General features: G+C 42.7%; 2 protein-coding genes across 2 annotated transcripts; one reads left to right on the top strand and one right to left on the bottom strand.

Moving 5' to 3' along the window:
- Positions 1-14,749: 14,749 nt before the first annotated feature.
- Positions 14,750-18,700, bottom strand: LOC139565224 (forkhead box protein D2-like). The gene has a single exon (XM_071385395.1). It carries the CDS (start codon positions 18,387-18,389, stop codon positions 17,415-17,417), a length of 975 nt encoding a protein of 324 aa, XP_071241496.1. The 5' UTR covers positions 18,390-18,700; the 3' UTR covers positions 14,750-17,414.
- Positions 18,701-36,506: 17,806 nt separating this feature from the next.
- LOC139565233 (interleukin-8-like) lies at positions 36,507-38,324 on the top strand. Its single transcript, XM_071385403.1, has 4 exons — positions 36,507-36,759; positions 37,081-37,213; positions 37,461-37,547; positions 37,844-38,324. The coding sequence occupies exons 1-4, from the start codon at positions 36,696-36,698 to the stop codon at positions 37,851-37,853; spliced, it is 294 nt and encodes a 97-aa protein (XP_071241504.1). The 5' UTR covers positions 36,507-36,695; the 3' UTR covers positions 37,854-38,324.
- The last annotated feature ends 24,251 nt before the right edge of the window (positions 38,325-62,575 follow it).

Here is a 62,575-nt window from a genome sequence, read left to right as displayed (position 1 = left end):
ATGTGGCCTCCACAGTTGTCTGAAACAGGAAAAGAAAGTTTAAAAGTAAAGGAAAATTGGTGCTAAACAGTTTTTTATTGTTAAGGATTACGCATACAGTACAGTGCGGACTACAGTATAGCGGTCTACAGTGAACCTGGGTATGATGCCAGTTTATTCCTTACGAAACTGCAATGAAATGACGTGGTGCACCCGTCCAGTAGACCCCTTAAAGATAATGCATATAAAAAGGAACACCTGTCCAAATATTGCTCTGTCTTATTGGATATGCATCAGCGAGAAGACAGTGAGTAATGATAGAGGGAGATAAGAAGAAAGAATAAGAAGGGATGAGAGAGGGGTGGAAAGTAGGGAGATGTATTTCCATACGCAGACAATGTGAGTAGAGGCAACCATGTCGTTAGGCCTAAATCAGAGGGAGGCTGTATCTCGTCTGTGTAGACAGTTGTGGCCCAGGGTTGGTCCTCAGAGGCTGAAGCCTCATCAGGACGGCAAAGGATGCAGAGTTGATTTGTGCCTTGTGCCTGTATGCATAACCAAAGCCAAAATTCTGAACAAACAGCTCATTGAATCACTAGTGACCCATCATTAACACAACGGCTGTAACTTCTGAAGCTCTCCCTCAGAGCAAAAATGTTGTTCTAAGGACCTTGTGGTCCTCCATTGAAGTGGGGGCAGCTCGCTGTGAGTCGTGGACACCGCAATATTTTTTTGTTATCATCGCGCAAACCAAAAGGAAAATAAACAGGATAACACACTTTTTCCTCCACCGCACGCACACAAGACCTCTCCCTTTGCTAGCTTACACAGCACTCACCATAAACTGCTCAAAATATCACCAGGACAGGACTGATTACAACCACGGTATACTCTCTAATACACATCAAATACTGTATGGTCTCTTTGTGGTTTGTTGAGAAGAACATCTGAATAAAAATACAGCAGGCTACAAAGGCATTGGCTAAATTAATCTGGACCATATAAAAAGAGACTGTTTCATCCCTGGAGGTAATCACAGAGGAAATAACAAATACTATGCGTGCCAACCAGAATTTACAAGAATAGGTTTTGAGAAAGGTAGACAGAAACTTTTATTAAAAATGTGGGCTAATAATGTGGTGATATGGTGTGTCTAGATATTAGAAAGGCCTTTTGATGGTGGCTAGCCTACTGGGTGGGTAGCAAGTGGTATGCCAACTTGGAAATTCAAGGTTGATTGTTACTTTGCATCATATATTTTTTTGCTTTGCATATAGCGAGGCATACTGTAATAATTATATCACAGCCCAAGCTGTTCCCCTTCCAACAGAGCAAGGCCTAAAAAGTTAGGTCCAGCAGCCTGCCTGCCTGCTCTCCTCTCACCAAGTGTTCTCCATGGCACAGGCTCTAAGTCCACTCATCTTTTTCCTATTAGTGCTGTTTTCATGTTCCTCCCTGTAGCGTGAGCGTGTGTGTGTCTGCAGTTGTTTACGGAGCACTGTGAGGAGCTAACATTTGCCCTGTCCGTGTGTGGGTTGGTGCGACAACTCATAAAGCCAAGATGAAAGCTTCGGCCAAGTTAGCAAATAATAATGCAAGGAAGATGTGTCCATTGTAATGGCGCAGTGAAGGGTTTGAAGATGTTTATAGCTGGCTGGCAATATTAAAGTAGTTGACGTTGAATGGTAGTGGCAGTTTATTGCTTCATGAGGTAATATGTCATGCCAAACACATGATTTACTATTATGGCTTTTGACATCTTTTACCTTAGAAGGGGTAAGCCTACCTCTGTCAATAATCACATGGAACAGTCAACATAGAACTTCCAAATGAATCTGTTTATTTCAGTTATCCAGACCATTTGACATTGCTATGATTGGTAAAGCATGCAATACATATTCTGTAGCTATTAACAAAATGTATTATAATGCACAACTGAAAGCAAGGACAGCACTAATTTTCGTAGAGTACAATTAGTGCATGCTTTCACGCAAATCAATGTAAGTGTCAGGACAAAGAAGAGACCACAGCCAACATGACTGTAGGCCTACAATCACGTACATCTGCCGAGGTTAGGGGAGCTAGCACGATTCAGTGGACGGACGCACGCACGCACACAGCCAGCCTCACATGCACCAACAGCTGGACTGATGTTTAGGATGGGAGAAGCACGACTGGAAGTGGACTGGTGCAGCCAGCCAATATGAGAGTCACTATTCATCCCCTCACACATTGCTGGACTGCCTTGGACCTGAGCCAGATGTGGAGAGGAAGCTAGCGGAGAGGGACGGAGATGGAGACAGAAGAGGGGGAGTGTAGCGAAAGAGAAATTAAGAGAGAGAATTAGGACTTTCTTTTGGAACTTTTGTGAGTGTAATGTTTATTATCTATTTCACTTGCTTTGGCAATGTAAACATGTTTCCCATGCCAATAAAGCCCCTTGAATTGAATATATATATATATATATGTGTGTGAGTGAGAGTGAGAGTGAGAGAGAGGAGACTACATCTCTGCCAGGAGGAGTGTACAGTATATGGTCCTACTGTGAAATGTTTTATGTGTGTGAGAGTGGTACCACAGGAGGGAAGAGGGGTGTGGATGGACAAGAGGCAATTACGTAAGGAGGAGGCAAAACTTTTAGAACGGTGAAAGTTTTAGAACTTGGGATAAAGGGCTGGGTTGTTGTTTGTGTGACAGTTCTTAAAGGTTTGTGGTTTTACACCACATCTCCTACAAAAGCCAGTGCTTGAGAATTTACAGGGGGGGGAGGGGCCTGACTCCGAACTAATGACGACTCACTATGGGCTGTGGGTGCTGGATGGCCCCAGAGCTGGCCATAACTGATGAATAGTGTGGTCCACACTAACTGACATGCGCCGTTGGCTATAAGTGGGTGCGGTGAGCAGAGCCTTTTGAAGCTGGGGCCGTGGGCTGTGTTTGAACCATCAGCAGAGACCCTGCTCTCTGTAATGGACACCGACCTGTGGTTTGATCAGGGGCTCCGGCAGGCCAACACAAGCACACACTTTCCTCCAATTGTATTACTGGGCTTGGGGGAGGTGATGGTATTATTTCTGCTACAACACTGGTTTAATTCAAGGCAGATCTGACCCCAGCCTCACTTCTCCAGTTCAACTCATTGGATCAAGTCATAATCCTGCCTCAACCACATGAATAAGACACAGAGGGGCGATGCACTCGTTCTTACCGCATACGTCAAATGTCACTCTGGTCCACATGCAAGTCATGTGGCTCATGATGATACCATTTCATCTGAAAGTTGAGGGAGCTTAACAGAGATCTACAGAGACGAGAGGAGAAGACAGACAAGTAGGACGAATGGTGCCACGCCACATTGACACAGAATCAACTTGGAGCTCTGTGACTGCTGTTTGCACAGATCCACAACCCAGCCCAAGATTCAGTGGATTACACTCTGTCCATGCCTTTTACAATGCTGAAGTTACTTGGTGGCAAATTGATGTATTAACATGGCAAGTACTTGTCACCAGAGGCAATGTGCGAAGAGCCTGTTAACATCTAGTAAACCATGAGCTACGGTTTGACATGTCGTACTTGGTTCGACAGGGGTATTCATATTTGACTGTTTAGAAACGGGGAACCATTATTCTGGAGAAATTCTGAAGGTTGCGTTGCCACAACCACACATAGGCCTACTGTAGGCCTACACTGCACCAGATAAACTAGTGGCTGACCCATCACACCTCTTCACAGGAATAATGCGCCAAACCGTCCCTAAACAGCAGAGCCTTATGAGGCGTTTACTGTGAGCTATGACTAAACTAAGGCATCTCCGAGCACTCTGCGAAACATCCAAATTCCATCCCAGAAATACAGGCCTTTCTCCAAAACACATAATAACTCCTGTTCAAAGGCCCTATCTTGTATTATCATTTCAAAGGGGCCAAACACAAAACATACTCACACTCAACCTTGAGCTAGCTAATGAGAACGGGGCCCGGGCGAGGCAGGCTTTTCCAGTGACTGCGCAGCAGGCAGCGGATAGCGGCGGTTGTGGTTGCGGTTGGTTGCCGTTTGGTGTGTGACTCGGTCCGGCTCCCACGCAGTTGAAACCAGAGGTCCAGGAGCGGCGGATGCTACTGAGGCCCCTGATCCTCGCGGGGGGGGGGGGGGCTTTAATCTGACTTTGAAATGAGAGACAGGCCGTCGGCACTCAGGGACGGCCCTCTGATTTGTTCTGTGGTTCCTTTGATAGCATGCATCCTACAGAAGAGAGGGAAACAATAAAAGATGACAGAGACAGGTCTTGGGGAAAACAGGTTTTAATCCATGGAGCTTCAATTGCTGCACTTCGGTCATAGCCTCCCCAGAGAGGGCAAGGGAGTCAAGCTGAGAGTGATAAGCTAATATAACGTACAGTTAAAACACAATAACGTACAGTTAAAACACAATAACGTACCGTTTCTGATAGCAATTAGAATAGTATTCTCTTTAAAGAGATTGAAGGGGATCTTAAGCACTTACAATTCGTAACATATTTTATGAATTGGAATTCGTAACACATCATATAAATTGCATTTGTTTATTCATTTGCAGGACACAACCCAGTAAGCAAAATGACGTTAGATGTCTTTTCCAGACGAAGTAAGCATTATATCACAATAATCATTTTTAATATGGGAAGAGGAGCCAGCTGAAGAACACAACAGAATAATTAGTATTGCTCCAACTTGTCACACATACACTTACGTATGTTAGCTTTATCAGAATCTTTCAAACTGACAGTCCAACCTTCAAAATAAACCAACAGACCACTTATTGTTTAGTTCAATGCACTGACTGTACGTTGCTCAGGATAATAGCGTCTGCTATTATTGAAATGCAAAAACAAACAGCTGCAAAGAATGCTAGGTATTATTCTAATGAGCTCCACCCCCAAACAAGTACACATTTGGTTGGTGCTGATCAGATCCAAATCTGAACAAATCATAGACGTCTAGGCTATGTTTCACAAGTTTGAACATCACAGTACAGTATGGCGCAGTTTAGTACAGCAGAGTAGAGAGTAGAGTACAGTACAGTACGGTACCAAACAGTACAGTTTAATTCAGTAGAGTACAGTACAGTACGGTACCAAACAGTACAGTTTAATTCAGTAGAGTACAGTAGAGTACAGTACAGTACGGTACCAAACAGTACAGTTTAATTCAGTAGAGTACATTACAGTAAAGTATAGTTTAATTCGGTAGAGTACAGTACAGTTTAGTTCAGTAGAGTAGAGTAGCCTACATTAGAGTAAAGTACGGTAGGGTACAACACAGTACACCATAATTTACTGTACTCTAGTATGCTCTACTGTATTGTACTCTACTGTACTATACTCTACTTTTATTTACTGTACTGCGTTCTGTAATGTACTGTAGGTACTCTGCTATGCTCTAATGTATTGTATTGTGCTATGCTGTCCAAACCTGTGAAACATAGATGTCTATGATTGGGCCAAATCAGGGCTGGTCCGGACCGGACCAAATCTGAACAAATTATAGACGTCTATGTTTGGGCCAAATAAAGGTAGGTCCGGACCGCATTAAAAATCAACTTCCTTGGACTGCACCAAAAAAAGTGCTTAGTGGGAACATATCATACGAAATGGATGAAGTTGTACCCCATATTTATATTTTTTATTGGTAGTACTGGGCTCCTAACTTCTTAAAGATAGTAGCAAATATCCAAATAAAGTGTCACCCTATTCATCCTAAAATAAATTAATTGGTGTTTTTGGTCTAACAGTAACTTTATACTATACTATTATTTTCGGTATGTTAGGCATATGTAGAATACTTCTTAATCGTTAAGTGATCTTGCGAGACACTGAATCAGCTTTGATCTAAACTTTATTAATCGATCACCATTCTGAGAAGTGCCAGAGCTGAAACAACGGTAGAACTCAAATTCCAGGTTGCACAGCAAAATATTTAGGAGCATCTGCGACCAAAATGGCTGACTTTAGAGTCCTGGTGGTACACCAATTCTGCACAATTTTCAGGGAACCACTTTGGCTCGTGACCGCTACTTTCAAATCTACTGGCTGAAATGATACACACCTCTGTAGCATCACTTTAAGGCAACATTCTAAAGACATTATTGGTGATAGTCAATAATCAATATGGTAGTAATCTGTCATTCCTGATTTTGTCAAATAGAATGTCCATGCTTTGGCACGTTAATTTTGGTCACATTTAAATCAATGTGTCAGTCTGAGAAAGCGTTTGCAAGACTGCCATGAAAATATGAAAATATAATCTAAACATGATCTAAAGAAAATGTTTAATCCCTCACATAGCATATTCCTACACATGTGTTTCAGTTTGTATATGGTTTGTTTAAAGGCGTGGGCTTGAGAGAGAAATCAGAGTGTGAGAGACAAACCGTGTGAGAAACAGACAGATCGGGGCTACTTTGATGTGCTTCGGTGCTGCTAGGAATAGATGCTGGATAGAAAAAAAGCACACATCGCAGATTCAATGGACAAATGTCTGTCTACACGACCACTACAGTAGAACTGTGTGTGTGTCGCACAATAACTCACAAGAGACTCACACTCATCCATGTGTGCAGACTCAAGTTGTCAATCACGTGAACTGAAAAAAAAGAAAAACCCTTTTTCTCCCAAATATCCTCAAGCGAGGCAGACAACCGACACGCCTTTAAAGGGCATCAAAACAGCCTCCACCACATTTCAATCTTTGTTGTATTATGTTCCCTCCAGAAGGAGAAGGAAAAGTAGTATTTGTGTGATCAGATATCTGCGACCAATATGCTCCCCATATGTCTGACTTTAGCGTTGTGTCTTTCAACTCCGGTCTTGTTTTTGTTTTAGAGGAATTTGGCTTTTCTGCACATATCTAGTTATCTATTCTTTGCTCTTATATACCCAGCGTATTAAGTGAAGCCTGTCGTTGTGTGGATGCTGACAGCCCATCACTTAGCAGTGACTGTATGGTTTGCTTTATCAATAGCACATATAGCACTATTAGGAAAATGGGCCTAAATGGGGCCATAGGCCTACATTAGACACAGACAGAGCCCTGTAAACAGATCATGTAGAACTGCAGTTCAGATATGAAGCACATCAAGAAACGTCAATGTTTTTTCAATCTACATTCCAAGATTACTTCATTTCCATCACAACGCCAGACTAGAGTTGCAGCCAACATCTGAACACTTCATCATTCATTGAAATATTACAGACACTAAGCTCAGTAACTCACAGCCATAGTTTGAAAAATTCATCTGTGTATTCACGTCTATTGCCATTACTCAACGTGGTTCAACATGTTCTCTGTACAACAGTAATTATCTATGAAGGCTGTCATATTTATTTGCCTAGTAATTTTAGACTGCTGAAGTCGGTTGGTCAGTGCGCTCACTGCGTCGTGTAGATTGTTAGATCGTGTCAGATTGAAGAAGTAACAGATTGTGCCGATTTTTCCTTATTTGAGGCAGGGTGGTCTCTCTACAGCCTAGTGTCTGGGACTGTCACAACAACTTGACCCCCTGAACATTTCCAACACACACTCACCCCTGTCCCATCTGTAGGGCGAGGGTGCAATCCTCCCCAATAACAAAGCCGCCATTGACACTGACCCTAACCTCCTTCCTCCACCCCTCCATCCCCCTGGTCCTCATCACCCTCCCACGTTGCCCACCCGCCCGGGCCCAGTGCTGGGCTGGTCATAGGGCCCCGGAATGCGGTTCAGGTGGAGAGCTGTGCTGTTTCTAATTAGCAGGGTATAAATTAGCATTGCTCTCTCCTGTCTCCTCTCCAAACATTGCTGTCTCCCCATTCTTTTTGACTCCTCCACACTTCACTCTTGCTCTGACCTCCCCTCTGCCACTCCGCCACATAAATTTCCTCTCTTTATGGCTCTTGTCTGCAGCCCCTGCACTACCCACTCTCATGCTCTGTGTGGTTAACATGCAGTACATTTGGTATAAAGTTTGTCGTCGGTCAATGAGTGTATAAATCCAGTGTTTTATATTTGAGTCTGAAAGGATATATACCTCCCAGGTTTACTGTAACTCTGCTCAAATCCTGTACAGAGGACAAGGACAAAGAAGGACTCATATATTGTTTCTGTCTGCAATCCAGTATACTTTATGTTGGTTCATATTAATATTCAATTACAAAAGTAGAATGTGCAAAATGTGAACCTGAGCGAGTATAGTCTTTTATTTCTGGACTTGTTACAACGTATTTGCGAGCTCTTTTTCCACAGGTCAGTCTGTTAAATGGAGTGTTATTTTTCCAGGGCAAATATATCAGGTGTAGCCAAGTAGGACCTGAGGTCATCCTGGCACTGAGGGTTCACATCTGTTTAAATAAATCCTCCACGGTGCCATCAGCAGTATAAACACACACACACACACACACACACACACACACACACACACACATGTAGAGAAACACACACAGTGATAGTTTTTCATCATTAACTTTTTTCACATTCCCACTTTTGGCACCTGTCATCCCTATATTTTTTTGTTTCGTTTTTTACGAGCGCGGGCTGCCGTTACTGAGAACACTGCACATGGGAGGGAAATTTACAGAGTGTGTCCTCCCCGTTCTCAGGGATCAAATGCTCCCAAGGTGTCCTACATATAGCTCTATATTTTCCCTCTGCCAGACCCCCCCCCCCCCCCCCCCCCCCACTACCACTGCACTCTTTTACAGAGCCCGAGACCTCCGCTTGCCCTCTGAGCTCTCACTTTATGAGCCCCAGCTCATCCCTTGACTTGTAGAGAAAACAAGACCGGGGCAGCCTTTTATAGGGCTGCTGGGGAAAAGACAGGGGAAAGCCCCAAAAAAAGAGAAAAGTATGGTTTAGTCTCATGCTCCCTGAGCATCAGAAGGAGACATGGGGAGGGTGATAGAGGGAGGGAAAGTGGGAACGAAGAGGGAAGAACTGCGGAGAAGAGAGGAGCAGTTTGCTGAGGAAGTGGTCATGCTGTGTTTTGCAGCAGCCTGCCACCAGTGTCTGCACCAGAGACCAGACCAGCATCCCCTCTTCGACTGGCATTCCCTCCATTCAGCTGACCAGGAGGGTGTGGGGGATGAGGATGCAGAGAAAAAGAGAGAGAACAGGGACGAGGGCGTGAACTCTCCTCCCTGACACAGGCTCACTTGTGGGCTCCCTCCTCCGCAGGAGTCCCGTGCCTCTTTAGATAAACACAGCGGATCAGTTAACAGCTTTCACCTCCCTCACTCCCTCCTTCCCTCTCCAGATGTTTGGCCCATGCAGCCGAGTGCACCCAGGGCTGAGGAGTGGAGATCTCCAGCATCGATTGGAATGCTGCTCCTTCATCCATCTCCATCAGTGGAGACGCCATTTGTTTGACTTGAGATGTGATTGTGTTTTCCCTTCCCCACACCTGCAGCTTCCTCTGGACCTACCCTGAGACCTATGATCAATCGCATTGACTTGGGAAAATAGTAGCAGAGCAGCTGCAGCCCCATGCTTTATGAGTTCTGCCTGTGGTTCCAGGCAACCTGTGGATGAACAACAGTCTGAGCACAGTTTAATTATCAAAGTGTTATTCCCATCGAACTAAACCCAGGAACACATTTTATGTTCCTCTTATATTCTTGCAATGGAGTAATCAGGCTCTACCTACCCCATCTGTTTTAAGATGTTGCTCTCTCTTCCCTTTCTGCACTGCTGTGACTTTGTGTCATTCAACAGACTGTGTTTTATATGGATTAAATGCTCCTCTAACACTGTCTTATCATGCACCAGGCCCAACCTCATTAGTCAATAGCGCTCAGCAACTGGTAGTGGGGAGTTCTGAAGAGACGGCCCAAACTTAGCAGTGCTCATTTCAACACGGTGGGCTACCCTGTTGTTCAAATCCTCTCAAGCTGTTCCAGACATCTGACAACCGCTACTTTTATTTATTGACTTAATTTTGCTCAGAGGGCAGGTTTTACTTCTTCCCGAGTGATGTAGAGTTAATGTAGAGCTGTGCACTGCAAGTGCTTTTTCTCTCCCCTTCAAACCGTACTTAAGCGTTTAAACACTCTGGGTAATGACGTGCTGTTGTGGAAGTGAAAAACCATGCCGGATAAAAAAGACAAACATCCCTGCAGGCTTTCCCTGAGGAGAGAGGAAGCCATCGAGGAGAGGATGAGAGAGAGGAGGACCCTGTTAATCAAAATGAATGAGCACCTCTTAGGGCCCTTGTGTCGACTGAGCTAGCAGCGCTCAGAAACCCCTGGGCTGAGTCACTGCTTGCTCAGAGTGTGAAGAGAGATCCAGATTCTCTCCCACACACAGACAAGATATCACCCCAACCAATTGTAGGTTTCTGTTGTATTAATTGTTTTCTCTTCTTTGCTTACTTTTCCAACATGTTGAATATTTATATTGACGTCATATTTTGTCAGTGTATCCCTCTAGAAATGATTAAATAGTCTATTTATAAGAACTGTTTTCTCACATTCGTCAGCACAACTAGGGAGGACTTCAGTTGGCATCTGATAGATCCTCCCGGAAATTGGAACGATCACATATCAAATGTATCTTAACCAGCATTTTTACATTTCGCCAGTTGGTTTTAAATTCTACAAACTCTACTGCTGCTCTACTGTCAAAAGTAAGAGTCTGCTATGAAAATGAAAGTAACAGACATACAATGGTGAGTCCATACTGCATTTCAAACAATGTTTGTGTATGCAATTTAAAAACAAGAGTTATTTGGAGTGAGCACATGTTACAATGATTAATGAATTAAAAGAGCTCTGATTGTTGGCAGAAGCTCAGAACGAAGGGTTTCAGTCTCCCCAAGTTATTATTACATAAATGCCTTTTGAGTATGGAGATCATCATGTTTTGCTGTGTCTGTTTTCCTTTTGATGCATTGAAGTGATTCTCCCTACTGTAGCTCTACTGCCTTATAGAATGTCTTCCCCAGAGCAGCTTTTTCAAATTTGGGGCTTGCGACACTCAGCCAAAAGCCGCAAATTACCCCCCTCTAGCAGCAGCGAATTAGGAACAATTTTGTGTTTGCTATAAAAAAAACAGGGGAGAGAGAAGCAAGGGGAAAATGTAGCTTACACCAGGGACCACCAACGGAGGCAACATGGGATGAACAGCTCGCTGGCCGACAGATTGGGTGGCAGGGCGGTGCTTTTACGCTTACTCTCTAATCTCTGATCTTCACAGCAATCAGCTTTATCACATCACTGCTACATAGTATAACACAACATTCATTACATACAGTAAGAATTACTGGACTTATGTTACTGTTCCATTGTTTACAAGCCTTTGAATTAGCTTTGTAATTTCCCCAACCCAGACCTGCAGCACTGATAAAATAAGGCTTTTGCTCCAACACCAGCACCCTCAGGGATGCAGTGACTTTGTTGACATTGTGTAGCAATGGGTGAGAGATATGAGGTGCCAATTCAATGGATGTACTCTCTTTATATCATTGATGCCATTATTTTCAGTAAAGGGAGAGGGCTAGGTTTGGCTTCCCTGCTATGCGGTTGGTCTGAGCACCATCGTAAAAAGGCTTTTTTTCTTATTTTTTACAAAGCGTGAGGTTTGGCTCGCCTGCCTAATCTGCTTCGATTGAGCCAGTCCATGTTTTTCCCATTCTGGCAACATTTTCAATGCCCTTTTAAAATCCACTTCCAAGTTGTAATATGCCACTGCAGACGTTATTTAGAAAAGGAAGAAAACCAGAACTGGAGAAAGAGGGGGTTGTAGGAGGGACCTATCCCCTACTGTTACCCTTTAACTTCAGTTTCCAAACTTCATCACGTCTCCATGGTGATGTCTGGTGGAGCAGGCAGGCCACTCTGTCTTGCTCAGAGATCAGTTGGCCAGAGCAGACCATGGCCAGGTTGGGGTTACTGAGTTATTCTCGTTAAGCCATAGGCCTACTACAACTGTAATCAGAGCCCGGCTAGCCTGACCCCACTCTGACACGTCTTGGACCAGATGTTAATTGTGCTTCCTGCTTCTTTTTGATTAAATGACAGCAGGTTTCAGTCTTTGTTTGTATGGCTAATTGCGCTCATTTGGTGCAATAAGCGGTTTAGGGGCTGCTGTGGGTGACATCACCCCTCAGAGTGCCTTTGATCTGAGCTCTCTGAGGATACGCTAGTTAGCGTTTCTTGTTGGCCACGGTTGTGCTAGGGTTAGAGCTGTTGGTCCATACCTGGGGTCTGGACTTGATGATGACAAGAAGGTAGAGTACATGATATTGCCCGATTCTTGTTGCCCAATCATTGGGCACATTGGGTAGAGCTCTCTTCACCCACCAGCCCTAAGAGGTGCCAGGCTGCAAGAGAATGGTGAGGGCATGAGGTCGCCAGCTGGGACGCAGCAGGGTACCAGGAAGATTGAAGGGGGGCATTGAGAAGAGTAGGTGGGTCATGACCAAATGCCACCCATTGAACTGCATAATGGCTGCATTAGAGGGCCTGTGTTTTTGTCTCACAGATGTTATAATGAGGCCGATTCGATTAACAATAAAACCCAGAGCGCAACTGCGGATATTTTGATGTTGTTTGCGAGAATATTTTGATCTTGGTGTTTCGTGAGAGAAGTTGGGTATTTCTTCTGTAACATAGTCAGTGGGTGGAGGGTGTGGTTAGTCAATTCATGGGTATAGAGGCAAAGTCCATTAGGGTTCTATGATTAACACCAGGAAATCTAAGGCTCGACACCAACTCTGAGAACTTCACCCTTGTCTTATCAGGCACCCATCAGACCCCATGTCTACTAGTCTTTTCCTGTCTTGCAATCTCTTTATCTCCATCTCTGTAAAGCCTTCTCGCTACCTCTCTCTACCCCGCTCTCTCTCTCTTTTTCTCCCTCCCTCTCTCTCTACCACTCTCTCCCTCTTTTTCTTCCTCCCTCTCTCTCTCTCAGCGCGTGGCTGAGGTGTGAGATCATTCTCCTTCTGGGTGGCTTTCCTGCTATATGTCACTGTCATCTGCTGGCACCGAGGGTTGGGGGGGGGTCCCTTTTCCGAAAACACACTGCCCTCCACCGCGCCACACACATAAATTCTTGGGCACGAGACTGGAGAATGGTGCACCAACGCAGCACTCTTTTTTACTGGGCCTGGCAGGGTGAAGCACAGACCTATGAAGCAGGGGAGAGAGGGAGACGCGGAGGGTGGAAGATATATAATTGAATAACTCTGAAAAGCGGGGCAGCAGGGATCAGCCCTGCCAGGAAAAGCAAACGCCAACAAGCCGGGCCTGTGGAAGTCAGCCATTAAAGTGAGAGAAGAAAACCTCCGCTCTGATCAGCCGTAGCAAAGGGATAGCTTTTCAAAGGCTAACTCAAAATGCCACCTACTTACTGTAGCTTCCCCCTCTATACATTGATACTACCACCCCCTCAATTCTGATCACTGTAGCCAACAGATAATCCCTTTGAAATTGTGCTGCACTTAAATGCTTGCATTGTCTTTGGTCTCTTTCAATTCAATTTCAATTCAATCAGTTTAAGTAATTTACAAACCACTCTCAACAGTTCAGGAAAATAAAAACATTCAAGGGAACTCATTCCAAATGATGCATTTCAAATGTAGGAATAACATTGAAACATTGTTTTTCCTCTAATGACTGAATTAGCTAAGGCTATCCCACAATGCACCACTCTCTGCACCGTGATCTGGCTGTGGAAAGGAAGAAAGGGGAGGGTGGGTGTTGGAGGAATGAGTTTACCTTGCCTGTTTGGCTTGGCCTTAATAATGCTAGAATGAAAGCATGGCATAGCAACCGTGTCAGGCATGAATGGACTTCTGACTAAATCGACAGACTTTGCCCAAGAAATGGCCTCTACATCAGAGGGAAGATGTGAGTTATGATAAGTCATAACTGATAATCCACGTGGAACTGAGTAGAAACCTGGAGCGGTAACAGGGCACGCATCACTGATGGGAGTCACATAAACCTACATTCATCAAGTTCATAGTGTTATGAATAACCATAATGTGACATTGATTGGAGTCTTCTGTAGTGACGTATTCAATTTAAGGCCCAGTGTCATTGTTGTTACAATTGCTGAGCCCTTTTACATATTTAATATCTAAATGAATTGGCAGTCTCAAGGTACATTCTTTCACATGCCATTTAACAAGAACAAAAGTGAGACTATAAGAGAGAGAATGTAGGAGAGAGGTGGTGCTGACCAGGGGTTAATGCAACAGGTCTCCACTGACAGACAGAGAGGAGGTACTAACAGTTTCTCTCACATCCTGTTAGACACCCATCTTGAAGGAAATAAAATAAAGTCAAACACAACTGATTATTGGCAAGTTTCTTCTTCCCTTACGACAGGGGTGGAGAAGTCATGTATGTTAAAGGACAGCTGAACACACATACAAGAGGACATACATGCACAGTTTCTGTCTTGCTTATTTTGTCAGGTGCAGTGACTTTCCCCGCAGATAAATGTCACTCCTTTCTCTCTCTGTCAATAAACAGCACTCCTCTGCTTTTCTGATAGTTTGTTTGTCTCTTTCTCTATTTGTTCTTGATAAAAGAGGATTGACTTCTGCCTCATCTACAAAGCTTTCACACAGACCCATTGACTGACGCATGAGGAGCGCTTGACTTTGAGGTCTCATACCTGACCAGGGAAAGTGACTCTCAACCATAACGCCTGGTTAAAATGTAGACGTTTCAATGGCGCGCATCTGCAGCTTCTATATGTGCCGAGGCCTGATGATGCTAGTGTAATCATTGAAGGCACTGGCTGTCCAAGAGTTTACACTTGATTTATTTTCTGATTTATCAGAGTTCTGAGATGAATCATGACTGACCACATAATAAAAGATTGCATTACGGCTCTGACACTGTTATCATACAGTCTCTATTCGATACATGGGCTAAAATGACCCATTAGTGGGTAATTTTACACATTTTCAGTTTTCTTTCAAGCAAATAAGTATCATTCGAACACTAAATATTTACTGTCAGATTATATGAATCTCATGCTGGATCTATTAAGGCTACTTCACCACAATTCCCACCACACTGTTTAAGATTATCAATAGCAATAATAAACGTTTAGTGTTTTATGTGCAGAAAAATATATGACCACAAAAAGGATCAAATAAACAGTATGAACTAGTATGAGCGAGTCTGTACATTTAAGGAATCAAACTTATTCCAACGGGGACCAACAAAGAAAATCTATGTGTATTTCTCTCTCATTCAAGCATTTTAACAATTCGCCATCAGGCAACAATCTTTTTTTAAATTTTACTCCTTCAATGGTTGCCAAACGGCATTAGACTGAATTGGATATTGTACTTCTATCCATCAGCCCTTTCCAAAAGATTTAGAGTAGTCATCAATCTAAACTAGACTTAGAATAGAATGAAATAAATACTTTCCTCCCATGAAACCAAACATTATTTTCTTCCTGTCATTTTCAGTGTAACACAGCACGGTCTGGCATAGAAGTAAAAGAAAAACACACAATAAATCTAAACAAGGATGTTAAAAGAAAACAACAAATATGGTTAATTATATAATTCAACATTTACATGAATAATCTGTCTCAAATACTCAATCTTCATTATAATCCATGAGAAATGTCTGTTACTTTGGGTTGAAACGGTACTAGAATCATCTCCAATGTGGCTCCAGATATTTCAAACGATATTAAGAGGGTAAGGAAACCTTATATTCCTTTTATGTTTTGTTCCTTTTATGTTTACAAATATATAGCACACAGTATCACAATTTAACTTGATTGTGATGTATCTTCATAACTTGATAGATTTGTTATTAATTACTTTAAAATATTGTTTTAAAACATCCATAATTCTCAGGGCTTTAATAGGGCTTTCTTAGAATGTAATATTGCTTTTATTTTCTGACTAATAGATCTATATTCCACGAATCTGGTTCTAGCAAAACCGAGTTAAATCAGGTCTTGTCGATGTCTATTTAACCACATATTTGAATAAATCCTCAACTGGCAACGGTTCGTTTGTGGTATACCTCTTTGAATAGTAAGCTATAGGCTCAAGCTACATCTCCCATACAAACATATTAAAATATTTCTATAAAAAAAATCTTATAAGGAATGCTTTGGAGAGACAACCAAATGCGGGTTTAGAAATTACCTCACAATCTGACATGAAAATATGAAGTCTTTGAATGTGTTGCACAGATTTTTTCAATTTTTGGTTTGAGAACGAGCAGGCTGTGTGGCCCCATGACGCAAAATCAGGCAATTATAATACGATGTTGAACTAATGGATGGATGTGGTGTAACTCAACTGACAATCTGAAAGCTGCGCAGCTGCACAGACCGTTACTTCTAGACTTCAAATTTAGAAAGAGCATTAATTTACAATGTGTTTAACCGTCAGTTTTTGGGGATGAATGGCAAACGACAGCGAGATGCTGCAGAACAACCACATTGAGAGACTTTCATAATATATAAATAATTGCAGTAGGACCTATATTGTAGCCATAAAAAAAAGGACAAAAATAAAATGTTTCAATTGTAGTATCAGAAAATCCTCAACATGTAGTCCTAACATTCCAGGATATTTGATTTAGCCTAGATTAGAGTCAACCCAATATTGCATCTCGTTCATGTGATCTTTATATCGTTTGATTCCGCACATCGCTTGATCCTCAGTCGCTGTTTCGACAGACACTTTTAAAGCTATAACCGTCAAAATGTAACAATTATTTTAAGAATTTTATTTGACTTAATATAGGCTTACATGTTTTACATGTAGGCCTAAACATCATATAATTGAATAAAATGATATTTTATTATTAGAGAAATGCTAACCAGCCAAACTAAAATTACCCTAATTTGGTAAAAAGTTCTGAACATAATTTAACCCACGCATCATCTACACACTCAACAAAATGTTGAATTGAATGGTTTTCCTGCTGAAAGATGCAATCAAGTTCACTGCGCATTTAGTCCTACTATAGGTAAATATGTGCAGCTATATTTCCATTGATTAAAGATATATGCTATGCAATAATCAGTTTTTAAAGGCATCAATTACAGATCTTCAATTGTGCCAACATTGACAGTTCAGTGACGCAAAGGCCTATAAGAAAAATGACTGAGTTAAATATATTGTTTTAAATAATTCACTTTATTTCTTTCCGAATGTAAAAGGAAACTCGTCAGTTAAATATTTGCATTTCAATGGACAAATGTAATTTCATACTTTAGAAAGAAAAACGCAAGATGCTATGAAAAATGTAATAAATGCAAGGCATAAATCTACAGCATTCTTAAGAACTCTTCAAATAGGCCTAGATCAACAAGAAAGTCCATCCAATTACCATTTGCCAAATACCTGTGTTTCCACAAGAGCTTCAAAAATCTCTATCACCTGAGATACAAATAAACAATTTAAAGTCTGAAACACAACTCAAATATTCACAAGCACTGCTCATTAGCCAGGTCAGAGGTGCTGCTCTGAGTTTGTAATTTCTGATATTCTTCATGTAAACTGACGAGATGTGGAGACGCCGCGGAGTGAAACAGCGCATGGGACGCATATGGAGCGCTGGAGGTCAAAGCGGAAGAAAAGGTGGCATAGCGGCTCGGATTGAAGGACCCGATAGTGACAGGCTGCTGTGATTGAAGAAAAGCCTTGGCAGCGAAAGAGTTCCGGGTAAACAGGCTCGACAAAGCCGGTAGGAGGCTGCTAACAGGTGGGATGGCGGGCGCGCATGACGAGTGCGCATGGTGATGGAAGCCGAATGGATATATCTCCAAACTGGGTAGCTGAAGACCCGCTGTGCCAAGTCCATAAGTACCATAAAAGTTGTGAAAGCCACTGGGCTCAAGGGGTTGCTCCTTGAGCACCCCGAAACGAAAATGCTGGCGTTTGAACCTCTTCCTTCGGCGCAGAAAGCTCCCATTCTCAAACATGTCCGAAGAATTGGGGTCTAGCGTCCAGTAGTTTCCCTTCCCTGGATTACCAGGCTCCCGGGGCATTTTGACAAAGCAGTCATTGAGCGAAAGGTTGTGTCTGATGGAATTCTGCCAGGCAGGGAACTTCTCACGATAATAAACGAAGCGGTGGCTGATAAAGTCACATATCTCGCTGAGGGTAAGTCGCTTTTTGGGGCTTTGTAATATGGCCATTGTTATCAAAGCGATGTAGGAGTACGGAGGCTTTACCGACGCCGGGCTTTTACTTGCTGCTGGAGGACACTTCGACGTGGGTGAGTAGTCGTCCCTATCCTCGTCCTGCCTACTAGAAGACAAACAAGTGTCGGGTTCATGCTCTGCGCTTCTCGCCTCTTCCAAAGGTAAGGACACGAGATGCTCCTCTCCGTTATCCCTGAGTCCCTCTCCTACTACGTCAATAACTAAATCTTCCATGGGCTCCAAGTCCAATGTCATAGTCCACGGGCAGAGCCAATATCACCTGCCACAACAGGTGGGAAGGGTCAGTTCTTTGAAAGGGATAGATGCTCACGCGCAAGGCTTTGCCCTCTCCATTCACAAAAAAAACAAGCTTAAAATATGTGCGCTCCAGCCCCCTCTCACGTTAGTCATTCAAGATGAAAAAATAACCCTTCAAAAAATACAAAGCCTTTTTATCTCCAAACACGAAATGGAACAACCTTTTAGCCTTAAACGGAGAAAAGGGAGGCTGAGAAAGTTATGAAGCACCGTGAGTCTTCCAAGATGTCCAGCATCCTCTCCCGTTGGTTTCCTGTTGGAACTGTAACCCTATTGGATCAGGTGACTGTGATGTCATGGTTATGCTCGAGGAGAAGCTCTTAACCAATCGAAACAAGGCAATCGGTACCAAAGTACCACCCGTTAACTATCATCATGCCATCACTCCAAATTCATATTTCATCATATTTCAAATTCCATTCAGTAAATTACCATTCGTTTAACAAGTGACAACTATAGGATCAATATGGTGGGGGAAAATGTTCACGTATTGCCTAATTCTGTTATCCAATTAGACCTAGGCCTACTTGTAGATGGCTATTCGAAATATCAAATATATGTAGTAGACATATAGCCGCCCTTGATCATCTGAACTATCACAACATCAATAACACATTTTAAAAACAAAATGACCTATAATTGTAATTTCGTGAAGCGCCAAAAACAAAGATAACTCAACATAAGCCTATAACCATGAATCAACTCGTCGTTTTTCTGAATAAATAATAATGTCCTACTAAGGGCGCTTCGAACATTTTTCTTGTACTATTTTAGCAACATATGCCCATGCGCAAAACATGGAGGAGAGTATGAATTGAAGTATGAGTATGAAGGAAAGGCGACACAATAAAAATTAGCCTAAAACCTCCATCACACCGACAGCTTTGTTGTGTTTTGGTACACCAGAAGTACATTCCTTTCCAATGGAACTCTGCGTTTGCCATGCAGCATTGTGTTACAGAGGCAGTTGCAGTCCGTTCTGTGTGGTGCATAGGTTGGATTTATCGAACATATGCATCTTATTGTATGCATAGACGGCTTGACAGAAACAGTAGCAGATGGTGAATGTTCAACTTTTGTTGCACACATATCCAGAAGACGCTGCGTACATTTTGCGAAAATCACTACAGGGGTGATCGAGGGCTGGATCGAGGCATAAATTCTAACATTATGCACAAATGGCACCGACTAAACAACTGTCATGTAGGGAAGCGTGTTGAGTTAGAAATGTTGAAAATACGAGTTTGACATTAAGTTTAAAAAATCAAAGTGAGGAATCATTTTTATTAGGTTATGCTTCTTTCGGGAAATGATGTGGTTTGGATAAAGGCATAATGCTTGTGAAAATATCACTTCACATACTGCAGCAAGAGGCCCAAATTCAAAATTCTGCAATAATTTAAAGGCTAGATTAAATAAATCCATCTACTGTAGATCGATCAAAAATAAAGGTGGTAGGCCTATTCACTTTAGTCAAGGTAAGTGAGACAAATCAAAGGAGAGTGAAGATTAACAACACCACAACAATTGTGTTGATATTGGGGACTTGCAGTGACGGAAGAGAAGTATGAGCCAACTCCATAATCTATACCTATAGTGGCAAAAACAATTAGTGGACCAGTAGGCCTATAGGTCACCTTCAGAAGGTATCTATCCCTATAGACAGAGACAATTTACGGCGCCTTGCAACTTTTACAATTTATAGAGGGAAATATAGCCTATAGAAATGTATAGTAGCCTACTTATGCTCATAACATGCTGCTATTATAGTAGCAAAATGAATAATATTCGAGCATATTGAAACTAGGCTAATATGCCAATTAAATGTAGCAGCTAGCCTACTTGTTATTTCGTGATAGGCATATGACTAGATCTGGCTAAGGTAAAGGGCACTCGGCTTGCTGACATCATTTTTTTCCTCCACGAGAAGCCTAGCGAGAGGTAACAGGACGGTCATAATAAGAAAAATGTAATTGATATGCCTTATTTCTCATGAACAAGGAAACCATCGGCCTGCTACTCAATTGATAACACACACCTTTAAATATATAACAGTCCGTAATAACACTGTTAAATTGCCTTTTATATAGGCCTAATAGCCAACTGAGAATAAACTGGTATTATGCTGAAAGTAATAGATTTGCACTTGCCAATATATAAAAGGAATGCCAAAAGCGGAGGGCACTTTTGTATTGTTCGAAGGCCCTGGGATGTTTGTGTTTAATGATTTAGTCCTTTGTTGGGATTTCCACATTTCCTATTGATACCCCAGGGCAGCGGGCGACTGGGCTGGTGTGGGTGGGCTACGTTACCGACAAAGCTGCAGCTGATTTGCCAAATTCATCACGCATGTCTTCAGATTGGAAACAGGTCCAACGCCGTGCCGGAAAAACGCGTTGTGTGGTTTCAATAACAAAAACGATAATAATAGAAATTCGTCTGAATTTCCACAGATAGGGTGCTAAAATGACAATAGCTGGCACGATAAACATGATTCATTTCTCGTTGTAAAGTCTCGTTGAGAAACCAAAGATGGAAATGATCAAACCAACAAAGGCCCTATACTGAGATAGCCTATTAGCTAAGTGACAGTTCATTATAAGAAACAATTGAAAGTTAACGCCCCATCCGATATTGTTATTAGATGCGACATGAAAGATGATGCTGTCGCGTAAAAGTTGTAATGCATCGTCATATCACATCGTAAATTATATTTAAAGCAGCTTAGTCCTACAGAGAAATAGAGCTAAACCCAAGTTAAATTCACCTGCTGATTAACTTTTTAGTAATTTGAAGTATAGGCGTTCCATTCATTTGTTCTTCAGACCCCAGACTCTCTCTCACTCACAAACACACACGCGCACACAGTAAATCATTTAAAACTATTATTCTTCAGACATTCGTCTACATATTTCTGTTTCCAATCCTGTCAAAATATCCCTTCAATGTGTAAGCCTGATCACACATTTTTTTTATTAGGAAATATTGACTAGCACTTCAAAGACTGAGGATGTTTTCTGTCAATTTCACATAAACACCTCCTCAGCTTTATCCACTTAAAACCTTGGCAGTGCAGTGTTGAATGACTCAGGCATAATGAGAGAGGCATTGTATATCATGAATTACTAGTCCATCCACATTTAAGGAACTGCTGAGTCAAACAATAGTGATGTAAGAAACGAAATAACGGGAAGTGTGTTCATGTGTATTATTCTGTGAATGATGACTCATTCTCTCTGCATTTAGAAGGGCTCCAGAAGAGGTTGGAATTTCATAAATCATCAGGTCAGTACGTTTTGCTTTACTACAGTTTCCACCATCGCCTTGATCTGATGTAATTTGTGTGTGCTATTATATTTACCCCCCCCCCCCCCATGCCTTCAGTTTCAAATAGCTTTTGGCAAATAAACAAATATTACAGCTCTATGAAGGAGCACATTCCAAGGAGTCTACGTCAAACCACATGTTAACTACAGAGGACCAAAAGCAATTTATATTCTAGAATACCTAGTCATGTTGAGTGTGTACAGGAGAGACTTGGCTCCAAAAGCGAGCATGACGCCATCTTGTGGCATAAATGAAAAATCACACCATCACGTTCAAAAACATTAGACGTCATCAATTAACACTTAGAGCAGGGATGGGCAACTAACTGGCTGCCCCACCCTTTTGTAGGCACGTGTACCAATACAAAATAGTAATAATAATAACTATATATATATATATATATATATATATATATATATACATACACACACACACTACCGGTCAAAAGTTTTAGTTCATTCAAGGGTTTTTATTTTTACTATTTTCTACATTGTAGAATAGTAGTGAATACATAAAAAATATGAAATAGAACATATGGAATCATGTAGTGACCAAAAAAGTGTTAAACCAATCAAAATATATTTTATATTTGAGATTCTTCAAAGTAGCCACCCTTTGCCTTGATGACAGTTTTGCACACTCTTGGCATTCTCTCAACCAGATTCACCTGGAATGCTTTTCCAACAGTCTTGAAGGAGTTCCCACATATTCTGAGCACTTGTTGCCTGCTTTTCCTTCATTCTGCGGTCCAACTCATCCCAGACCATCTCAATTGGGTTGAGGACGGGTGGTTGTGGAGGCCAGGTCATATGATGCAGCTCTCCATCACTCTCCTTCTTGGTCAAATAGCCCTTACACAGCCTGGAGGTGTGTTGGGTCATTGTCCTGTTAAAAAACTAAGCACAAACCAGATGGGATGGTGTATTGCTGAAGAATGCTGTGGTAGCCATGCTGGGTAAGTGTGCCTTGAATTCAAAATAAATCACTGACAGTGTCACCAGCAAAGCACCCCCAGACCATCACATCTCCTCCGTGCTTCACGGTGGGAACCACACATGCGGGGATCATCTGTTCACCTACTCTGCGTCTCACAAAGACACGGCAGTTGGAACCAAAAATCTAAAATTTGGACTCATCAGACCAAAGGACAGATTTCCACTGGTCTAATGTCCATTGCTCGTGTTTCTTGGCCAAAGCAAGTCTCTTCTTATTATTGGTGTCCTTTAGCAGTGGTTCCTTTGCAGCAATTCGACCATGAAGGCCTGATTCACGCAGTCTCCTCTGAACAGTTAATGTTGAGATGTGTCTGTTACCTGAACTCTGTGAAGCATTTATTTGGGCAGCAATTTTTGAGGCTGGTAGCTGTAATGAACGATTCCTCTGCAGCAGAGGTAAATCTAGATCTTCCTTTCCTGTGGCGGTCCTCGTGAGAGCTAGTTTCATCTGGTTGAAACAACGTTTAGGGTTAGATTTCACAGATTCCTTTATTTGCAAATTGAACGAGTGGAAATACAAAATCGATCATGCATGCTACATGGACCTTTTTAGGATATGAAAAATGATTTTATCTCACAAAATGACACTTCATGCTATCTCTGGGACCCTTTGGATGATAAATCAGAGCAAGATTTCAGAATGTAAGTACACATTTCACCTTCAGAGGTGAATTTATCAAACCTATCGTGATGAAAAAAGTGTTTTGTTGTTAGGAGCTCTCCTCAAATAATAGCATGGCATTTTTATCGCAGTTATAGTTGAAACACATAGGAGAAATCCCAAATCCCCCCTCCCCTCCCTTCCCTCGCCCATCCATTTGCGCGTTAATGCACAAGCGTCCCAAAGCTGATGGAGTGAAAATTATCGAGGGTGCTGTAGCATCTAATTAGACCCTCTGGTAGGCACTTCGATTGAGCCTGCATGTTGCAGGCTTTCTTGGCGATTTAGAATACCATAAAGCACTGCGTTATTTCACACAAAATAATGGAGAGGCGTGCCTAATTATATGACACGTGCATTTGTTTACAGTGTGTCTGCTGTCGAGACTTGACAAATGCAAAATATTAAATACCTACCAAATTAAATTAAACTTCCGGGTTGGAGCGAGTAGTCGCATTTCGCTTCGCTCCACAGGTAGTATTACATTTCATTTCATTTCATTACAGTACAACGGTTTGATTTGTTTGATCTTAGCAATTTTTTCTTAGCTAGCTACATAGCCGTCTTTGTATCAAAGATAATTGTGTAGTTTAGAGTAATTTTCGTCCTTCTAACGTAGTCAACACTGCTAGCTAGCCAGCTAGCCAACTCCTACCGAATAGCAGCACTGTAGAAACTATTACATTACAACGGAACGACTTGATTAGTGTAGTGTTAGCTAGCTACATAGTTGTCTTTGCTGTCTTTGTATCTAAGATAATTGTGTAGTTTAGAGTAATTATCGAGGTTAGCTAGCCAGCTATTTTCGTCCGCCGCGCCGCCATTCTCCTACCTAGTCAACACTGCTAGTTAGCCAGCTAGCCAACTTCTACCGAATAGCAGCACTGTAGAAACTATTACATTACAACGGAACGACTTGATTAGTGTAGTGTTAGCTAGCTACATAGTTGTCTTTGCTGTCTTTGTATCCAAGATAATTGTGTAGTTTAGAGTAATTATCGAGGTTATCGAGGTTACCTAGCCAGTTATCGAGGTTACCTAGCCAGCTACACTTTCAAACAAAGTCAACAACGCAGCCACTGCTAGCTAGCCTACTTCACCAGCCAGCAGTACTGTATCATTTTAGTCAATAAGATTTTTTGCAACGTAAGCTTAACTTTCTGAACATTCGAGACGTGTAGTCCACTTGTCATTCCAATCTCCTTTGCATTAGCGTAGCCTCTTCTGTAGCCTGTCAACTATGTGTCTGTCTATCCCTCTTCTCTCCTCTCTGCACAGACCATACAAACGCTTCACACCGCGTGGCCGCTGCCACTCTAACCTGGTGGTCCCAGCACGCACGACCCACGTGGAGTTCCAGGTCTCCGGCAGCCTCTGGAACTGCCGATCTGCGGCCAACAAGGCAGAGTTCATCTCAGCCTATGCTTCCCTCCAGTCCCTCGACTTCTTGGCACTGACGGAAACATGGATTACCACAGATAACACTGCTACTCCTACTGCTCTCTCCTCGTCTGCCCACGTGTTCTCGCACACCCCGAGAGCTTCTGGTCAGCGGGGTCGTGGCACTGGGATCCTCATCTCTCCCAAGTGGACATTCTCTCTTTCTCCCCTGACCCATCTGTCTATCGCCTCCTTTGAATTCCATGCTGTCACAGTTACCAGCCCTTTCAAGCTTAACATCCTTATCATTTATCACCCTCCAGGTTCCCTTGGAGAGTTCATCAATGAGCTTGACGCCTTGATAAGTTCCTTTCCTGAGGATGGCTCACCTCTCACAGTTCTGGGTGACTTTAACCTCCCCACGTCTACCTTTGACTCATTCCTCTCTGCCTCCTTCTTTCCACTCCTCTCCTCTTTTGACCTCACCCTCTCACCTTCCCCCCCTACTCACAAGGCAGGCAATACGCTTGACCTCATCTTTACTAGATGCTGTTCTTCCACTAATCTCATTGCAACTCCCCTCCAAGTCTCCGACCACTACCTTGTATCCTTTTCCCTCTCGCTCTCATCCAACACTTCCCACACTGCCCCTACTCGGATGGTATCGCGCCGTCCCAACCTTCGCTCTCTCTCCCCCGCTACTCTCTCCTCTTCCATCCTATCATCTCTTCCCTCTGCTCAAACCTTCTCCAACCTATCTCCTGATTCTGCCTCCTCAACCCTCCTCTCCTCCCTTTCTGCATCCTTTGACTCTCTATGTCCCCTATCCTCCAGGCCGGCTCGGTCCTCCCCTCCTGCTCCGTGGCTCGACGACTCATTGCGAGCTCACAGAACAGGGCTCCGGGCAGCCGAGCGGAAATGGAGGAAAACTCGCCTCCCTGCGGACCTGGCATCCTTTCACTCCCTCCTCTCTACATTCTCCTCTTCTTTCTCTGCTGCTAAAGCCACTTTCTACCACTCTAAATTCCAAGCATCTGCCTCTAACCCTAGGAAGCTCTTTGCCACCTTCTCCTCCCTCCTGAATCCTCCCCCCCCCCCTCCCTCTCTGCGGATGACTTCGTCAACCATTTTGAAAAGAAGGTCGACGACATCCGATCCTCGTTTGCTAAGTCAAACGACACCGCTGGTTCTGCTCACACTGCCCTACCCTGTGCTTTGACCTCTTTCTCCCCTCTCTCTCCAGATGAAATCTCGCGTCTTGTGACGGCCGGCCGCCCAACAACCTGCCCGCTTGACCCTATCCCCTCCTCTCTTCTCCAGACCATTTCCGGAGACCTTCTCCCTTACCTCACCTCGCTCATCAACTCATCCTTGACCGCTGGCTACGTCCCTTCCGTCTTCAAGAGAGCGAGAGTTGCACCCCTTCTGAAAAAACCTACACTCGATCCCTCCGATGTCAACAACTACAGACCAGTATCCCTTCTTTCTTTTCTCTCCAAAACTCTTGAACGTGCCGTCCTTGGCCAGCTCTCCTGCTATCTCTCTCAGAATGACCTTCTTGATCCAAATCAGTCAGGTTTCAAGACTAGTCATTCAACTGAGACTGCTCTTCTCTGTGTCACGGAGGCGCTCCGCACTGCTGAAGCTAACTCTCTCTCCTCTGCTCTCATCCTTCTAGACCTATCGACTGCCTTTGATACTGTGAACCATCAGATCCTCCTCTCCACCCTCTTCGAGTTGGGCATCTCCGGCGCGGCCCACGCTTGGATTGCGTCCTACCTGACAGGTCGCTCCTACCAGGTGGCGTGGCGAGAATCTGTCTCCGCACCACGTGCTCTCACCACTGGTGTCCCCCAGGGCTCTGTTCTAGGCCCTGTCCTATTCTCGCTATACACCAAGTCACTTGGCTCTGTCATATCCTCACATGGTCTCTCCTATCATTGCTATGCAGACGACACACAATTAATCTTCTCCTTTCCCCCTTCTGATAACCAGGTGGCGAATCGCATCTCTGCATGTCTGGCAGACATATCAGTGTGGATGACGGATCACCACCTCAAGCTGAACCTCGGCAAGACGGAGCTGCTCTTCCTCCCGGGGAAGGACTGCCCGTTCCATGATCTCGCCATCATGGTTGACAACTCCATTGTGTCCTCCTCCCAGAGTGCTAAGAACCTTGGCGTGATCCTGGACAACACCCTGTCGTTCTCAACTAACATCAAGGCGGTGACCCGTTCCTGTAGGTTCATGCTCTACAACATTCGCAGAGTACGACCCTGCCTCACACAGGAAGCGGCGCAGGTCCTAATCCAGGCACTTGTCATCTCCCGTCTGGATTACTGCAACTCGCTGTTGGCTGGGCTCCCTGCCTGTGCCATTAAACCCCTACAACTCATCCAGAACGCCGCAGCCCGTCTGGTGTTCAACCTTCCCAAGTTCTCTCACGTCACCCCGCTCCTCCGCTCTCTCCACTGGCTTCCAGTTGAAGCTCGCATCCGCTACAAGACCATGGTGCTTGCCTACGGAGCTGTGAGGGGAACGGCACCTCCGTACCTTCAGGCTCTGATCAGGCCCTACACCCAAACAAGGGCACTGCGTTCATCCACCTCTGGCCTGCTCGCCTCCCTACCTCTGAGGAAGTACAGTTCCCGCTCAGCCCAGTCAAAACTGTTCGCTGCTCTGGCACCCCAATGGTGGAACAAACTCCCTCACGACGCCAGGTCAGCGGAGTCAATCACCACCTTCCGGAGACACCTGAAACCCCACCTCTTTAAGGAATAACTAGGATAGGATAAAGTAATCCTTCTAACCCCCCCCCCCCCCTTAAAAGAGTTAGATGCACTATTGTAAAGTGGTTGTTCCACTGGATATCATAAGGTGAATGCATCAATTTGTAAGTCGCTTTGGATAAGAGCGTCTGCTAAATGACTTAAATGTAAATGTAAATGTAAACTGTTACTGAGTTGCTGCCATGCTATGTTGTTGTCTTATGTCTCTCTTTAAATAGTGTTGTGGTGTCTCTCTTGTCGTGATGTGCGTTTTGTCCTATATTTTTAATCCCAGCCCCCATCCCGTAGGCCTTTTTCCTTTTGGTAGGCCGTCATTGTAAATAAGAATTTGCTCTTAACTGACTTGCATAGTTAAATAAAGGTTAAATAAATACAAATATTATTTGGAAAACAACAGGGGGATTTGTACATTTGAATTGCATGCTCATTTTATTATTTAAAAGTGAAACATGAATTGCATCACGAGTGTGTCCTGAGGTTGATGGGTTTACTTATCCCCTCACCACTCTCAGAAAGTACCCACAGAGATTCGTCAGCAACAAGTGACAACAGAACACCCACGAGGCTGTGGTTTGGGATTCACTGAAAAGTTGTTTGTGATTTACCTTTTTTCTGATCACATGACTTGGCCAGCAAAAACCTCCGGGTGCGTTCGGTTCACTTTTGTCAAGTCCTTTCAAAGTGTGTTGCATTATGAGGATATAAATTGTCCTACATTTCGACTGCATAAACGTTACAAAAATCATGTGATCAAAAGTAATAACGCTCTATTGTCAGCCAATCATGAGGGTTTTTTTGTTTGACCCACGCCAGGGTGACAAAAAACGTGACTAAAACAGGAACCAACTTTGCGCAATTCATGTATACAGTAGATATGTGATATTTGAGACTCTCACACTAATTGATTGTACAATGTACACATATATGTTTTCAGTGTGAGTGTGTAATATGGGGGTTGGAGACATGTTTATTTGGACATAATAAAGAAAAACTTGTTTAAAACTTTTTATGGATAGGGGGCAGCATTTTCACTTTGGATGAATAGCGTGCCTAGAGTGAACTGCCTCCTACTCTGTCCCAGATGCTAATATATGCATATTATTATTACTATTGGATGGAAAACACTCTGAAGTTTCTAAAACTTTTTGAATGATGTCTGTGAGTATAACAGAAAAATCCAACCAGGAGGTGGGATATCTGAGGTTGGTCGATTTTCAACTCATCGCCTATTGAATTCCCAGTGGGATATGGATCTGTTTGCACTTCCTACGGCTTCCACTAGATATCAACAGTCTGTAGAACCTTGAATGAAGCTTCTACTGTGATGTGGAGCCGGATGAGAGGGGAATGAGTCAGTGGTCTGGCAGAGAGCCAGGTCCTGGTCACGTGCATTCCACATGATATCGACTTGCGTTCAATTACCTCTATAGACACAAAGCAATTCTCCGGTTGGAACGTTATTGAATATTTATGATAACATCCTAAAGATTGATTCTATACTTAGTTTGAAATGTTTCTACGACCTGTAATATAACTTTTTTAAGTTTTCGTCCGACGTTCGCCTGGACCTGCACGAGCGTTTGGATATGTGTGCTAAAGGTGCTAACAACAGTAGCTACTTGGACATAAATAATGGACATTATCGAACAAAACAACAATTTATTGTGGAACTATGATTCCTGGGAGTGCATTCTGATGAAGATCATCAAAGGTAAGGGAATATTTATAATGTAATTTCGTATTTCTGTTGACTCCAACATTCTATCTGTGCGCCGTCTCAGATTATTGCATGGTTTGCTTTTTCCATAAAGTTTTTTTGAAATTTGACACAACGGTTGCATTAAGAACAAGTGTATCTTTAATTCTATGTAAAACATGTATCTTTCATCAAAGTTTATGATGAGTATTTCTGTTATTTGATGTGGCTCTCTGCAATTTCTCCAGATATTTTGGAGGCATTTCTGAACATGGTGCCAATGTAAACTGAGATTTTTGGATATAAATATGCACATTATCGAACAAAACATACATGTATTGTGTAACATGATGTCCTATGAGTGTCATCTGATGAAGATCAGCAAAGGTTAATGATTAATTTTATCTCTTTCTGCTTTTTGTGACTCCTATCTTTGGCTGGGAAAATGGCTGTGTGTTTTTTGGACTTGGCGGTGATCTAACATAATCATATATTGGGTTTTTGCTGTAAAGCTTCTTTTTTTTTTTTATCGGACACGATGGGTAGATTAACAAGATTTTTATCTTTCATTTGCTGTATTGGACTTGTTAATGTGTGAAAGTTACATATTTCCCAAAAATATTTTTGAATTTCCCGCGCTGCCTTTTCAGCGGAATGTTGTCGAGGGGTTCCGCTAGCGAAACGTGTGTCCTAGAAAGGTTAAACAATGTGTACACTGCCATTTTGCACTGAGCCTTGCTGTTGGAAAACCACATCAGTAGCTAGGTTTCAATCCAATTGGCTACAGATTTTCATGCAAATATTATAACATCCGCATAAAGAAAATATGCCAATTTTCCCATCAGTGGTGTGTTGCCACCAAACTGACTTGTGGATTAAAATCAGTGTGATGAGGTAGTGCACAAAAAATTTACTTTTTTGCTTACGTTTTCATGTACTTAATAAAAATCGAAAGTTCAATGTGTTTCTATGGCATTTTCAACTACTAATATTTTTGTAACAAAAACTGTTGTATTAAATAGAAAATGTTCCTACTCTGGTCTTGACACATGCACTCTAGCCAACAGCTCACAGTTACAGTGAGGGTAGTTTACATACACTAAGTTGACTGTGCCTTTAAACAGCTTGGAAAATTCCAGGAAATGATGTCATGGCTTTAGTTGCTTCTGATAAATGATGTCAATTAGCCTGAGTCAATTGGAGGTGTACATGTGGATGTATTTCAAGGCCTACCTTCAAACTCAGTGCCTCTTTGCTTGACATCATGGGAAAATCAAAAGAAATCAGCCAATACCTCAGAAAAAATGCTATAGACCTCCACAAGTCTGGTTCATACTTGGGAGCAATTTCCAAATGCCTGAAGGTACCACGTTCATTTGTACAAACAATAGTACGCAAGTATAAACACCATTGGACCACACAGCCGTCATACCGCTCAGGAAGGAGACGCGTTCTGTCTTCTGGAAATTAACGTACTTTGGTGCGAAAAGTGGAAATCAATCCCAGAACAACAGCAAAGGATCTTGTGAAGATGCTGGAGGAAACAGGTACAAAAGTATCTTTATCCACAGTAAAACGAGTCCTAATTTTACATAACCTGAAAGGCCACTCAGCAAGGAAGAAGCCACTGCTCCAAAACCTCCATAAAAAGCCAGACTACGGTTTGCAACTGCACATGGGGACAAAGATCGTACTTTTTAGAGAAATGTCCTCTGGTCTGATGAAACAAAAATAGAACTGTTTGGCCATAATGACCATCGTTATGTTTGGAGGAAAAAGGGGGAGGCTTGCAAGCCGAAGAACACCATCCCAACCGTGAAGCAAGGGGATGGCAGCATCATGTTGTGGGGGTGCTTTGCTGGAGAAGGGACTGGTGCACTTCACAAAATAGATGGCATCATGATGCAGGAAAATGATGTGGATATATTGAAGCAACATCTCAAGACATCAGTTAGGATGTTAAAGCTTGGTCGCAAATGGGTCTTCCAAATGAACAATGACCCCAAGCATACTTCCAAAGTTGTGGCAAAATGGCTGAAGGACAACAAAGTCAAGGTATTGGAGTGGCCATCACAAAGCCCTGACCTCAATCCCATAGAAAATGTGTGGGCAGAACTGAAAAAGTGTGTGCGAGCAAGGAGGCCTACAAAACCTGACTCAGTTTCACCAGCTCTGTCAGGAGGAATGGGCCAAAATTCACCCAACTTATTGTGGGAAGCTTGTGGAAGGCTTCCCGAAACGTTTGACCCAAGTTAAACATTTTAAAGACAATGCTACCAAATCAAAGAATATTTGTCACGTGCGCCGAATACAACAGGTGTAGACCTTACAGTGAAATGCTTACTTACAGGCTATAACAAATAGTGCAAAAAAAGGTATTAGGTGAATAATATGTAAGTAAAGAAATTAAACAACAGTAAAAAGACAGTGAAAAATAACAGTGGCGAGGCTATATACAGTAGCGAGGCTATAAAATTAGCGAGGCTACATACAGACACCGGTTAGTCAGGCTGATTGAGGTAGTATGTACATGTAGATGTGGTTAAAGTGACTATGCATATATGATGAACAGAGAGTAGCAGGGCACACAATGCAAATAGTTCAGGTAGCCATTTGATTACCTGTTCAGGAGTCTTATGGCTTGGGGGTAAAAACTGTTGAGAAGCCTTTTTGTCCTAGACTTGGCAAGCCGGTACCGCTTGCCATGCGGTAGTAGAGAGAACAGTCTATGACTGGGGTGGCTAGGGTCTTTGACAGTTTTTATGGCCTTCCTCTGACACCGCCTGGTGTAGAGGTCCTGGATGGCAGGCAGCTTAGCCCCAGTGATGTACTGGGCCGTACACACTACCCTCTGTAGTGCCTTGCGGTCGGAGGCCGAGCAATTGCCAAAATGAGGCTCAGTAGTGTGTGTGGCCTCCACGTGCCTGTATGACCTCCCTACAACGCCTGGGCATGCTCCTGGTGAGGTGGAGGATGGTCTCCTGAGGGATCTCCTCCCAGACCTGGACTAAAGCATCCGCCAACTCCTGGACAGTCTGTGGTGCAACGTGGCGTTGGTGGATGGAGCGAGACATGATGTCCCAGATGTGCTCAATTGGATTCAGGTCTGGGGAACGGGCGGGCCAGTCCATAGCATCAATGCCTTCCTCTTGCAGGAACTACTGACACACTCCAGCCACATTAAGTCTAGCATTGTCTTGCATTAGGAGGAACCCAGGGCGAACCGCACCAGCATATGGTCTCACAAGGGGTCTGAGGATCTCATCTTGGTACCTAATGGCAGTCAGGCTACCTCTGGCGAGCACATGGAGGGCTGTGCGGCCCCCCAAAGAAATGCCACCCCACACCATGACTGACCCACCGCCAAACTGGTCATGCTGGAGGATGTTGCAGGCAGCAGAACGTTCTCCACGGCGTCTCCAGACTCTGTCACATGTGCTCAGTGTGAACCTGCTTTCATCTGTGAAGAGCACAGGGCGCCAGTGGCGAATTTGCCAATCTTGGTGTTCTCTGGCAAATGCCAAACATCCTGCACGGTGTTGGGCTGTAAGCACAACCCCCACCTGTGGACGTCGGGCCCTCATACCACCCTCATGGAGTCTGTTTCTGACCGTTTGAGCAGACACATGCACATTTGTGGCCTGCTGGAGGTCATTTTGCAGGGCTCTGGCAGTGCTCCCCCTGCTCCTCCTTGCACAAAGGCGGAGGTAGCGGTCCTGCTGCTGGGTTGTTGCCCTCCTACGGCCTCCTCCACGTCTCCTGATGTACTGGCCTGTCTCCTGGTAGCGCCTCCATGCTCTGGACACTACGCTGACAGACACAGCAAACCTTCTTGCCACAGCTCGCATTGATGTGCCATCCTGGATGAGCTGCACTACCTGAGCCACTTGTGTGGGTTGTAGACTCCGTCTCATGCTACCACTAGAGTGAAAGCACCGCCAGCATTCAAAAGTGACCAAAACATCAGCCAGGAAGCATAGGAACTGAGAAGTGGTCTGTGGTCACCACCTGCAGAACCACTCCTTTATTGGGGGTGTCTTGCTAATTGCCTATAATTTTCACCTGCTGTCTATTCCATTTGCACGACAGCATGTGAAATTTATTGTCAATCAGGGTTGCTTCCTAAGTGGACAGTTTGATTTCACAGAAGTGTGATTGACTTGGAGTTACATTGTGTTGTTTAAGTGTTCCCTTTATTTTTTTGAGCAGTGTATATATAGTGTAGGTTGAATTAGCTGTATCCCTGAAAACCAGATGCATCTGGTTATGGGCAATTCCACTAAGGGTGACCCCTGGCTCTACACGGAGCACAACATCAGGAAGTAGCATTAGCCACTAGTATGGTGGTGGAAAATTGTGTTTTGTAAAGAAAGAACACGTTTTTTCCCGCCTTCTCGTCATTAAATCGAGTTAGAGTGTAAATCGACCCCATTGCAGCCTGAATGGAGAATGTTTTATGTACAAATATATAAAGGAAGAGAAGCTTAGACCTAACCCCAGAGAGAGAGAGAGATATGCCAGGGGCATGCTACAACACCTAGATGCATTTCTTCATGTCAAATGGCTCCTGCGTCAGCTATACAGATAGACGTACAAAAGGAGGCTAATTCGTAAATTTTCGATCCAAATATTTTTATAAAGATAAGCATTATATTGTTAGATTATAGGAGTAACTCTGGTAGGCCTGAAACAGACTTTCTCACCTCAAATTCAACTGTCTGAGTCAGTTGGAGAGCCGGGTCGGGAGAGCTGCCTTCATATCATAGTCCTGCAGTAGCTAAAGTTTAATAATAACCACACCAAACCTTCACAAACATCCCTAAACTTTATTAGGATAATATAAAAAGTCAAGCCATTGTTTATAGGGAAAATATGAACAGAAGATTGAATGTAAACCAGGGAGAAAAAAAACACACAACCCTCCCCCCAGTAGATTTCGACCTGTCCCTATAGTGTCCGACTTTCAATTGTTGCAGATGCACCTTGCTGACTTCACTCCTTACCTTTTGTATACAGTTGGTTGCTTTTGCCTCACCACTTAAACGAGCCCTCTGTTATTAGTTACTGAGTTTTCCCAGTGAGGTCACTTTAAGGTCAGAAAAAACTCCCTTCCCTACTTATAGCACATGCATTGCAGCAAAATCGGTGAACTAATTTATATAAAATCACCCATCAATCTTATTACAATTTTCAAAAAAGACACACTTCCTCTCATAGATGGGGGCTGAATGGTCATTCATGGTGTGATGTCGTAGTTGTACAGGCCAGATGTTCATGCTCATTTTTTTCCCCCATGTGTTTAGTTCTCACGGCAAGCTGAGTCTCTGGCACCCTGCCTGTCTGGAGGAATGTAATTTCAGTTACTCAATGTTTACTTAAATTGTATTGTTTGTCACTTCCTGTTTTAGTGAATGTAATGTTTATTACAGAACATAGTATTTAAAGTGTGGACAGAGATCGTGATATAGACTGAGTATACCAAAGATTAGGAATCCCCCTTTTGCCGTCAGAACAGCCTCAATTAGACTCTACAAGGTGTCAAAAGTGTTCCCCAGGGATACTGGCCCATGTTGACTCCAATGTTTTCCACAGTTGTTTCAATTTGGCTGGATGTCCTTTGGGTGGTGGACCATTCTTGAAAACACACAGGAAACTTGAGTGTGAAAAACCCAGCAGTGTTGCAGTTCTTGACACAAATCGGTGCGCCTTGAATCTATAACCATACCCCGTTCAAAGGCATTTAAATATTTTGTCCTACCCATTCACTCTCTGAATGGCACATAGACAATCCATATCTCAATTATCTCAAGGCTTAAAAATCCTTCTCTAACCTGTCTCCTCCCCTTCATCTACACTGATTGAAGTGGATTTAACAAGTGACATCAATAAGGGATCATGGCTTTCACCTGGATTCACCTGGTCAATCTATGTCATGGAAAGAGCAGGTGTTCTTAATGTTTTCTACACTCGGTGTAAAGCATGCACAGAGATGATGATTTAAAGTGTTTAGGTAGACCTATTTTTGTAAATAAAACAGTCAGCTTTAGAGGCCCGGGTGGTGTAAAGTAGCCCTACTTGCAATAAAATGTAGTACTTTTAATAAAAGATTATTGAATTGAATTAAATTGGATTCAATTCAAGCCTGCTTTCCCCTACTGTCTTTCATTGAAACTCCCCATCATACAGTAGGTGAACGAACATACAGTATATCATGCCCCTTTCAATGGTAGAATAAAATAAATAGGGTCTGTGCCCAGGCTGTCAGGGAAAACTACTGGCCCTCATATCATAGTTAGGTTCAGAAGTTTGGTGATCCGGTGAGCCTAATCACTGGCGATGATGATTCTTTGTTGAAACGTTCCATCCTGTGTGACGAATGTCTTGTGACACAATACGCATATTTCAGCTGTTTTTCCACAGCTAGGTCGCATTAGAAATGTTCCATTAGTCGATGTCAGTTAGGATTCCAATGTACTCATCTTAAATGTGTTAATACATAGTTGTCAATGAGCAATATAGCGCTGTGCACTTTACTCTGGTTAGTAAAGAAAACATCTGGTTAGTAAAGAAAACATCTGGTTAGTAAAGAAAACATCTGGTTAGTAAAGAAAACATCTGGTTAGTAAAGAAAACATTTGGTTAGTAAAGAAAACATCTGGTTAGTAAAGAAAACATCTGGTTAGTAAAGAATCATCAATGCATTCAAAACTCAAGCATTTCATAAAATTTCATGACACTTTCATTTGGCATTTTTCCATCTGTATGATGTGCCAGAGGTTTTTCCATGAGAAAGCTGTTGATAAATCAAAATCAAATCAAATTTAATTTGTCACATGCGCCGAATACAACAGGTGTAGTAATGCTTACTTACAAGCGCTTAACCAACAGTGCAGTTTTAAGAAAATAGAGTTAAGAAAATATTTACTAAATATTTACTAAATAAACTAAAGTTAAAAATAAAATCTATAAAAAGTAACACAATAAAATAACAATAATGAGGTTATATACAGGGGGTACCGGTATCAAGTCAATGTGTCTTGCTGTCACTCATGAGTTAAAGGGAGAAATTCCCTACCTCAATCAGCGCTCAGTCAGCCAAATCCCCGATTTCACAATCTTACAAAGAATTTCCCTACCACAATCAAACATGCCACAATGACTCACTTCCAGAACTCGGCTTTAAAACAGCTCTCTCCCCACAGTGGCAGACAAAGCGGCTCTCTTCTCATAGCGGCAGATTCAAACTCGCCACAGACAGAGAAGGAAGAAGAGAAAGAAAGAGAACTCGCAACCGGACTGAAAATAAGAGAAAGATATAACAGTATCTGTTACCAGCTAGATAACACCATTAGACTTTGTTAGAGGATTTCTAGTAGGATCATCTGTAACTCCAAGATGAGCATCAGAATGTCAGCCAGCCTTGTCGTTGTGCTCCTGGCCCTCCTGACCATTACTGAGGGTGAGTTTATATTATTACCTACATCACTCTGACTCAATGCATTGACACCAATGGACATGGTTATGAGCAGTAGGATTATTATTTACCTTTATATACTGTATCTTATTGTACATACAAATAAATCTCCATCTCTCTCTCTATATATATGAAATATATACTGTATATATGCCATTTAACACACACTTTTATCCAGAGCAACTTAGTCATGCTTGGATGATTCTCTCTCTTTCCCTCTCTTTAACTAAAAAAGTGTGTTTGTCATCACGGTGGATGCCTGTGTATTCTTTCTACCCCTGACCCTTGACCTCTTACCTCTAACAGGGATGAGTCTGAGAGGCGTGGGGGCTGACCTGCGATGTCGCTGCATTGAGACGGAAAGCAGACGAATTGGTAGACTCATTAAGAAGGTGGAGATGTTCCCTCCCAGCTCGCACTGCAGAGACACTGAGATCATGTGAGTCCTGCTGCTTCCTGATTATAGTCCTATTACACTGGCAAATGCTTACTGTAAAATATGGTTATTATATGATGTTGACATTAAATGTGGTTACTATATAACGTTCATTTCAAAAATATATAACTTCAATTAATCAGTTCTACTCCCTGACTACCATCCAATTTCACTAGCTAATGCTGACACTAAAATGTAGTTATTACCAGGTTTCATGATTGTCTGACTGTGCTGTGTGTCTGTCCTGCAGTGCCACTCTGAGCATGAGTGGTCAGGAGATTTGTCTGGATGCCAGCGCTCCTTGGGTCAAGAGGGTCATTGAGAAGATGCTGGCCAAGTAAGTACTATATAAACTTGTACAACCTAAGGATGTAAACCGACCGGGTAAAACAACACAGATAGGATGACTGTCTTTTAACAAAGAGTTTGATTGGACAAAATTACATCATAAATACAGCAGAGTATGACTTGCTTCACCTGACAGAAATATGTCTAGGTTCAAGTGCCATTTTCTTTCATCTTTTATTATCCTGAGCTTTCGGAATTTTCTTGTCTAGCTTTACAAAAAGTTGTGAATCAACTTCACATGGGCAATTATATTGTAATAACGTAATCTTTCATTTTCCTCAACAGCAACAAATGAAGAGGGGGAATCATTCCATGAATACTCTGGGATTCGGAACTGTTACAAGATACAAACCAAATAAGTATTTATAAGATTGATAGGCTGAATTCTATCATGTTCTATCCAGGTTGAAATACAAAACTAGATTTAGAGTGGCATGAGACTTTTAAATGAAGAGACAGTCGGTTTCTTATATACAACCAAGTACTATGTACTAAGCTTATATTTTATTTGTATTTATAAAGTGTTTTTCTTTCATTGTTATAATCAAATGATGAGATTTACATGCATTCCGGTTGTATTGGAATGATTTCGTATGAATAACGTCACATCCTACTTGACCCCCAAACTAATGTATTCATGCAAACCTCAGTATATTTATTGATATATTTATTTATTTGCCTATTTATTCATATTAAACTGTTGGATCATGTTGAAACTTCCAATCTAATTCAATTACAATAAATGCGTGAAAAAAACCCTGTGAAATCTGTCTCTCGCTGTCTCTATTTCCTGTATATAACTATTACTCCACTTCTAGAATTCAATCACAGCTTTTTACAACAGCTGGACTTAGACAAGCCTTATGACACTTTTCCCTGAAGCAAGGGATGGTAGAGCATTGTAACAACATGACTAACAAGCAATCATTCAGTAAAAATAAGGACATCTCCTCACAGTAAACCAAAAGTTGGATTTCCATTTGACAGGAAAAGGGTAATTCATTGTTGCCTGTTTGAGTCATGGATTAAGATAGTGCTTGTTTCTACACAGTGGCCAATGAGCTCGGCTTGGATACAAGTCACTTTAGAGCAGTGGTTCTCAGCTCATTTTGCCTGGGGACCCAAATTTGACAATGACAATTGAGTTGCGACCCAATATTATGGACTGTTGATTACATTTTGTAATGTTGTATTGCAGCTGCTTTCTTGGGCAGGTTTCACTTGCAAAATAGACTCAATTATGGTATTAAAGAAAGGCATTAAACAGCCATATTAACTGAGAAAACATGTAGTATAAATTCATGAGAATAAGCCATTTAATTAAGCGACCAGTTCAGGAGTGGGGTGTAATAAATTATCAGACTCACAACACATCAAATCCAGCCCAATAATGTTAATGAACTGTAACACATACCAGTGTTTAAAATAGTTTTTTTTCTATCATTAGGAATTCTTAATCATCAATTACCATGTGAATAGTTACACAACTTAGAAAATATTTTTTTAAAGGTGTACGTTTTCAACCAGTTCAATGAAATGTTATATGAATGTCAGAATTAATTAACAATAATAATTAACATAGTGAACAATAACTCATTAACCTGTTTATGTATTGTGTGTGTGCGTGCGTGCACATGTGTGCGTGGCCTGTCAGTGTGAAGCTGGGGGTGTTCCTTTAGTTTGATAAGTTCATTGAATTCTGGGGTGATGGTTGACAGGGCAACTCGGAGGTCATGCTGGCAGTCCAATTTGTTTCTACTTTTAGTTTTCAGCACGGCCATAGCAGAGAAGTCACTTTCACACAGATAGGTAGTGCTGAACGGTAGCATGATTCATGACAGGCGAGAGCAGGATACTCTCCCATTACGATGCACCAGAACTGTGGCAGTGTCATTTCCGGGAACTTCATGCTCAGTCCGCGATCAAATGACAGCTCAAACAGCAGATCCTTTTCGTTGCTTGGCAACATGAGGCTTCCCATCTCCACTCGAAAGGTGTTCGGTGTCCAGTCGTCTAGTCTCCTGTTCTCCTCCGGGAAGTAGTCGCTCTCCTCCGGGAAGTAGTCACAAAACTTTCCCTGCAGGTTGACAAGATGCTGTTTAACAGGGTTTTTCAGTGTGTCGTGGAGCGCTATGCTGATCAGATTCTGAATTTCGAAATCGGCATTGGGAAACATGTCAAACCTCCTGTTCGAAACATGATATGACCAAACAGTAAGCTTAATCTTGAAGGAATCCACTTTGTCCCTCTGTTCAAATTGATTGTGCCCCCTCCCTTGCATTGACACATTGAGCAAATTCAGATGATCAAAAATATCCGCCAGGTAGGCAACCTGCGCAAGCCATTCTTCACAATCAAAATGTTCGAAGCTCATAAAAGCAACCCAAAAGTTTACCCTGGAAAGCCAGTGGACCTCTGCATGATAAAGCACCTGCTGGTGCTCCCTCCCCATATCCCTGCAGAAGGCCTGGAAACACTTGCTTTTCATGGAACTCTTTTTGATATAGTTGATACACTTGATCACATTCTGGAGAGTGGCGTGGTACTCAGGCACGATGTCCTTCACTACCAAAGCCTCCCTGTGTAGGAAGCAGTGGTTCCATGTCACACTCGGTGCTCTCTCCAGGATCAGCTTTACTAATCCGTTGTGCTTTCCCGTCATGGCAGCTGCCCCATCAGTGGTCACACCCATTCCAGGCCAGTCCCACCGAGCCCAGGTGCATATCCATTGTGCTAAAGACAGCCTCTGCGGTGGTGGTGGGCAAATCAGCACTAAAGAGGAACTGCTCCTCAAAGTTATTATCCCAGACGTGTCTGACAGACCATTAGAATTGCATTGTTAGCCACATCTGTGGATTCATCAAGCTGCAGCGCATAATGGCCATTTGCAGTGTTGCACTATGATGTCTGACACGATATGTCCTCAGACATGTCCTGGATTCTCCTCCTCATGGTGTCATTGGATAGGGGTATGGTTTTAAGTTTGTTGGCGGCAGACTATCCCATGATTTCAGTGCACATAACAATCGCAGCAGGGAGCATGAGATCCTCTGTGCTGGTTGGGCTTTTTTGCACTTACCAATATGCTGGGCCACAAGGTGCCTTTTCTTGTACTGTGCATTCATCTTGTGAGGCCTCCAGATATTGACATTTCTTTAAAAAAAAGTAAACTGTCTATCTTCATGGCTTGGATGCTTGGTGCCCAGATGCCTTTTCATTTAGGAAGGTTTCATGCTCTCATTAGCTAACAGCTCATTGCATAGGACCCACTTCGGTCTACACCACTGGAGGCTCCTCAGAGGAGGAAGGGGAGGACCACCCTCCTCAGTGAAATTTCATAAAAATACTATTAGTGAAACATTAAAAAAGTTATCCTTTTTGAATAAAACTAAACCAAATAATTGATTAAAATACACTGTTTTGCAATGAAGGTTTGTGTGCGGTTGCTCGGCCATGGAAACCCATTTTATGAAGCTCCCGACGAACAGTTATTGTGCTGACGTTGCTTCTAGAGGAAATTTGGAACTCAGTAGCGAGCGTTGCAACAGAGGACAGACAATTCTTACGAAATTTGATGAACTGACTTCTTGGAAAGGTGGAATCCTATGACGGTGCCACGTTGAAAGTCACTGAGCTATTCAGTAAGGCCATTTTAATGCAAATGTTTGTTTATGGGGATTGCATGGCTGTGTGCTCGATTTGATACACCTGTCAGCAACGGGCGAAGGGCTGTTCACATACTTTTGTATATATAGTGTATGATCAGGGCTGGCCCTAGCCTTTAATGTTTTAAAGTTAATTTCCTGCAATTCTATACATTATGCCATTGAGTAGAGAGGAAATATTGCCATTTTAAAGCAAGTTTTCTGCAATTCTACACATTTTGCCATGTGTCAGAGAGAACATTTAGCCATTGTATAACTAATTTCATGCAATTCGGGCTAGGACCAGCCCTGCTCCCACAGCTCACTAACAGCATCACAACAAAACACACATATGCTTTTGTTGAAGTAAATACTTATTTCCCTCTCACACTATGGGTTCCTCAATGTGGTCTACTGCCCACCCTTTTCCCGTCGTAAACCCCGTCTCACAATTCAATGCAGGCCCTGGTGTTGTATCACTTCATGATTTTGCCCCATAGAACATCCGATGAAGGGAGTAGGCTAGTTGAAACACACACTTGGATCCCAAATCACCACCTTCCCCCCTCCATTTGCGTGTTCACGCACAAGTGTCCATAAACTGAAGGAGCAAAATGTATCAAGGGTGTTGTAGCATCTTGCCTATGCCGTTCCGCCATCGCTCATCCATATATTTATATGTACATATTCTTATTCATTCCTTAACACTTGTGTGTAAAAGGCAGTTGTTGTGAAATTGTTAGATTACTTGTTAGATATTACTGCATGGTCGGAACTAGAAGCACAAGCATTTCGCTACACTCGCATTAATTAATCTGCTAACCATGTGTATGTGACCAATAAAATGTAATTTGATCTAATTAGACAATCCCGTAGACACTTCTATTGAGCCTGCAACGCTGCCGCCTTCATAGCGAATTAGAATACCATAAGGAACAGTGTTATTTTTGAGTTTGCGCAATTTCACTCAAGAATGGAGAAGCGTGACTAATTATATGACACGTGCATTTGTTTATGTCTGATTTCGAGACTTGACAAATACAAAATATGAGATACTTATGAAATTAAATGGTTAGCCTGATGTTTTATTATTTAAAAGTGGAACATGAATTGTCCTGAAGTTGATGGGTTTACTGATCCCCTCACCACTAAATTCAAGGGACTTTATTGGGTAGGCCGTCATTGTAAATAATAATTTGTTCTTAACTGACTTGCCTAGTTAAATAAAAGGTTAAAAAAAATTGCCAAAGCACCACTCTGGAAGTCACCCTCGGAGTTTCGTTAGCAACACGTGACAACAGAGGGCACTCCGAGCGAGTTGGTAGCAGTGTTGCCAACTTTAGCGAGTATTCAGACCCCGCTAGCGACACATTTTCAAAAAAGCGACTAGCGACAAATCTAGCGACTTTTTCTGGTGTTATTGGAGACTGACTTGAAAGCACGTATCGTTCTTACTCTTCTCAATGAGCAGCGGGTGCTGCCGTGGGCCCCACCCCGTTCCAAAGCACTCACAGGCGGCGCAGTCCTCGCGCAGCAGTCCATCCCAGCTTTCCTCAACAGCAACAAATGAAGAGGGGGAATCATTCCATGAATACTCTGGGATTCTGAACTGTTACAAGATACAAACCAAATAAGTATTTATAAGATTGATAGGCTGAATTCTATCATGTTCTATCCAGGTTGAAATACAAAACTAGATTTAGAGTGGCATGAGACTTTTAAATGAAGAGACAGTCGGTTTCTTATATACAACGAAGTACTATGTACTAAGCTTATATTTTCTTTTTATTTATAAATAGTTTTTCTTTCATTGAGATTTACATGCATTCCAGTTGTATTGGAATGGTTTCGTAATGAACAACATCACATCCTACTTGACCCTCAAATGTATTTATACAAACCTCAGTATATTTATTGATATACACTGCTCAAAAAAATAAAGGGAACACTTAAACAACACAATGTAACTCCAAGTCAATCACACTTCTGTGAAATCAAACTGTCCACTTAGGAAGCAACCCTGATTGACAATAAATTTCACATGCTGTCGTGCAAATGGAATAGACAACAGGTGAAAATTATAGGCAATTAGCAAGACACCCCCAATAAAGGAGTGGTTCTGCAGGTGGTGACCACAGACCACTTCTCAGTTCCTATGCTTCCTGGCTGATGTTTTGGTCACTTTTGAATGCTGGCGGTGCTTTCACTCTAGTGGTAGCATGAGACGGAGTCTACAACCCACACAAGTGGCTCAGGTAGTGCAGCTCATCCAGGATGGCACATCAATGCGAGCTGTGGCAAGAAGGTTTGCTGTGTCTGTCAGCGTAGTGTCCAGAGCATGGAGGCGCTACCAGGAGACAGGCCAGTACATCAGGAGACATGGAGGAGGCCGTAGGAGGGCAACAACCCAGCAGCAGGACCGCTACCTCCGCCTTTGTGCAAGGAGGAGCACTGCCAGAGCCCTGCAAAATGACCTCCAGCAGGCCACAAATGTGCAAGACAGAGGACAGGAAATCTAGTCTCAGTGCGAGCTGGTGAGCCAAGAAGCTATGCTGTTGAAGCAGCAGCGTGTGGCCGGCTACACTAACAGGACTTACCTTGCGCGATTCGTGTGGACACATTTGTATTAGTCCAACTTGTAATTCTCTTGTCAACTTGCTAAGCACAGTATGAATCTATGGAGAAATTTGGTCTAGCTCAGGGAGGAGGAGTACAGTACACTCCTATTCATAAGATAATTTTGAAAGTTAAGACGAAGAAAATGTACAGTAAACCTGGCTAGGCATTTACCCTAATACCATGCTATCCACTCACCTAAGAAGTTTATGTGCCACAAGGAGCTTCCATGAGCAATCAAGATAACATGGCACTTCCTTTTTCACCCTAACTCAGCTCTCTTTAATCCTCACTTAATTCTCGCTTTGATCCTCACCGCTCTCTTTGGGTCTCAGCCTCTCTCTTCCCTAAACTTAGTGGTGTGCAGGCATGTGTCCGTCCACATAGAAGTTGCATGTGACCTTGGGCAGGGTGACCCCGATGCCATCCAGCTTTGGGGTCAGGATGATCTGGCAGCGCAGACGAGTTCTCCTGGAGCAGAGGGGCCATATCCAACATGTCATCCTCCCCATGGCGAGCAGCCATTTGATACAACTGTATGACAATCATAAACTTGTGTCGAAAATTAAATGTATATCTTTCCAGAATGTAATAATTACAGTGCATTTGGAAAGTATTCCGACTGTTTCACTTTTTCCATATTTTGTTATGTTACAGCCTCATTCTAAAATTGATTCAATATTTTTTTTCTTCTCATCAATCTACACACAATACCACAACGACAAAGCAAAAACTGTTTTTTAGATTTTTTTGCTAATTTATTACAAATAAAAACAGAAATGTTAACCTTATTTTCATAAGTATTAAGACCTTTTGCTGTGAGACTCGAAATTGAGCTCAGGTGCATCATGTTTCCATTGATCATCCTTAAGATGTTTATACAACTTGATTGGAGTCCACATGTGGTAAATTCAATTGATTGAACATCATTTGGAAAAGTACACACCTTTCTATATAAGGTCCCACAGTTGACAGTGCATGTCAGAGCAAAAGCCAAGCCATGCGGTTGAAGGAATTGTCCGTAGAGCTCCGAGATAGGATTGTGTCGAGGCACAGATCTGGGGAAGGGTACCAAAACATTTCTGCAGCATTGATGGGACCAAGAACACAGTGGCCTCCATCATTCTAAAATGTAAAGAAGTTTGGAACCACCAAGAATCTTCCTAGAGCTAGCCAGCCGTGCAAACTGAGCAATCGAGGGATCAGGGAGGTGACCAAGAACCCAATGGTCACTCTGACAGAGCTCCAGAGTTCCTCTGTGGAAATGGGAGAATCTTCCAGAAGGATAACCATCTCTGCAGCACTCTACCAATCAGGCCTTTATGGTAGAGTGGCCAGACGGAAGCAACTCCTCAGTAAAAGGTACGTGACAACCCGCTTGGAGTTTGCCAAAAGGCACCTAAAGAACTCTCAGACCATGAGAAACAAGATTCTCTGGTCTGATGAAACCAAGATAGAACTCTTTGGCCTGAATGCCAAGTGGCACGCCTGGAAGAAACCAGGCACCGCTGGGGTTGTTTGTCAGCGGCAGGGACTGGGAGACTAGTCAGGATTGAGGAAAAGATGAACGGAGCAAAGTACAAAGAGATCCTTGATGAAGACCTGCTCCAGAGCGCTCAGGACCTCAGACTGGGCCGAAGGTTCACCTTCCAACAGGACAACAATCGTAAGCACACAGTCAAGACAACACATGAGTGGCTTCGGGACAAGTCTCTGAATGTCCTTGAGTGGCCCAGCCAGAGCCCAGACTTTAACCCGATCGAACATCTCTGGAGAGACCTGAAAATAGCTGTGCAGCGACGCTCCCCATCCAACCTGACAGAGCTTGAGAGGATCTGCAGAGAAGAATGGGAGAAGCTACCCAAATACATGTGTGCCAAGCTTGTAGCATCATACCCAAGAAGACTTGAGGCTAATCGCTGCCAAAGGTGCTTCAACAAAGTACTGAGTAAAGGGTCTGAATATACTTTTATACATTTGCAAACATTTCTAAAAACCTGTTTTTGCGTTGTCATTATTTTGTGTTGTGTGTAGATTGAAAAAACGATTTAATCAATTTTAGAATAAGGCTGTAATGTAACAAAATGTGGAAAAAGTGAAGGGGTCTGAGTACTTTCCGAATGCAGTGTTATTTAATGCTTTCATGGTATGGTGTCATTATAAACAGGTATTTTTAAGAGGGCATTACATTGCACTTGTACTGTATCAGACATGTGTGTGTCCTGTACTGGATTATTCAGCAAGAGTGTGGGGTGCTAAGATGTATTTTAAAAATGAAGATGTCCATAACACAGCACTATGTTACTTTTTAGGTGTCCACAAGTTTGCACCTTGCAATAACTGGGAACATGGGCTGGGAACCCTGTGAGGTGAGATGGAAGGCATGTATGGTGAGACTTTGGAATAGTCTGTTGGATATGCCAACTGCTAGAATTGCTAGTAAAGTTGTTCAATTGGATCTATCCATAGGGGGAGCCTGGGCAACTGAAATGTCTGACCTTTTTCAACAGTCTGACTGTGAACATCTGTACGAAATCCAAATTAAGGGAGACATAGATATGATTAAAATACAATTGTTTGACGCAATAGGAAAAAAAAATTAGTAGAGGAGATTAATCATAAACCCAAATTGAGAACATTTTGTTTGATTAAGGGTGAATTCGTGTGTGAGAGATATATTATGTATAACTTACCTAACAGCAAGAGATCGCTATGTGCACAGCTAAGATCGGGGATTTTGCCTCTGCGAATTGAAACAGGTCGGTATTGTGGTGAAATGGAAGAGGAAAGCATATGTAACTACTGTGACCTCGAAGAAATAGAGAATGAAACTCATTTGATCATATATTGCCCTTTCTACCACTATATACGCTTGCTCTTATTCCAGAAAGCACACCAGATAGACCCTGGCATTATGTGGCTGAGCAATGAGGAGAAACTGAAATGGTTTTTTGTCCATTGTGTATTTCCGTTTGTGGAATATTTAGATAAAGCCTGGAATAAAAGAAAAAGGGCTACCTGTAATTAAATTGTAATAATGTTTAGCTTCTATGTGGTAAATGGCACATGTGTGTATATAGATTGTGTATAGGCTTGTCTCTCATATGAATCTTCTCTTTGTGCCAGACTGGGTTCAAATGCCTACTGTTTATGTTTTCTGTAAATGGTATGCATGTATGTACAGTGGGGAGAACAAGTATTTGATACACTGCCGATTTTGCAGGTTTTCCTACTTACAAAGCATGTAGAGGTCTGTAATTTTTATCATAGGTACACTTCAACTGTGAGAGACGGAATCTAAAACAAAAATCCAGAAAATTACATTGTATGATTTTTAAATAATTAATTTGCATTTTATTGCATGACATAAGTATTTGATACATCAGAAAAGCAGAACTTAATATTTGGTACAGAAACCTTTGTTTGCAATTACAGAGATCATGCGTTTCCTGTAGTTCTTGACCAGGTTTGCATACACTGCAGCAGTGATTTTGGCCCACTCCTCCATACAGACCTTCTCCAGATCCTTCAGGTTTCGGGGCTGTCGCTTGGCAATACAGACTTTCAGCTCCCTCCAAAGATGTTCTATTGGGTTCAGGTCTGGAGACTGGCTAGGCCACTCCAGGACCTTGAGATGCTTCTTACGGAGCCACTCCTTAGTTGCCCTGGCTGTGTGTTTCGGGTCGTTGTCTTGCTGGAAGACCCAGCTACGACCCATCTTCAATGCTCTTGCTGAGGGAAGGAGGTTGTTGGCCAAGATCTCGCGATACATGGCCCCATCCATCCTCCCCTCAATACGGTGCAGTCGTCCTGTCCCCTTTGCAGAAAAGCATCCCCAAAGAAGGATGTTTCCGCCTCCATGCTTCACGGTTGGGATGGTGTTCTTGGGGTTGTACTCATCCTTCTTCTTCCTCCAAACACGGCGAGTGGAGTTTAGACCAAAAAGCTCTATTTTTGTCTCATCAGACCACATGACCTTCTCCCATTCCTCCTCTGGATCATCCAGATGGTCATTGGCAAACTTCAGACGGGCCTGGACATGCGCTGGCTTGAGCAGGGGAACCTTGCGTGCGCTGCAGGATTTTAATCCATGACGGCGTAGTGTGTTACTAATGGTTTTCTTTGAGACTGTGGTCCCAGCTCTCTTCAGGTCATTGACCAGGTCCTGCCGTGTAGTTCTGGGCTGATCCCTCACCTTCCTCATGATCATTGATGCCCCACGAGGTGAGATCTTGCATGGAGCCCCAGATCGAGGGTGATTGACCGTCATCTTGAACTTCTTCCATTTTCTAATAATTGCGCCAACAGTTGTTGCCTTCTCACCAGGCTGCTTGCCTATTGTCCTGTAGCCCATCCCAGCCTTGTGCAGGTCTACAATTTTATCCCTGATGTCCTTACACAGCTCTCTGGTCTTGGCCATTGTGGAGAGGTTGGAGTCTGTTTGATTGAGTGTGTGGACAGGTGTCTTTTATATAGGTAACGAGTTCAAACAGGTGCAGTTAATACAGGTAATGAGTGGAGAACAAGAGGGCTTCTTAAAGAAAAACTAACAGGTCTGTGAGAGCCGGAATTCTTACTGGTTGGTAGGTTTTCAAATACTTATGTCATGCAATAAAATGCAAATGAATTACTTAAAAAGCATACAATGTGATTTTCTGGATTTTTGTTTTAGATTACAGACCTTTACATGCTTTGTAAGTAGAAAAACCTGCAAAACCTGCAATATCGGCAGTGTATCAAATACTTGTTCTCCCCACTGTATGTATGTATGTATGTATGTATGTATGTATGTATGTATGTATGTATGTATGTATGTATGTATGTATGTATGCATGTATGCATGTATGTATGTATGTATGTATGTATGTATGTATGTATGTATGTATGTATGTATGTATGTATGTATGTACAGTTGAAGTCAGAAGTTTACATACACTTAGGTTGGAGTCATTAAAACTTGTTTTTCAACCACTCCACTCCAAAAAACGTCATTCAGTCATTCATGTACCTTACCGCCCTTAGATAAGACAGTAGACCTATAGTTTTTAATTGTTCATCACCTCTCCTCAGGTTGGGGCTGCTTGTCGACGTAGACTTCATTTACATACACATGGCATGTAGAACAGGCCAACGAAGCCTCATATGCACCTGAGTATAAACACAGTACCAGATGGTAACAGAACAGATCACAAATAGACTATGAAATGCAGGCACTGTTGTCTTTCCAAGCAGTATTCTAAGACAGAAAGACAATACATTTCAACTTCTTGAGGAACCCATGTCTTTGATCATGGACATGAATGTGGGATGGATAGAGGATGTTGTCCTCCACATGAGCCTTCACTGGGATTCTCTGTCCTGAGTGGGCTATGTAAGCAACTTTAACTCTGCAGACACAAGTGACAGAGAGCAAAACAATTGGACTACAAGAAAATTATGATACTTTTGTAGGCAAAACAAATATTTCAATAAATGTAAAAAAGATGAGCAAATGATGTCACTCCCAAACAGAAGGCCTATTTCAGTTACTTTTAACACACACATATAAAATAGGCTAAACATATGTGGCACAATTTCAAAGACATTCCTTAATTTCAACACCTGGTTATAAAGACTGTAATAGACTATTTGTACAAATGTTTCAAATTATACAAACTAAAGTATTACAGTTTATCCTATGGTAGTTTCAATGAGCAGCAATAGCCCAAAGACTGGCAGATGTCAATATTGAGTCATGTCATCTTACCATCCAAAGGCTTTGTATGCAGCCGGCTATACATATGCTCGTATCCCCGTGGACTGGTTCATACATAAAACATTCTCCATTCAACCTGCAAATAAGGTTTTCACTAGTTACCACAATCACAAAGTAAAAATGTCTATATCGTAAAAATTTATGAAAAATGTATGCTTTTTAAAATTTAAGGTTAGGGTTAGGTTAGCAGCGAGTTTTGATTAGGGTTAGGTTAAAATCAGATTTTAAGAAGATAAATTGTAGAATTACATGGTAACTAGTGACAACCATGCTAGAAGTGGCTAATGCCTAGGAATGCTAGTCCCGGGTGTTGAGTAATGCGTTCAGCCAATCAGGTTGCAGCAGTCTGTTGTTTACGCCTGGCTAACCTAACAAATCAGGTGTAAAAGAAAACGCCTGAGCGGAGTTCCCACATCCGGTTTTCAGAGGGAAAAAAAGCTACACTACATGACCAAAAGTATGTGGACACCTGCTCGTCGAACATCTCATTCCAAAATCATGGGAATTAATATGGAGTTGGTCCCCCCTTTGCTGCTATAACAACCTCCACTCTTATGGGAAGGTTTTCCACTAGATGTTGGAACATTGCTGGGGGGACTTGCTTCCATTCAGCCACAAGAGCATTCAACAAACATTTCTGTATGGACTTTGTTCACTGGGGCATTGTCATGCTGAAACAGGAAAGGGGGTTCCCCAAACTGTTGCCACAAGGTTGGAAGCACAGAATTATCTAGGATGTCATTCCATGCTGTAGCATTAAGATTTCCCTTAACTGGAACTAAGGGTCCTGGCTCGAACCATGAAATACAGCCCCAGACCGTTATTCCTCTTCCACCAAACTGTACAGCTGACACTATGCATTCGGGCAGGTAGCGTTCTCCTAGCATCCGCCAAATTCGTCCGTCGGATTGCCAGATGGTGAAGCATGATTCAACACTCCAGAGAACGTGTTTCCACTGCTCCAGAGTCCAATGGCGGTGAGCTTTACACCACTCAAGCCAACGCTTGGCATTGCGCGTGTTGATCTTAGGCTTGTGTATGGCTGCTCAGCCATGGAAACCCATTTCATGAAGCTCCCAACGATGTGCTGACATTGCATACTTTTGTATATATAGTGTAGGTTGAATTATCTGTATCCCTGAAAACCGGATGCATTCGGTTGTTGGCAATTCCACTAAGGGTGACCCCTGGCTCTACACGGGGCACAACATCAGGAAGTAGAATTAGCCACTAGTATGGTGGTGGAAAATGGAGAATGTTTTATGTACAAACCAGTCCACGGGGGATACGAGTTTATAACTAGCTGCATATAATGCCTTTGGACAGTAAGATGAAACAACTCGGCATGCACTCAGAACTTACTTTCAAGGAATTTTGATCCTTCTAATATTAGACTGGAGAGGCTTGGGAATTGCAAGTGCAATGATGCGAAGGTGTAAAAATTGTGCTGTTAAGATCAGAGATTTGTCTCCTGAGTATACATCTTTGTTCGAGGTGTACATGCCTACGTCTCCTGATTACAAACCAATATGTCTTATAGGTATTCATGCTCTCTTGAGAACCTTGATGATCTTGAAATGGAGTCAGATGGCAGTGGTGAAGGCTCTGAGGTTGAGCCAGTCCAGGATGAAGTAGGCCTACCTGCGGTGACAGGTGTAGTGGAGACTTCCAACGTTTGCCCTGAGAATTCTACCAGAGATGAGTTTGGACAGGTAGGAGTGAGCCTTTTGGAAAGAGTGGATTCTTGCTTCTTGGCCAACCTATACATTGTGTCGTGCTGGGTAAAGGACAAACTGGGAATGGATGCATGTGAAAGTTTCCAGAAGTGGAATTGTTTAGATTTGTTGTGTATCCGCCCCCAGAGTAAGCACACGCTTTGAGTCACGTGGCTCGGGGCTCAAACTGTGGTGTGCTTTGCTCTCTGGACCCGCTAAAAGGGGTGATCAGTGGGGTAGTGTTGAGTGTAAAAGGGGTGATCAGTGGGGTAGTGTTGAGTGTAAAAGGGGTGATCAGTGGGGTAGTGTTGAGTGTAAAAGGGGTGATCAGTGGGGTAGCGTTGAGTGTAAAAGGGGTGATCAGTGGGGTAGTGTTGAGTGTAAAAGGGGTGATCAGTGGGGTAGCGTTGAGTGTAAAAGGGGTGATCAGTGGGGTAGCGTTGAGTGTAAAAGGGGTGATCAGTGGGGTAGCGTTGAGTGTAAAAGGGGTGATCAGTTGGGTAGTGTTGAGTGTAAAAGGGGTGATCAGTGGGGTAGTGTTGACCTATGTTCCAAACTCGCTCTGTGCCTTTGGCGCCAAGGATTCGGCCACGTTGCAGCAGTTTGTAAAAGGGAGATCCCATAATGTGAGAGGGCATAGTCAGAGGGAGAGTACAGTTGGGATAGAGAAAGCACTGTGTCAACTGTAGGGGTGTACAAAAGCTGAAGAACAAACGCACATCCAGGTACGCGCAACAGCACGTCTTCAACCTCAGGAGGCTGAAGAAATTTGGCTATGACCCTAAGACTCTCACAAACTTCTACAGATGGACCATTGAGAGCATCCTGTCGGGCTGTATCACAGCCTGGTACAGCAACTACACCGTCCTGTCCAGAGGGTGGTGCGGTCTGCCCAACTTATCACCGGGGGCACACTGCCTCCCCTCCAGGACATCTACAGCACCCGGTGTCACAGTAAGGCCAAGAAGATCATTAATGACCTCAGCCACCCAAGCCATGGCCTGTTCACCCTATTACTATCTAGAAGGTGGGGTCAGTATACTGTAGGTGCATCAAAGCTGGGACTGAGATACTGAAAAACAGCTTCTATCTTAAGGCCATCAGACTGTTAAATAGTCACCACTAGTCGGCATACACCCAGTACCCTGCCCTGAACTGTCACTGTCACTAGCCGGCTACCACCCGGTACTAATAGAGACAGCTGCCCTATGTACATAGTCATGGAACACTGGTCACTTTAATCATGTTTACATACTGTTTTACCCACTTCATATGTAAATACTGTATTCTAGTCAAGGCCTATCTTATTTAACTATTGGTTTACATATACTATCCATAATGTCTATACATCCCATCATATCTACATGTATATTTATAATCCGGACTCTGACATTGCTCGTCCTAATATTTACGTATTTCTTAATTTGATTATTTTACTTTAGATTTTGTGTGTATTGTTTTGTATTGTCAGATATTACTTCACTGTTGAAGCTAGGAACATAAGCACTTCGGTACACCCGCAATAACATCAGCTAAATATGCGTAGAAGAATATTTAATAAAAGAAGAAGAAAAAGAAGAATGAAACGATTCAATATCACCATCTGCCGGCATTTGGGTAGAGCAGCCAGAAGTTGGAACAGCGAGATGACTTCCACTTCCAATTAGATGTTTGCAGGCTTCTTGTCGTGGTTCTGAAAATGTCCATGTTGTATTTCTCTGTCTGCTCAATATTCAAGTATTCAATTGAGGCAAATTAACATTGCCATGAGTGTGTTTAGGTCACATAAAATCGAATTAAACCTAGGCGAGAAACAATGTTGCCAGTTCGAAAAACAATGACACGAAGAAATGATTACATACAACGCTTACATACAAATGTGTCAATAGGCTAATTTTCTTTCTCTCACGGGAAAGACAAAGCCACACATTTTGTGTGGCACTTCAATTGCTTTTGACAACAGAGGGAGCTCTTGCATTGCATTTTAAAGAAGAGGGCCAACATTAACCTTTCATCGACAACAAGCAGTGGTAAGTTTTTGTTGTTCTTGTTTGTTATTGAAATGGAAATAATTTTCCCTGCATTCCCAACAGCCTATACATTTTATTATAAGCATTAAATTGAAAACAGTGAGGGTAAGGTTAAAACTCTTGAAGGCCTACACAACCTTTCATGCTGTAATATGGCTGAGATATTCCCCAGAGCACACACACCACTCTGTCTCTCTCACACACACTGACAAACTCCCACCTCATTTAGCTTGACTTAATTACCTTCTTTGACTGACACCATACACCACACTGCACTAGTTAAATACTGCCTAGTCAAATAAAGGTTAAATACAATTAAAATAAAACTAGCAGCTGTACCTGTGTTCACTGGCTGTTACCTCCTGAGAAAGCAGTGGGCTACCACTTCATATGTGTTGTAGAGGCACTAATTAAGATACTATATAATGATGGGATATTGCCAACCTGGACTCAGGGGGTAGATGTAACATAGTAAATGTAAATCCTTTTAGTATGATATGTTATGTTTGGTATGATATGTATTAATTTGTGGATGTCCATCATACATTTTGTATAATATGTTACAAATTACAATTCATACAATATTTTACGAATTTGCAAAATGTATGATGTGTTACGAATTCCAATTTGTTGTGGCTAACATTGGCTAGGTGGCTAACGCTAAAGTTAGCTAGGTGGCTAAGTTAGGTGGTTAAGTTAAAGGGTTAAGGTTTGGGTTAGGATTAGGGGAAGGGGAAGCTAACAAATAGATGCAAAGTATCTAAAAAGTAGTAAATAGTTGCCAAGTTACTAATTATCTGAAATGATCAGCTTGTCCATGATGAAATTCAAACACGCATCCTTCGGGTTGCTAGACCTTCGCGTTATATGCCGACCCTTCCACCCCGACCAGCCATCCTGCTTTTGTTTTTGCCTTAAGTAACCTTCTGTTTTATGTAATCAAACTTAACATATGCTACTGATTTGAGTGTCCCAGATTTACATTTACTATGAGACCAGTCTGATATCGCTGATAAAGGTATTACCTCAGCAGTTGGACATGTCAATTGTGTAGCTCTGCAGTAAAGATGGAAGCACCGATGGAAATCTTACCACACTTCCCATTATTGTAGCTACGGTTCTTGGCACCTAGAACATCCCTTTACCCAGTTGGCCTTGGTCAGTTGTTTGTTATTGTAGGATGTTTGAGAGGCATTAAAAATCTGTCTAATATCAATGGTTTTTGGTTGTGTTCTTCACTCAACTCTATGCAGATTGACAGCAGTGGTTACAACCCTGAAACAGTAGTTTCCCCTGGGTTGTTGTCAGTAATCCCACAAAGACTGAGAGTGAGAGGAATGCAGATGTATTTTTGTTTTAAAGCTCAGTGTGTATCAGATTGACAGGCGGTCAGTACTCTGAGGTCAGAGTACTAGGGGGGATTGTGTACAGCAGCGAGTTGTTGGAGCGTATGTGAGATGAACGGTGTTATGACTGGACTCTACTGGGTGAGGAATGGGGAGTGTAAACGTTAGCTCTCAGGCTCTCTGCCTCTACAACACAGACAGGATTCTGAGAGAGAGATAAGAGTGTGAAGATGTACTGTAAAGATGTGTACCTGACAGCTTTGTGCTCCTCTCACTTCCTGTGTCCCTTTCCAGGATCTAAGGGCTGCGATGTAATGCCAATCTTGTATCTCTCACTGTTATCATAACAAGCAGTGAGTTAGGACTTGTCCACAAGGACCATTGAATCACGGCGTGGTTTGAAAAGCGTGGTTTGAAAAGTGTATTGTTTGGTCTAAGATCTGGAGGAACTGTGGAACAATGAGCTAGCCTCAGAGTAACTGGCAGGGATGGATCCTCTGATGTGCGTACATTGGGTCTTGGCAATGATACACGATTCCACTACACAAACACTACCAGCAGGGCTGCAGCCTGCATGTGGTTTTCAACAGTTAGGATTTGGTGGTCCTCAGAGGTCAATGGGATGGACCACCTGGTTTCAGTAATCCCCCCAAATATTACTGTAACGAAAGCTAAAACATGAGATTCCAGAGAAATTAACCCTGAGGCATCTACACCTCTATATAATCACCCTAACAGCCGTAAGGGAAAGGTGAGCAATATGTAACTTTCTGAGACAACAAGTTGTAAAATGACTGTCTGAATTATATTTGTAGGCTGTGATTCTATCCGTAGCGCAGTACGCTGGACAGCTGGCTATGTGTTTTTTTAAAGGTAACTCTCCGATTGAGCTGACATCTTCACATATACAGTGTTTACTGTGAACGTAATTTCCGCAAATGTGGGAACTTTGCCTTTCAAGGCCGCATTGTCTACAACGCGCGTTCGGATTGAGTATCTGTATATAGACATTTCATGATGGTTTATTACTATTGCAGTGTAGTATTATCATCAGACAGTGCCAGTGAAGTAGTCTGAAATGTTTCTTACTTCAATTTATTTAAAAAAAACGTTACTTATCCCCGAGAGCCAATTCATTAGGGCAGTCTGCAGGAACGACAACAACAAGGCAACATACCACAATAACAATACCACACACAGGGTTGGAAAGGGAGGACATATTACTGGTGACTTTAAAAGTTTACCAGTAACAACCAGAATTTGGGTAACTTTCAAGTATTTATTTTATCTAGTGGCCTTTTTGGGTGCTTAAGATTATCACAGATGTCTGTAATTATCTCTGGCACTCTGTGTGGCCTTATCACATGTCAAATATATAAAATAATAAAATAAGATGATTTTCAAATACAAAATAGAATGACAAAGCTGTAAAACATTATCCTAAAAATAAACTGTCAACTTAGTGAATACCTTTGGTGTTTAATATGAGGGTTTCAGCATGAAATATCCTTTCTTTTTAATACACTTAGATTTTTTACTTTGTAAATATGTCTGTCTTTTGGCACCAAACTGGTGGCAGTTGTGAAAAAGTCAATAGTTGGAAGAGTTACAGAGTTAATAGAAAACAATTCCATTGTTGATTTGATGCTTTTTTTCATTAATTACACTATTTCCTCTTGAACCAGGTTGTCTATCCACTAGAAACTCATGGACAATATGGAGACATATAGAAAAATGTAATACTATATATGAACACATTTTTTAAAAAGTTATTCAAGTATAAATTACCAAAGTTACCGTAGATTGCCATAGATTTTGGTAGCTTTGCTAAATTACTGGTAGTTTTGCAACTCTAACCACACACAACCATCACATCATCATTCAAATCATCATAGACCACAGGACAGGACAATACCGGCATACACATTGACAGGTTTAAAAGGCATAATATAATTTATGTCCATAATAAAAGGTCAAGATGTCTTTACATGGATACAGCCAGACAGAGGGAGCACCAGGCAGCAACTGCTTTCAAGGAGCCCTGGGGGTCATGACCCTGGGGTGGTGTGTGGTTGAGAGAGGGGCGACCGCTGCACTGAGGCTGCGTTGTTCTCGTACCCTGCCCAACCACCCTACACCCCTCATAATCCCCCCAACCAACCAGGCAACTGCTCCTGACCCCCTCAGCTGTGACGGCACCACATTCCTGGGACAATTCATCTGACAGATACATTCCATCAGTGGCATTCTTTACACCCACCTGGGTCTCTCTATAGTTTAGATTACACCCATAAGGCTCCTCCATAACTCCTGTCGAACTAAATCTTTTCTGTACTTTCTGTTGTGCTAGCACAGCAGTCATATATATGACAGCCAGGCTTTTGATTACTAGTAAAGTTGCATGTTGTTTGATATTGATGGAGTAGGGGATGCATGCATGCCTCTGTGCCATCCTAAAAAGTTGTACTTTTCCTACAGTGTCACCAGTCTGTGATGTTTGTACACTTGTGGATACCTCCTATGAATACATTTGCCATGTATTCATGTAGGAGTGAGGTTGTTTGTGCTATGCCTGTAGATGTGTAGGTGGTGATTATGCGCGTGGATGTCTGTTGAACCGCTGGCCTACATTCTCTCTGGGCAACAGGCAAGAGAATCTGAGGGGAGGTCCCACTGTTCTCTCTGACTGCCTGCAAAATCCATTATTATCAGACAGGCCCAGGCGTAACACCACACACTTCAACCCAAAACAGCAAAGAATACACATCGGAGGGGCCATTTCATCTCCAGCTCATCCATTTGGGCCCCCTCTCTCGACACACCTACTGTAGAGACTGGTTGGGGGCCATGCTAAGACGGGTTGGAACCAGTGTCAGAACAGTGCTCTGGTCAAGGATAAACAGTCTTTTGTAAACGTCCCTCTCCTGGAGTCATGTGTCTGTGGCCTGGGCAGCTGATTTAATTAGTACAGTAGACGTTTCTAAACCTTTATAAAGCACTAAGGGCCCGTGAAGCCAGGTATGAGCTGGATAGTCGATGTGTTTATTAAGTTTACCAGGAGGTTTCTTAGGCATTGCCACAGGTGATACTACATTTAGATGTAGCATTACATTTGGACAGCTGTGAAATGTGTTTTACAATAACTTTACTGCAGGGAGTTGCAGTATATATGTTAGCGGGCAGTATAGTTGCCATCATATGTCTGTTAGTACTGGGCATCAGTGTGTGAAACGTGTGGATGGTAGATGATGGGTAACAGAACTGCCTGCTTCACGGCAGCTTGCCTCTCTCTCTCTCTCTCTCTCTCTCTCTCCTTCCTGGTGATGGGAATCCGGGTCACCTGCTCCTCACTCGGTCCCAACACACACACACACACACACACACACACACACACACACACACACACACACACACACACACACACACACACACACACACACACACACACACACACACACACGCGCGCGCGCGCTCCCCATGTGTCCTCACATTCCTCTCTGCTGTAAACGGATCAGTGTTTACCCTCCGTCTCCTCAACATGAGGACATTCTACAGACAGACAGCAGCCCCACTCCGCTCATTAGCTCTGACTTTGATCCCTCTTCCTCCCTGTCTGACTGTCTGTTACCTGTCTGACTGGCCCTCCACTTTAATGGAAGAATTGTCTGAATGTAGCCTGAGAGTAACAGTATGTGTTCAGCACATTCTTCACTCTTGCCTACTTTAGGTTATTATTCACTCAATGCATACTGTTTGCAATGCCAAGTATTACATGGCCTTATTGGTCTTCCTCCAAGTTTGGGTTATTGACATGACATGACATGTTTGTTCGACAGGAATGTGACCTTAACCACTCTCTCTCTCTCTCTCTCTCTCTCTCTCTCTCTCTCTCTCTCTCTCTCTCTCTCTCTCTCTCTCTCTCTCTCTCTCTCTCTCTCTCTCTCTCTCTCTCTCTCTCTCTCACGCACACGCAAATGCAAACAGTACTGCTTGTAAATGGCATTCACACTTAAGAAATGTTATTTGTCCACACAGATCACACACCCATCACTTTGACAATATAAGCTCAGTAAGCATTCATGACAAAAGACAAACAGGTCACAACAAGTGTGCATATTGTTTACAGGGTTGCTCAATTTTCTCTAGAACCAGAGCTACAGTACATTACCAACTACCCTTGACAGAGGGCGAACCGCCTCTGCCACTCCAAGCCAACTCATTTAAAACAGGTTTCTCTATGTGACACCACTTTCAGTTGTGTATATGTGTGGGAAAATGTCACTAAATCAAGCAAATGAGCAGAGACGCTCAAACTATGAGGAAATGTTTTTCCTCCTATTACAGTGAGGTCCCAGCTTATCATGGCCACCCTAACATGGTCTCTGGGCCAAGAATAGCAGCAATGAAAGAGTATTATCTCTCATCTCCTTTGATTGTGTCAATGCCTTTCAGCTATGAAACTGTCTGGCAACAAAGTGGATGTTTTTTAAGCTATCATTTTCAATTTGGTAAATTAAATTATATGGTTAATCCCGCATACTGGCCTAGGTGTCACAGATGAAGCAGTGAGTCAAAGAGATGTTGCCATTATCTGTCATTTGATCTTGTTTCTCAGCTTACCTCAAACAGATATACAGGCTTATGTATTGATCTACCACTATGCTGTATTTCTTTTCCTTCACATTCTTTCTGTAACAACAAAACACAAAGTAACACAAAGTTCAGTTGAAGGAGAGAGAGTCCGGAACAAAGATATACCAGTTAAACCTCTCCACCAGCTAAACCTCTCCACCAGCTAAACTCTCCACCAGTTAAACCTCTCCACCAGTTAAACCTCTCCACGAGTTAAACCTCTCCACCAGCTAAACTCTCCACCAGTTAAACCTCTCCACCAGTTAAACCTCTCCACCAGTTAAACCTCTCCACCAGCTAAACCTCTCCACCAGCTAAACTCTCCACCAGTTAAACCTCTCCACCAGTTAAATCTCTCCACCAGTTAAACCTCTCCACCAGTTAAACCTCTCCACCAGCTAAACTCTCCACCAGTTAAACCTCTCCACCAGTTAAACCTCTCCACCAGTTAAACCTCTCCACCAGTTAAACCTCTCCAACAGTTAAACCTCTCCAACAGTTAAACCTCTCCACCAGTTAAACCTCTCCACCAGTTAAACCTCAACACCAGTTAAACCTCTCCAACAGCTAAACCTCTCCACCAGTTAAATCTCTCCACCAGTTAAACCTCTCCACCAGTTAAACCTCTCCACCAGTTAAACCTCTCCACCAGTTAAACCTCAACACCAGTTAAACCTCTCCAACAGCTAAACCTCTCCACCAGTTAAACCTCTCCACCAGTTAAACCTCTCCACCAGTTAAACCTCTCCACCAGCTAAACCTCTCCACCAGTTAAATCTCTCCACCAGTTAAACCTCTCCACCAGTTAAACCTCTCCACCAGTTAAACCTCTCCACCAGCTAAACCTCTCCACCAGTTAAATCTCTCCACCAGTTAAACCTCTCCACCAGTTAAACCTCTCCACCAGCTAAACCTCTCCACCAGTTAAACCTCTCCACCAGTTAAACCTCTCCACCAGCTAAACCTCTCCACCAGTTAAACCTGTACACGAATGACGTCTCCACTCTTCACTTCATGATGTTTCCGCTTGGCTACCAGCCGTTCACCATGGCTCCCGCAGTTCAGCTTATAGCTGTGTCAGCTCCCTGGTGATGTTACAGTACCTGCCTGGCCTGGCTGTATGCCTTTTGGACAGTGCACTTCTACATAGCTGTAGCGGCACATCCTCTAAGTGTGTGCCAGACGTGGAGCAGCAGATCAGAGCGAGGCCCTCTGTCCACAGGGACTCTTTACTGAGTCAGGGGGAAGATTTACGGGTGCAAGGGCTCTGAGGGATGCACAATACACGGAATGTCTTCACTGTGCTGAAAACATGTGTTGAGTGATATTGGGTGAAAGAGAGATGTGAGGCATTTCACAACCCTCCCATGAGATCTAAAGGGCAAACCATACACACGCGCAGAGAGACAGACCCCCCCCCCCCCCCCCCCCCCCCCCCACACACACACACACAAAGACACATACCCACACAGACACACACACAAATCAGTGATACAGTAGGCCTTAATGCTGTGGTGTTAGAAAGAGGTCAAGATGTTATTTCTCTACTCAATTTTATGTGATTTATTAATCCATCACATCTTGGAAACATCCAACAATTTGACAACTGAGAAAAAACAAATCTATAAAATGATTGGACAAATGATGAACATCTCAAGTCCTACTGTACTTCCCATTGATTTTATTTATGAATGTCATACCGGTCCAAACCGGAAATCAATAATAATAATAATAATTTATTACAGTTCTGTAGCGCTTTTCATAGAATCTCAAAGCGCTTCAAGAGCAAAAAAACAAACAAGCAATACATCATGACAGCTCAACGAATTGAGGTCTAGTCTTTGAAAGCTGAATCCTCCGAAGACGGAGAGGGACAGTTGATGGCTTGAGTGAAGGGAGATAGACAGAGGATGGTAGATGATGGTGATGGAGTCTGCTGATGATCTTGTAGAGGGCAAGTGTGGGAACCAGCCTGAGTCTTATAGCCACTGGACCTGGCAGCCACTGGAGTGACGCCTCAGCAGCTCTGGGTGCCAGAAAGCTCACCACACAAAGTTCAGAATAGTAGCCAGTCGTCTTCTCTACGAGCCCTCTGCCTCAGCACTGCTGTATTCCTCTGTCTCCCATTCCTATCACGCTTCAGGCCGCTCCCCAAATTATGTTCTCAAAAGATCAGGAATTGGCAGCCAGATGAAAAAAAAAAAATACTGTCATCACTAAGCAGATGCATATATAACATGGGAAACATGATGACTGACCCACCCACCCAAGAGTTCTGGTCCTGGAGTAGACTTTACCCAGGAGCACTATGCTGTCTGAAAGCAAGGCTACAAATCAAGCCTCCTGGCTGTTTAGACCTGTTCCATTTCATCTGGGTTGAATCCACAGCCAGAGAAAAGCTCTCAGCCTTGAGCCTTCTGCCCTGGCTCGCTGTGCTTGGCAGGAAGTCAGAAATCACACGATACCAAAATCCCTCACACACCGCATGAATTATGTGAGCTGCATCCTTTTCTCGCATTTTTTCTCTCGCTGTAGGCCAGCTTTGTAAAATGGATTTATTTTGTCTTGTAATCTTGAGTTCCTTTCTTTACCAGAAGAATCATGTGCCAGAAATAAAGTTCTGTAATACCAATGTATGGGAAAAGGAGAGTAACACAGGCTTCCAGCTCAAGTAAACCAAGGTTGTTGGAAGTTTGAGTGGCAATAAATCATCTTTGTCAAATTGAAATATATTCTTTCAGTGCTTCAACCACAGTAGAGTGACATTTGACTGATGTTTCAATTCCAGGGATCTATTCAGAAGTTCACCCCATATTCCCCTGAGTTCTTTAGGAAAGATTATTCAAAAACATCATGATTTCCAAGGATAAGGTTAACAGCTTTGTGTGAGTGTGTTCGTTTGCGCCTGAACAGGTAGGTGGCAGGTAGCCTACCGGTTAAGAGCATTGGGCCAGTAACCAAAAAGTTGTTGGATTGAATCCCTGAGGCGACTAGGTAAAACGTCTCTCAATGTGTCCATGAGCAAGGCACTTAACTCTAATTGTTCCTGTAAGTCACTCTGAAGAAGAGCGTCTGCTAAATGACTAGCGTGTGGGCATGTATGTTTTTGAGTGCACTTCAACATTTGTTTGTTTGCGTTTGTGTGTACGCATACATGTGTCTGTTTAGTGTGAGTGTACTACTATGTGTGTGAGGCAATTCCCTCTGATTATAGGGTGGCATTCTGCCTGCAGAGTTCCCCTTGGATCAATTCACCCTGTCATTTTCCTCCACAACCCG

The sequence above is a fragment of the Salvelinus alpinus genome, chromosome 36, assembly GCF_045679555.1.
Source record: "Salvelinus alpinus chromosome 36, SLU_Salpinus.1, whole genome shotgun sequence".
NCBI classification, from domain to species: domain Eukaryota; kingdom Metazoa; phylum Chordata; class Actinopteri; order Salmoniformes; family Salmonidae; genus Salvelinus; species Salvelinus alpinus.
The sequence above is the reverse complement of the archived record's forward strand: the minus strand, read 5'-3'. Positions and strand labels throughout refer to the sequence as shown.

Excerpts from the sequence above, each read along its gene's own strand:
- LOC139565224 (XM_071385395.1), bottom strand. The coding sequence starts at position 18,389 with ATGACATTGGACTTGGAGCCCATGGAAGATTTAGTTATTGACGTAGTA.
- LOC139565233 (XM_071385403.1), top strand. The coding sequence starts at position 36,696 with ATGAGCATCAGAATGTCAGCCAGCCTTGTCGTTGTGCTCCTGGCCCTC. Across the intron at positions 36,760-37,080 it reads CCTCCTGACCATTACTGAGG|GGATGAGTCTGAGAGGCGTG; the intron begins GTGAGTTTATAT and ends TACCTCTAACAG. Across the intron at positions 37,214-37,460 it reads TGCAGAGACACTGAGATCAT|TGCCACTCTGAGCATGAGTG; the intron begins GTGAGTCCTGCT and ends TCTGTCCTGCAG.